We start from the raw sequence: 72,089 nt of genomic DNA on the forward strand, positions 1-72,089 counted from the left end.
ATAAATTCATGATCATTTTAAAGGCATCGATTAGGTTAGAGCTTCTGCAATGTAAGTTTTGTTTAGTTTCTCACAATCTGAATCCAGCGTAGAAGCAACATAAGATTTCTCAGTAAGTGCAAATTAATAAATCTGTTGCTGATACAAATTTTGGATAATTAACAGAAAAGACATACTTTAAATGCAGAAGCTGAATGAATAATGGGAAGAAAGGGGTTTGCCCACAAGAGGCTAGAAGATGATGAGAGGGATTATTAGAATGCTACCAGGGATGTATTATTACATACCAAGACTGGACAAGCTGCAGTTGTTCCCTCTAAACAGGAAAGTGTTAAGGGGAGATTTAACAGAGCTTTTCAAAATACTAAGGGATTTTGATAAAGTGAAGAGGGGGGGACTATTTCCACTGGCAGGTGTGACCATAACCATAGGGCAAAGTCTAAAGGTAGCTGGTAAAATAATAAGGGGTGAATCACAGAACTGATATTTCGGTCCATTGTGTTATCATCGGCTCTCTGAATGAGCGTTATGACACAGTGTCATTCTCCTGCCTTTCCCCCGTAACCCTACATATTGTTTCTATTTAAATGGCCACCGACCGAGTGCCCTCCTGAATGCCTCATTTAAACTCTGCTGAAAAGGTATTTTCTCTCTTCACATTTACTTCTTCTGCAAATTTTTAAAAAATCTCTGCCCTCTCATTCTTGACCCGTTACAAGGGAAGGAGTTTTTTTTTTAGATTCCATACAGTGTGGAAACAGGCCATTTGCCCCAACCAGTCCACACCGACCCTCCGAAGAGTAACCCACCCAGACCCATTTCACTCTAACTAATGCTCCTAACACTATGGGCAATTTATTGCCACACCCACTCTGACTTACACTGCAAGATCGAGAATATTTCTATCAAATCTTCTTTTCCCCAAGGAATACAGTCCCAATTTCTCCAATCTACCGTCATAACTGGAATTTCTCATTCCTGATACTATCGTGATAAACCTGGTCTGTACTCATTCCAATGCCTTCATTTTCTTCCTGAAGTGTGGCACCCAGAACTGTACTTAATATTCCAGCTGAAGTCTAACCAGTGTCTGATACAGGTTCAGAATAACTTCCCTGCTCCTGTACATTAAATCCCTTTTCATGAAGTGTAGAACATTATATGCTTTAGCAACAACTCTCTTCACTTGTCCTCTCACATGCCCGCTTGGGTTTCCTCCGGGTGCTCTGGTTGCCTCCCTCAGCCCAAAGATGTGCAGGCTAGATGGATTGGCCATGCCAAATTCCCCATAATGTCTAAGGATGGTTGGATTAGCCATTGGAAATGCAGGGTTATAGGGATAGTGTTGGGGATGGGTCTGGGTGGGATTCTCTAATTCTGTACCTCTACACTCAGGATTCTCTGATCCAGTGCCAGGATGTTGTCCAGGGAGCAGCAGTTCAGCTCTGTAGAAAGACTAGACAGGCTGGGGTTGTTTTCCTTAGAGCAGAGAAGCTTGTGGGGCAACCTCATTGAGGTGTACAAGGTCATGAGGAGCATTGACATGGCGGATAGGAAGAAACGTTCCCTTTTGGTAGAAATGTGAATAACCAGGGACATGGAGTTAAGGGAAGGGGCAGGAGGTTTAGAGAAGACTTTTTTTATAACCCCAGAGCTAGGTATGTGAAATCCTGCCTGAAAGGATGGTGACAATGGGAACTCTCACTTAAGAAATATTAGTTGAACCCTTGAAACACTATAGCACATTGGGCTACAGAACAAGTGTTGGAAAATGGGGTTAGAGTAGAATAGAATCTCTACAGTATGGAAACAGGCCATTCAGTCCATCGAGTATACACCAACACCCTCTAAACAGCATCCCACCTAGACCCATCCCCTACCTTGTAACCCTGCATTTCCATAGTTAATCCACCTAGCCTTCACATCTTTAAATACTATGGGCAATTTAGCATGGCCAACCCACCTAACCTGCACATCTTTGGATGTAAGTAGGTGTTTGATGAACGTGATGGGTTGAAGGGCCTCTTTCTATGTTGCCCTTTGTTTAGCACTTTCTCTTCAAGTTATTTCTGTCAGAATGCACCGCTTTGAACTTTATCTGCCACCTATCTGCCCACTCCATCAACATGTGTACACTGTACTGCTCACAGAAAAGTAAGACGGCATTTTTTTTTACTGTGAGTTCGTGAAATTTGGAATGTGCTGTCTGAAAGGGGGATTGAAACAGATTCAAAGTAACTTTGAATGAATTGTTTGGCAGCACAGAAACATAAACATTGCTAAAAAGAGACACAAACTCAAAGGAATTTGCCTTTTTCTATTCACTCACAGGGTATGGGTGTCACAAGCTGGGTCAGCATTTCTTGCCCATCCCTGATAGTCTGAGAGAGCACTCACTCCTGTTCTCATGTAGGATTGCAAGGGTGCACAAAGTGGCGCAGTGGTTAGTGCTGCTGCCTCACAGCGCCAGAGCCCCAGGTTTGAGTCCGCCCTTCGGTGACTGTCAGTGTGGAGTGTGCACGTCCTCCCTGTAGTCCGCATGGGTTTCCTCCCACAGTCCAAAATGTGCAGGTGAGGTGGATTGAACATGCTATATTGTCCATAACATCTCAGTGGGTTAGCCATGGGTGATAGGGTCGGGGGTGTTAAGGTCTTCAGAGGGTCAGTGCGGACCTGATGGGCTGAATGGCCACCTGTAGGGATTCTGTGGAAGACAAGCATATCTTTTTAACAGAGGTCTGAAACACAAAACAAGCACTCTTCTTTGCAGTGTTTGGTAACTTGCAGAAGGGAATTAGATTTTATTGTTCAAATAAAAAGTGTTAAAATGCGGGAGAGTGAACAAATAGCAGTGTAAGTTAAATTCATTACAAATCCTTAACCAGAAACCGATGCACACGGCGGGCTGAACGGCCGCCTTGGGGGGGGGCTATAACATTCTCAACACAGTCTGATTTTCCTGCATCGGTTAAAAACAATACCTCTTGAAAAGACAAAGAGACGCGAAAAAAAAGATGACAACAGATGAAGTTTACACTGGAATAACAGGGAATTCTAAATTTTAAAAAAGACAGTATTGCTTAATGTACAACTAAATGAACAGCAGGAAGTACCTGTTCATCTTTGAGAAAGATCAGATTACAAAACCCTCCCTTCCTGAAAGTTGATTTGCAGCAGTTTCTCGCTGGATTCTGCTCGCCAATTTGCGAGGACTCATGTCAGTCATTCGAGACAAGATAGGGCTTTGGGAGGATTTATTATGAGTTTTGCAGAAAAGGTTGTGGGAGGAGGTTCTGCAGGTGAATTTCACACTTTGGTTTCTGTACATTTCGCCTCTCTGGGATGTTTTATATTTGACATTAATCCAGGGGCTTTTGTTTAACAGTGTGAGGAGCTCCGCTAGGGCTGGATTCATGCTCCTCCCAGTGGGTGGGGAATAAATTAAAATAAAGTTACCGAGCGCTCGGCACATTAGGGCATGTACTGACTTGTGAAGACCGAGTGCTGAGAGCTGGAGAGAGAGAGAGACAGACCGAGGAGGAGGCGAAGAAAAGGCATGAGTCTGATCAAAGAGGTGGCGAGTTTGTTATAGTTAAGTTTGAGGGGAAATCCCGTCCCCTTACCTCTCCCCAATAAATAGAAGCCCCGGCTATCATCTTTCCATTGTCTGGCTGCGGTGGTGATCTGTCCCAAAGAAGAAAGCAACTCAAGGCTGGTTTCTCCCGGGCCTGAGAGGTACGTCCATCAAGGCTGAGCTTTAGAGTGTTGCATTAGGCACTGACCCTCAAAAAGTTGCAATATTTCTTTGTGCTTTTTGTAGTCTTTTCGCTTCATCGAGTCACAGAAGGGTTTGCAGCCGAGCTCCATTGGTGTTTTCCTGACAAATAATTTCTTTTTTATTTGCAAATGTTCATTTCTTGAGCTGTGTAATAAAACCGTTTCTAGGGCAGTGTGAGTGTGTGCTACATTTAACCTCTGCAGCTCGTTCTCTGTGCTTTTATGCTTATTTTATTGCAGCAACAACTCCCGGGCTGTTTTACAGTGAATGAATGCATTAAATTATCAGGAATACCAGGGTGTGAATTTTTTAAAATTGGATGTTTTAGAGATTTTTATTCCATGATGATGTCCATTAGTTGTAGGTTGAATTTTGATTGAGTTTGACACATGAATACCTCCAAGTACTGTACTGTGCTGTGGTTACTGGCCTTTATCTTTCCTTGGCCCTGCCCTCTAGCCCTGGTTTTGGGTTAATCCACAAAGACTGTTAATGGGATTGTGAAAGCAAGGCTTTATAAACTGAGATGATATTCCCCCGAGTCTGCAGGGTTGAGAGGGTGATCTAATTGAGGTGTTATAAAAATGTTACAAGGGGTTTGACTGAGTCCATTCAGAGAAACTGATTTCTTTCCCCACTGACACTGGAATTGAGAACAAAAGTGACAATGATAATATTGATAAAAGTACAACCAGCCCTTTGAGGGTTAAATCCTCACACAAAGGGCGATAGAAATGTGGAATTCTGCAAAAGGTTGTCAATGCTGTTAGTTGAAATTCTTCGCAACTGACTGAGATCGGCCCTTGTTTAATTTAAAAACAGAGGGGAGGGGGTTCCTGTAGCACAGTGGTAGTGTCCCCATCTCTGATAGAAGACCTGGGTTCAGGTTCCACCCATTCCAGAGACATCCATAACATCCCCAAATGGATGGATTGAAAATATTAAGAACAAAGTGTTGAGGAAAATCAACAGGTCTGGCAGCAAATGTGGGGAAAAGGACAGAGTTGATGTCTGGAGCCCAGGACTGTCTGCCTCATGGAAACATTTATTAAAGTAATGATATGAGAGAGCGGTCGCTGCATTGCCCTTCTGAAGTTGCTGTTGTAGGAGACGGGGCAGTATGCACAGCAAGCTCCCACTAATGATAATGAGAAGCTGGTGTTTTGTCAGTGATGATGTTTGAGGGGTAAATGTAGGAGCTGCCTTTTAATGTCTCATCTGAAAGGTCATACTGCTGGGAGAGCAGCACCCTCACTGCACTCCGCCAAAAATGATATTAGCCTACAGTCATAGCCAAGAGTGGGCACATTGAGCCTGCGAATTGCTGCATGAGTCCAATCCACTTGAAGTGAACTCCAAGTCGGTCACATTTAAATTACATGGTGGAACAGCCATGGGGGGAGAGGGTGGGTTGGTTGGGGGGAATGGCCTCCTCTTGCCCACTGTTCCTGCCACGATTGGGGCAAGCCTCCCTTTACTGCCCCTGATCTTTTGTAGCTGTTTCACTGTGTGCAGTGCCTGGTTTACAAGTGGACACATGTGGATCTGGGTTCTGCTGGCAATGTTAAGCTGTGGTTTCTGTGGGAGCTGTTTCTCCTTCACTCTCTGTACTGCCATGGGTAGGCAGTGGCCTGAATGTATAGGGTATTTGTTCATATTGGAGAGAGAGAGAGAGCAGTGTGTGACCAAACATTTACTCTTTGTAATATAAAAGTACAATAGAATATGCTGGGTTGCATGTTGGATAAGATAGTATTGTTCCTATGTGCTGCTATCTATTATTCAGAAAAATTGTTACCGTGTGCGCCATCTGGTCAAAGTTAATGACTAGACAGTGCATGCTTTGATATAGTGCCAAGAGCCTTTTGCCATCACAAGAATTTCCGGACTAAGTTAGAGCCAGTGAAGTACCCTTTGAGGTGTAGTTACTCTCATAATATGGGAACCAGTTTCTGCATTGCAAGATCCCACAATTAGTAAAGCAACACATGATCTCTTTAACATCGGTTGTGGAAAAAGGCACGAGTTCAGGGTGATTTTGGATTTCAGTAATAGGGTGCAATGGGACTGGGAGAAGGGGAGACTTTGGCTTCAGTGGAATGTAAAAGCCAAAGTGGGTGCTACAGCCAAATGAATTACTCATGTCGGAGCAAATTACTGTAGATGCTGGAATCTGTACTGAATACACAAAATGCTGGGAATCACAGCGAGTCAGACAGCATCCGGGGAGAGAGAGCAAGTTAATGTTTTGAGTCAAGATGACTCTTCATCAGAATTACTAATGTCCATTTTCTCACCCAGAGTCAAAAATTACTCCCATTGCAGGGCACTGCCGGCTCTCCTGTGAAATCTTGCTCACGTTTCCTTTGTTTAAAATCTCAAAATCACAGAATGGTTGCAGCACAGAAGGAGACCCTTCGGTCCATTGCGCAGATGCTGGCTCTCTGAAACAGCAATCGCCACTCCCTTCCCCTGCCTGCAGCCCCATAAATGTTTCTCTGTGGATAATTATCCATTTCTCTCCATCGTCTCTTTCTCTCTCTCTCTCTTCTCTCTCTCTGTCTCTGTCTCTCTCGCAGTGCGTTCCAAATCCTAACCATCAGTTGTGTGAGGAGTGGGGGAGACCAAAGAGGTTCCTCATGTCTCCTTTGATTCTTCACTTAAATTGTTATCCTCTCATTTTCCACACTTCCGTCAATGGGAACAATTTTGATGTCGGGTTTGAGTATATTATGTTTTAAAATGCTCTGTTTCAGGCCAATCATTTCCTTTTTTATTTTCTTCTGAAGCCAATGATTCATTACCCACCTAACCTCAGCTGTTTGGCTATCCCTCATAGACAGTGACTATCACGATGGGCTGCTCAGGAAGTGGAGCAGTTGGAAAGAATTGACTAAGACTTTCTTGTTGCTTTGAGACAATGATGTCAGGTCCATAATGTTGTTTTTATATTTATCACATATCGCAATCTATCTCAAACCAGACACTGTGTTATTGTGAAGCCTGCATAGCCAGTTCACTCCCACCCCCGACACACCACACACACACTCCAGAATACTAAGCCAATGTCATTTCGTGACTCAGTCCACTATGTAACATCCCCTTGCCCCGTTCCAGGACTTGCTCCCCCTCACGCTGCTCTGGGACTCTCTCCCCCTCGCACCGCATTGGCACTCATTTCTCCTTGCGCCTTTAACACTTGCAACATTTGCTAAGTGTTTCCTTCTTGTTCTATTTCTCCTCTTTTTGACTATTATTTTTAAAAAACAAATTACATGATCTGGATGGTGACATACTGGCCAATAACCCAAAGGTTAGGAGTATATTCACTGGAGTTTAGAAGAATGAGGGGAGATCTGATAGAAACCGGTAAAATTCTAACAGGACCAGCCGGGGTCAGACACAGGGAAGATGTTCCTGATGGTCGGAGAATCCAGAACTAGGGATCACAATGTAGGGGATACTGGGTACAGAGATGAGCAGACATTTCTTCACCCAGAGAGTGTGGTGAGCCTGTGGAATTCTCTGCCATAGAAAGCAGTTGAGGTCAAAACATTTAATGTTTTCAAGGAGGAGTTAGATATAGTTCTTGGGGCTAAAGAAAACGGGAACAGGATACTGAGTTGGTTGAGCAGCCATGATCATAATGAATGACAGAGCAGGCTCGATGGGCTGAATGGCCTACTTCTGATCCTATATTCTATGTTTTTGAAGCTGAAACCAATGGTCCAAGAATTCAATGGCACCACTGAAGCAGGAGGGGGAGGTGGGTGGAAGCAGATGCATGATTTAAATTAAAATGAATCTGGAATGGTAATTGTGTAACTACATTTATAACCCATTTGGTTCACTAATGCCCTTAAGACAAGGAAATCATCTGCCCTTACCCAGTCTGGCCTATGTATAACTCCAGACTCATGACAATATGGTTGACTCTTAACTGTCCTCTGGAATGGTCTAGCAAGCTGCTCATTTGTCTAAGAAGGCAACTTGTCACCATCTCCACGGGAAGTTACCCTTGGGCAAGAAACAAACTGACCTGGTAATGCTGCCAATGAATAGGGAAGGATGCTGTGACACTTTACTATGCAGTGAGTGTTGATGCTCGCGTCACCTTCCAACGTGCGGCTCTGTCTCAGAAATTAAGCAAACACGTCTCCTGTGTGTGCATGTATGTCTGTGTGTGCTTGTGCGAGCACGTGTCTGTGTGTGCATGCGTGGATCTGTTTGTCTCTACATACACATGTCTGTGCATGTGTCTGTGTGTGTGTGTCTGGCTGTGTTATATGTCTTGTCTGCCTGTCTGTGTGTGTGTGCCTGTCTGTCTGGCTGTGTGTGTGTGTGTGCCCTTGTGTGTGTGCCCTTGTGTGTGTGTATCTCTGTGTGTGTGTCTGGCTGCCTGTCTGTGTGTGCGCATGTCTGTCTGTCTGTCTGTGCGTGTCTGTGTACGTGTACCTGTGTGTGTTAGTGTGCGCACCTGTCTGTCTGACTGTGTGTGCATGTGTGTTTGTCTGTGCATGTGCCTGTCTGTGTGTGTGCACGTGCGTGTGCACCTGTCTGTCTGGGTGTGTGTGCGCTTGCCCGTCTGTGTGTGTGTGTGTGTCCATGTCTGTCTGTCTGTGTGTCTCGGTGTCTGTGTCTATGCGTGTCTGTGTCTGTGTCTGTGTGTGTATGCCTGTTTGTGTGTGTGTCTGTGTGTGCTTGCCTGTTTGTGTGTGTGTGTTTGCCTGTTTGTGAGTGTGTACATGCCTGTGTGTGTGTGTGTACATGCCTGTGTGTGTGTGTCTGTCTGTGTGTGCGTGCATGCCTGTTGTGTGTGTGTCTGTGTGTGTGTGCATGCCTGTTTGTGTCTGTGTGTGTGTGTTTGTCTCTGCGTGTGTGTGTGTGTGTCTGTGCCTGTCTGTCTGTGTGTGTGTCTGTGTGTGTGTGTCTGTGTGTGTGTGTGTGTGTGTGTGTGTGTTCTGTAACAGGCTGCTGCCTGGTGATTCTTCCCCTGGTGTTTGATTCATCGCCCAGGGCTCTCTGTTCCTCTGAAATCCCCCTGTCCATCTGGGACAAGAATCTCTCTGTTGTGTAATTATATATAATTTCAGATGAATGCAGGAAATGGGTCTGAACCACTCACTGTTTCCTCACTCCCATTGACTTCAATCCTGCACACATGAAAAGGCATCTTTTAAATCTTCAAAGGGATTATTCCTGCCCCCAGAAGGTCCTAGATAAAGGGATTCAGCCACTTTAAAGATGAGAATTCCTTGCATGTTTCTCTCCTCCACAGTCCAATGCAGCAGTCATCTCCCAGTTTTCCCCCTCCCCCTCTTTGTGTCTTCCTGCTCACTCTGTGCACGTTGGGGAAGATCAGCCCCTCTCTTAGTCTCACTGCAGACTGGCACACTCTGCCTCAGAATGTTGAAAGCTTAGCTCAGTGGGAAACGCTCTCTCTCCTCTCTTGCTCTTTCTTGCTCTCTCTCGCTCTCTCTTGCTCTCTCTCTTGCTCTCTCTCTTGCTCTCTCTCTTGCTCTCTCTCTCGCTCTCTCTCGCTCTCTCTTGCTCTCTCTCGCTCTCTCTCGCTCTCTCTTGCTCTCTCTCGCTCTCTCTCGCTCTCGCTCTCTCTCGCTCTCGCTCTCGCTCTCTCTCGCTCTCTCTCGCTCTCTCTCGCTCTCTCTCGCTCTCTCTCGCTCTCTCTCGCTCTCTCTCGCTCTCTCTCGCTCTCTCTCTCTCTCTCTCTCTCTCTCTCGCTCTCTCTCTCTCTCGCTCGCTCTCTCTCTCTCGCGCTCTCTCTCTCTCTCGCTCTCTCTCTCTCGCGCTCTCTCTCTCTCTCGCTCTCTCTCTCTCGCTCTCTCTCTCCCCTGTTCCCCCGAGTCCCCAAGGCTTCAAGCTCCACTGCAGGGCATGTGTTGGAGCCCTACGAACGAGTACTTGCATTGTCTTTATAATAGGAGCACCCCTGGGAAAAATCTTGCGATGGTTTATCAGGCAGCACTGACATTGGGTTACAGATGGAGACATTGGGAGAGGTGATTAAAATGCTGGGTTGGAAGTGACACACTGGCTTCGCGGTTACCACTGCTGCCTCGCAGCGCCAGGGACCCGTGTCTGCGTGGGTTTCCTCCGGGTGCTCTGGTTTCCTCCCACCGTCCAAAGATGTGCAGGTTTGGGTGGATTGGCCATGGGAAATGTCGGGGTGTGGGTCTGTCTGGGATGCTGCTTAGATGGTTGGTGTGGACTTGATGGGCTGAATGGCCTGTGTCCACACTGTGGGGGTTCTGAGAAGGTAGGCTTTATGGTGTGTCCAAGTGGAGATGTTTTGTTAGGAGGTCCCAGGAAGGCGAACAGAGGAGTGAGTTTTGTTGAAGGTTGTGGGTGTACATGAGGCCAGGATTGATCTGCCTGGCTGGTTCTTGAAGGAAGGAGGACCACTGGCTGCAGAGTACGTCCTGTCGCAAGAACCCACCCACAGAGTCTTTTTATTTAAAACATGAGGAGGGCTGTTGTGCCAGAGCTACCGGAAGGTTCTGCCTGACCAGGAAGCGCTGCTGATGTTGGAGTATTGGAAAGACGTGTTGATGGTGAACATCTGGGAATCATCTCCTGGACACCCCCTCTGTGGCTGTATGGTCCCAGAGGGTACTTGACACCAGAGCTTCTAATTCAGCAACCCACTGCCCCGTGAGCACCAGTCGAGGCTAGGATCGAAGGAGAATGGGTAATTGGGTAATTGGGAATTGGGCTGAAGGAGGTTAGAGAGAGGGCAACCACATGAGGTGCTTTGATTTGAATGTGATGTTAAACCATGAGGCACTGTGACAAAATGGTCCTGACAGCCCATGGGAACTCCTGGTTTTGGTCGCATTGTGACCCAGAGAGTGAGTGTCTGTGTGTTCCACTGAACCCATTGACATTGTATAACCTGGAGAGTGAGTATAGGTACTGTTGCCCTGATCCTATGAGATGTTTTGCTGTTTTAAAGGCACTGTGTCAATTCAGGGGGTGGATTAGCTCAGTTGGCTAGTTTGTGATGCAGGATGATGCTGCCAAAGTGGGTTCAGTTCCTGCAATGGCTGAGGTTCCTAAGAAGGACTCCCCCCTCAATGTCACTTCTCGCCTGGGGAGTGGTAACCCTCAAGTTAAACCACCACCAGTCATCACTCCTTTGAGAAAGGGCCACCATCACATTTCTTATATCAGCACAGGTTTCTGTTGTTTGAAAAAAAGTAGAGGGGTTCTTCCAGGACACGGCCAACAGTCCCTCAAAGAGTGCTGCCTCAAAACGCATCGACCAGCCATCTATGTGGGATCTTGCTCTGCTCAAATTCCCTGGCATATCCTCCAACCTAACAGTGCCCATGTCAAATGGAACTTTTTCAGTTTTCTGGTATGGGTGCCAGATTTGCTTGAACGATCCAAGTTTGGTTGGACTGTGAGCAATGGGCAAGACCAGCACAGCAAGATCCCATATTAATGGATGGCAGATGTGGGCGGTGCCCTTCGAGGGAATGTTGCCCATGACTCCTCTGTGTTGATGTAGTGCCACTGTTTAACACAGTGAAAAATCCCGGAGGACTAGGATGTAGGCATGCGTCACAACCCCAGTTTGGAGAGCGAACTCCTGTCGGATCTCCGGATCTCTGGTGAGATCCAGCCAAATGGAGTTTCCTTGTGGGATGTCTGCTGTGAGAAAGGCCCCTCCCCCACCCGCAATGTCCAAGGACAGAGGTCAACCGCTGGACATCTTGAGCTCCTGCTTCCTGTACCTGGGAAGGTGTAGAAGATGAGAGGTTGAGCCCATTTTGTCTGGATGTTTAGCCAATTACTACTTGGTTGGAATAAGCTGTAGTTGATGATTTTAAAGAGGGAAATCTATTCTTTTCTGTTGGAGTTGGAATGCGGGCTTGTGTTTTCCCTGCTGATAACTAGCTGTGAGGTGTTATTACAGAGCTCTGAAATCAGCACTGTCTGCCTCACAACAGTGCTTAGCCTCACAGCACACATCCCTGGAATGTTAAGTGTACAGTTTTTGTGGAACATAACTGCACCATCAGCAATGTAACCTTTAATCAGCGAGCTTGTTCTAGTGGCTGTGTAGTGAGTCCATCTTGTGGTTACCATTCTCCCATTCCTCAAAGAGCTATCATCTTACTGTGGCCTCAGTGAGATCTTTCCATCCTCCTCACATCACCGCAGTGAGACCTGGTCGGAGTTCTGTAGGTTCAATAACGCTGCAGTTTTCACATTCTTGCCCCTCCCTGGTTCAGTAGTGTCCTACAAAAATTCTGCTCTCTAACTCTGCCCTGTATTTTTCCTCATAATTGATGGAGATCCTCTCTGCTGTCTCAACCCTGATCCTTCGTGTGTGTGTGTGTATGATTTGTTCTCCTCTGTACCCTCTAGCCACATTTTTTGCCACTTTATTCTGAAGGAATTGTTATGGTCTGTAAGGTGGCCATTCAGCCCATCATATCTCCACCTGTTCTGAGCATTTAGGACTCTGTACCATTGTCCCTGCTTTTTCCCCATATCCTTGCACATTTGATGATGGTTTAAATAGAAGCGATGATCTCTTGGAATGCCTCGAATGATCCTGGCTCCACCACGCTCCTGGACAGCACATTCCCAACCTCAACTGCTGCAAACGATTTCTTTTCCCACTGCATTCTCTTCTTTTCCAAATTGCTTTAAAGTCTGTGTTGTCTCACTCTTGATTGTTTTGTTTTCAATGGAAGCACTTTCTGCAAATCAACTAAGTATTTTTATTCCATAGATAGGGGGAGTTGAAAGCTAGGGGACATACTTTTAAGGTGAGAGGGAGATAGTTTTAAAAAGGACAATGGGGGCACCGTTTTTACACAGAGAGTGGTTTATGTGTGGAATGCACTGCCCAAGGAAGTGATGGATGTCAATGCAGTTACAACATTTAAAAGACATTTGGATAAGTTAATGAATTAGGAAGGATTTAAAAGGATATGGGCCAAGTGCAGGCTGGTGGAACTAGTTTAGTTGGGTACATGGTGGATATGGACTGGTTGGACCAAAGGGTCTGTTTCTGTGCTGGATTGACTCAATGACTCTGTCTCAACCCCTCATGATTTAGGGCACAACGTCTAAATCTCCATTCAACCTTCTGCATGGAGAACAGCCCCAGCTTCTCCAATCTTCTCATGTACTGAAATTGTCTCATCCCTGGAGCCGTTGTAATGATGCACTCTATCTAAATCAGAATTGGACACAGTACTCTCTCTGAAATGATAATGCCATTAGCCTGGTAATCCACAGGGTCAGGCTGATGTACCGACAGTGAGACCTCGAATCTCACCCTGGCAGCTGATGGAATTGAAGTTAATTTAATAATTCTGAGGATTGAAAACAAGCCTCAGTATTAGTGACTGTGAAGCGATCCGAGAGTGTTCAAACCCACCTGGTTCACCCATGTCCTTTTCGGGAAGAAAATCTGCCATCCTTACCTGGTCTGCCCTGTATGAGGCTCCAGACCCACAGCAATGTGGTTGACTCTTAACTGCCCTCAGAAATGGCTTAGCAAGCCACTCAGATCGAGGGTAATTAGGAATGGGCAATGAATGTTAGCCTTGTCAGTGATACTCATACCCCATAGGAGAAAGTGAGGACTGCAGATGCTGGAGATCAGAGTCGAGTGAGTGGTCCTGGAAAAGCACAGCAGGTCAGGCAGCATCCGAGGAGCAGGAAGAGCCGACATTTTGGGCATTAGCCCTTCATCGGGATTCCTGACGAAGGGCTTATGCCCAAAATGTCGACTCTTCCTGCTCCTCGGATGCTGCCTGACCTGCTGTGCTTTTCCAGCGCCACATACTCATACTCTATAAAAGGGAGAGAGAAACTATTGGCTGCATTTAAATCTAACCCCTGTCATCAGGCCAAGTAAACAATTAACAAACTGATCTGTACAGCTCTATCTTCAGCTTCATAAATTATTTATGCTTGAGGCTTTTTTTTGAGATCTAATATCAGATCTAATATCTCACAAATGACAAGTGTGTGCATATGATCTGCCAACTTTTCTGCAGAGTCTGTGCTTGGGTTTAGCCACACTCTACAGCAGACAGCTCACTTGCTGAAAATTGTCATAGAGTCATACAGCACGGAAACAGACCCTTCGGTCCAACCAGTCCATGCTGACCATAATCCCAAACTAAACTAGTCTCACCTGCTTACGCTTGGTTCATATCCCTCCAAATATTTCTTATTCGTAAACTTATCCAAATGTCTTTTAAACATTGTAACTGCGCCCACATACATCACTTCCTCTGGAAGTTCATTCTACACACAAATTACTGTCTGGAACAAAAGAAATTGCCCCTCATGTCTTTTTAAAATCTTTCTCCTTTAACCTTAAAAGTCTTGAAATCCCCCATCCTAGGGAAAAGACAGCTGCCTTTCATTTTATCTATAGCCTTGCTGATTTTATAAACCTCTATAAGGTCACCCCACAACCTCCTATGCATAAATGAGAAAAATCCCAGGCTATCCAGCCTCTCATTATAACTCAAACCCTCCCATTCTCGCAACATCCTGGTAAATCTCTCCGAACCCTCTCCAGCTGAATAATATTCTTGCTATAAGAAAGTATTCTGAAGCTGCTTCTTACCTCCTGGCAAGAAAGCCTTGAAGGTATTTGACTTCCTCATTGATGTTGAAGTGGGACACTCATTTGTTAACTTGTACTTTGTGACACATCGGCATCTCTAGTTAGACCAACATTTATTACCCATCCTTAACTGCCCTTGAAGATGGGGGAATGAGTGGTCTAGGTAAACCCAGAGAGCTGCTAGAGAAGGAGTTCCAGGAATTTGACCCAGTGACAGTGAAGGAACACTGATATACTTCCAAGTCAGGACAGTGAGTGGCTTGGAGGGGAGCTTGCAGGGGGTGGTGTTCCCATGTATCTGCTGCCTTATCCTTCTAGATGGAAGTACTCATGGATTTGGAAGGTGCTATCTAAGAATCTTTGGTGAATTTCTGCAATGCATCTTGTAAATAGTCAACACTGTTGCTAATAAGTGTTGGTGGGGGGTACCTGTGAATGTGCTGGCAATCAAGTGGGGGCTGCTTTCTACTGGACAGTGTCGAGTTTGCTGAGTGTTGTTGGAGCTGCACCCATCCAGGCAAGTGAGGAGTATTGCACCACACCCCTGACTTGTTCCTTGTAGGTGATGGAGAGGCTTTGAGGAGTCAGGAAGTGAGTTGCATGCCACAGTATTCCTAGCATTTGACCTGCTGTTGTAGCCACAGTAATTATACAGCTGGAACCAGTTCCGTTTCAGGTCTGTAGGATGTAGATGGTGGTGGGGGGGGGGGTGGGGGATATTCAGTGAAGGTGATACTGTTTCCAGTGGCAATGATTGATCCCGTTCCTTTTCTGAACAGAGACTGGAATGTGAGTTGTTTTCCCCTGTGTTTGATTTGCCTCTGCGTGATTTTATGTCTCCACAGCACTTTTCCGAACGATGTCTGTCACTGTTCACGAGAACCGGAAATCGCGTTCCAGCTCGGGCTCCATGAACATCCAGCTCTTCCACAAGGCGTCGCACGCGGACAGCCTCCTGACTCACCTCAACCTCCTGCGGAAGCGTCATCTTTTCACCGACGTCACCCTGCGGGCGGGCAACCGCTCCTTCCCGTGCCACCGCGTGGTGCTGGCCTCCTGCAGCCGGTACTTTGAGGCCATGTTCGCCGGTGGCCTGAAGGAGAGCCACGACAGTGAGGTCAACTTCCACGACTCGCTGCACCCAGAGGTGCTGGAGCTGCTGCTGGACTACGCCTACTCGTCCCGGGTGCTGATCAACGAGGAGAACGCCGAGTCCCTGCTGGAAGCCAGCGACATGCTGCAGTTCCACGACATCCGCGAGGCCTCGGCTGAGTTCCTGGAGAAGAACCTGCACCCCATGAACTGCTTGGGCATGATGCTGCTCTCGGACGCCCACCAGTGCGGGCAGCTCTACGAGCTCTCCTGGCAGGCCTGCCTGGCCTACTTTGCCATGCTCTACAGGACAGAGGACTTCCTGAGGCTGCCCAAGGACAAGCTGGTGGAGCTTATCCTGAGCGAGGAGCTGGAGGTGGAGGACGAGAGCCTGGTCTACGAAGCGGTGATGGGCTGGGTGAAGCACGATCTGAGGCGGCGGAGGGACGATCTGCCGGAGCTCTTGCGCTGCGTGCGCTTGGCGTTGCTGCCGGAGTCCTACCTGTACCAGAGTGTGCTGGGTGAGGAGCTGGTGGCCGGTCACCAGACCGGCAAGGGGGTGGTGGAGGAGGCCATCTGCTGCAAGACCCGGATCCTGCAGAACGACGGGGTGGTGACCCTCCTGTGCGCCAGGCCCCGCAAGGTCAACCACGACGTGCTGCTGCTGGGCGGCCAGACCTTCGTGTGCGACAAGGTCTACGCCATTGACCAGAAAGCCAAGACCGTCATCCCCAAGACAGACATCCCCAGCCCCCGCAAGGAGTGCAGCGCCTGTGCTATCGGCTGCAAGGTCTACGTCACCGGTGGCCGCGGTTCCGAAAATGGCGTCTCCAAAGATGTCTGGGTATACGACACCCTCCACGACGAGTGGACCAAGGCCGCTCCCATGCTGCTAGCCCGTTACGGACATGGCTCTGCGGAGCTAGACCAGTGCCTGTACGCGGTGGGCGGGCACACGGCCGTCAGCGTCTCATTCCCGGCCTCGCCCTCTGTCTCCCTCAAGCAGGTCGAGCACTACGACCCCCAAGCCAACAAGTGGACCCTGGTGGCCCCCCTCCGTGAGGGGGTCAGCAACGCCGCAGTAGTAGGCGCCAGGCTCAAGCTCTTCGTCTTTGGGGGCACCAGCGTCAACCGCGAGAAGTTGCCCAAGGTGCAGTGCTTCCATCCAGGGGAGAACCGGTGGACGGTGCCCACACACTGCCCGCAGCCCTGGCGATACACCTCGGCGTCTGTCGTGGGCGACCATATCATCGTCATTGGCGGCGACACAGAATTCTCGGCCAGCTCTGCGTACCGTTTCAACAGCGAGACCTACCAATGGTCGAAGTTTGGCGACATGACAGCGCGGAGAGTCAGCTGCCACTCGGTGGCATCCGGTAATCGGCTCTACGTAGTTGGTGGGTACTTTGGTGCCCAGATGTGCAAGACCCTGGACTGTTACGATTCATCGACGGGCACATGGAGCAACATCACCACCATCCCCTACTCACTCATCCCAACCACCTTCGTCAGCACGTGGAAATACCTCTCTGTGTAGCTCAACCATTGCCCTGGGCTCTGCGATCTGAGGTGAGCTTCCTTTTCCCACACACGGACACACACACACACACGGGCACACACGTGCACACGGGTCAAACACACACGGACACAGATAGACAGAAACCCACGGACAGACACACACGGATACATGGAGACCCACGGACACACGGGCACGGATACACACAGGCACGGACACACACGGACAGACACACACGGAAACACGCACATGGGCACACATGCACACGGACACTGATAGACACGGATACACACACAGACAGACAGACACAGACGGACACACACACACAGACACACACACACTGAGACACAGACACAGACAGACACACAGACACACGCACACACACACACACACATATACCCCACCCCAGGAAAAGGTTCCTTTTTGCTGGTAACAGAAGCAGAAATTGCAGGAGAATATCAGCAGGTCTGGCAGCATTCAAGGAGAGAAAGCAGAGGCATCGAGAATTGTTCAGACAAAGGGTCACTGGATATGAAACATTAACTCACGTCCTCTCTCCACAGATGCTGCCAGACCTGCTGAGTTTCTCCAGTGATTCCTGTTTTTGGTTCAGATTTCCAGCGGCTTCAGTTCTTTTGGTTCCTTCCTTCTGTATTTGTCATGTTGAAGTAATTAAGGGATGTAGTTTCTCAGTTTCCTTTCCTTTCAGAAGCAAACGCTTTGTCTTCGTTCAAAGTCTGGTTTATCTTCCATCACCCCTTCACCGTTCCCGTGCCCCACCAAGAGCTATTATGTTAAGGCCGGTAAAATGACACAATGGCTGACTTTGTTATGACTGCACTGTGATGGACAGCCTCAGTTGGAGAGAAGGATCTCACTTGGTCAAAGTTTGCATTGGATTTCCCAACCCTCTGCCACCAAAAGGTGCTGCTGGTGTCACACTGCCCAGGAACTCCCTTTCAAAACAGTGGGTGAGTGAAAGCAAGAGATCATCACAGCTGAGGTGCAGGATAGTCCATTCGGCCCTTCAAGCCTGGTCCACCATTGAATATGATCATGGCTGATCATCTAACTTAGTTCCTGCTTTCTCCCCATACCCTTTGATTTCTTTAGCCCTAAGAACTATATTTAACTCCTACTTGAAAATGTTCAATGTTTTAGCCTCAACTACTTTCTGTGGTAGAGAATCCCCCCGGCTCCCCACTCTCTGGGGGAAGACATTTCTCCTCATCTCAGTCCTGTATATCCTACCCCATATCCTCAGACTGTAATCCTTGGTTCTGGACTCCCTGGTCATCAGGAACCTTCTTCCTGCATTTACCCTGTTGAGTCTTGCTATTAATTTGAATCATAGAATTTCTACAGTGTGGAAACAGACCCTTTGGCCCAGCAAGTCCACACCGACCCTCTGAAGAGTAACCCACCCAGACCCATTTCACTATTACTCTACATTTACCTCTGACTAATGCACCTAACCTACAAATCCCTGAACACAACGGGTAATTTAGAATGGCCAATCCACCCTAACCTGCACATCTTTGTGATTGGGGGAGGAAACCCACAGACACTGGGAAGAACGTGCAAAACTCCACACAGACAGTCGCCCTAGGCTGGGATCGAACCTGGGTCCCTGGCATTATGAGGCAGCAATGCTAACCACTGTGCCACTGAGTCCCGTAAGAAATGTATAGGTTTCTGTGAGATCCCTCTCGTCTTTGTAAACTCCCAGTGAATATAGTCCTGACAGGGGAGGTGGTAGGTGCAGAGATGATGTCTACGTTTGAGAGGCATTCAGACGAATGAACAGTCAGGGAATAGAGGGATATGGACCTTGTTCAGGCTGATGGGATTGGCTTGGAATGGTCACAGATGTGGTGGGCCGAAAGGCCTGTTCCTGTGCTGTACTGTTCGATGTTCTAACTGATCCAGTCTCTCTTCATACACAATCGCTGCTGTCCCGGAAATCGGTCTGATCAGGTCGATCTTGAGCTCGTTAGCTTTTTGTTTTGGGCAGGAGTCACTGGATAATTTCTAAAGGTAGAAATTCTATGTGCTTTTGGTTTAATTTCTCTCAATCACACAGAGGGGAGGATCGCTGATATTTTTGTGCTCATGGCAATGGTCTTTAAGACCTGTTTTTAATGAGGTTTATTTTTGGGACTTGGACAATATTTATCATCCATTTGCAGGCTGTCTTTGAGATTGAATTTCCAGCAGACCCAGACTGAAGGCAATAATGGTTTCCCTTCCCGGAAACAATGAATGAATCCATTGTATCTATTTAAGCAACAATCGAGCAGCTTTCACAGTCATTATTCAGCCCTTACCATGGAGCTTGAACCTGTGATCTCCGATCGATTGGCCATTGAGCACTCCCAGGCGGAGGTGGGTACTGCAGATGCTGAAGATTAGAGTGGTGCTGGAAAAGCACAGCAGGTCAGGCCGCATCCGAGGAGCAGGAAAATTGATGAAGGGCTTCTGCCTGAAACATCGATTTTCCTGCTCCTCAGATACTGCCTGGCCTGCTGTGCTTTTCCAGCACCACACTAATCATTGAACACTCCCAGGTCAGCCTGCCACATTGGGTTACACTCCAAAGAGGTGACTTTCTCTCGTGTGTGGTTGGGTGGTGATTTGACCTGGAGACCATCAGATCCTCACTCTTAGACACCGAGGACACATTCAGTGGATTCTCTCGAATTCCTGGTCACGTCCCAGCTATGGGTGGTCCCTCAGATTCCGGATTCAATGCAAGTTTACAGTGTGACTATCCATGAATCATATTTTTATATCCTCCTGGGCCAAGAGAGATTGGAACTGTTAAAACACCACCAGACATTGGGATTTCCAAGTGTCTCTACTGTGACTTAAAGCTCTTTTGACCAACTGAAGTTAATGTTTGAAACCTTTTAACCAGATTGTCCCGTCATTTACTCTTTTACCAACCCTACCGTAGTTCCATATTCATAACACATTCACATCCAACTGCAACGTCTTCCAATGTGTATCATCCAAAAAAGACTGACTCCCTCTCAAACTCTCTCTCTCTCTCTCACCCTCAGTCTCTGTCTACACAGTAAATGTTGGGGAGGGACAGATCTAAAATGGAAAGCCATTCTCTGTGTGGGGGAGATCAAGAGGTGAAAGCTGATTTCTGAAATTTCCAGTGAGCTTTGACTGATGTAACAATCCTTGTTCCTGCCTGAGATCGTCCATATCTGACCAGCCCACAGAGGGATCTCATTCACTCGAACATATTTCCTGTGTATGAATGGTTCTGAAAGTGGAAGTTAATCATTATAATACTGTCCAAATTTTAAAATGCAATTTTCCTTTGAGGGTGGCACAAGTTGCAGAGTAAGAAGTGAGTGGTTGGTGAGATTATAAACCAGGGATAAATTCTCTCCCCTGAAATGGGCCCAGGCCAGTTGGAGGCCTCATTAGTTTTGGTGGGGCTACTGATGGAACACTCCTGGATAATCCGATGGGCCAAATGACAACCTTCCATGTTGCAATGACTCTGATTCCAGGCGGGCTCATACTAAAGTTAGTTCAATATGGTGAACAATCCCCACCCTGTGTCTGCAGCAACCTGGGCTGCTTTTGTAATGTCAGCAGTATTACTCCTCCCTATTCCCCGTCCTGCAGAAACAGTTCTCTGCTTGTGGGCTGCTGACTGATAAGTGGCTGGAGCGGGGTCTGAATTGGGCCTTTAATCTGGAGTCGCCCAATGAGCGTCTTTATCTGACCCTATGCAGCAATGGGGGCAAAAATGTGCAAGACATGGGGTCCTGATGCTGTATTCCTGATGAAGGGCTTTTGCCCGAAACATCGATTTTTCCTGCTCCTCAGATGCTGCCTGACCTGCTGTGCTTTTCCAGCACCACTCTGATCTAAACTCTGGTTTCCAGCATCTGCAGTCATCACTTTTGCCTAAGACATGGGGTCCTGCTAGACACTCTCCCTTTCTGTCATGACAAGGCCCTGAAATCTATTGGAATTTTCCTTCTTTCGCAGCTTGGTAATAAGACTTGGGTTTGTTGCCCATTCCTAATTCCCTTGAACTTTTGAGGGCAGTTAAAAGTGAGCCTTATTCCTGTGAGTCTGCAGTCACATGTTTGACAAATTTCCTTCCCTAAAGAGTGTGGGTGAAGCAGATTAGATTAGATTACAGTGTGGAAACAGGCCCTTAGGCCCAACAAGTCCACACCGACCCGCCGAAGCGCAACCCACCCAGACCCATTCCCCTCCATTTACCTCTTCACCCAACACTATGGGCAATTTAGCATGGCCAATTCACCTAACCTGCACATTTTTGGACTGTGGGAGGAAACCGGAGCACCCGGAGGAAACCCACGCAGACACGGGGAGAATGTGCAAACTCCATACAGAGTCACCTAAGGCAGGAATTGAACCCGGATCTCTGGCGCTGTGAGGCAGCAGGGCTAACCACTGTGCCACCGTGCCGCAGGTGGAAGGACTTATGTTTTAGGGCAGTCAGTGACAATTGCAAGACTGGCTTTGAAGTCGCACGTATTTGTTAATTGGATTGTAAATTCTACCAGCTGCTGTGGTGGGATTTGAACTCTCGCCATCATTAGCCTGGACCTTTGGATTATTGGTCTACTGGCAGTAACACGATGCCACCCCTCCCCTCCATGCCCACATCTCCCTTTATAGAGGTTTACAGTGAGACGAGGCCATGGAGGCAGGAAATAGATAAAGCTGGAATCCAACATTCTTGGATTGTGATTAGGCTGCACATAGTGTCAAAACATTTATTAGCTGCACTATGTGTCACTGGAATGTAAAAATGAGTATTATTTTGGTCAGTGCAGAATGTTGCTGTGGCAACCTGAAGCCTGTGGCCTAGTTACTCAATTTAGACAGGGCCCAGTCGAGACACAGGGTTAAGTCTCATTGAAAACTGAACTCTGGGAGATCCGGTGTGTCAATGCCACTAGAATTCTGTTGTCAGCACATCGTTAGAGGTCAAAGATCAGAAAGAACGGTGTCCAATTACAAGCATAACCAGCTGTTAATAGCAACCAGCAGTGAGCTCCCGCAACAAGGGGGTGGGACAGAGAGAGAAAAGAGAAGATTCTGGAAATACTTGGCAAACGTGTGTGGAGAGAAAAACGAGGTTAATTACTGCAGTTGACATTCTTTCATCAGAAAATGGGACAAAAGTTAGAGACTGAACAGGATTTTAAGGAAGGAACAGAGGATGGAACTGGAGGAAGAGTAAAATTGAGAGGGTCCATGGTCAAATAGGAAACAGGAGAGATTAAATGACAAAAAAGGGATGATGGTGCAAAGGGGTAAAGTGGGTTGCAAATAAATAAGTGAAAGTGGAAAGGGTAGATTTGGACGAGTTGTAAATGGCAGCAGCAGTAAGACCTTCACCTAAAACAAAGAACTTAGCAGGACTTATACACTTAATGGTAAAGTCCTAGGGAGTGTTGCTGAACAAAGAGACCTTGGAGTGCAGGTTCATAGCTCCTTGAAAGGGGAGTCGCAGGTAGATAGGATAGTGAAGAAGGCGTTTGATATGCTTTCCTTTATTGGTCAGAGTATTGAGTACAGGAGTTGGGAGGTCATGTTGCGGCTGTACAGGACATTGGTTAGGCCACTGTTGGAATATTGTGTGCAATTCTGGTCTCCTTCCTATCAGAAAGGTGTTGTGAAACTTGAAAGGGTTCAGAAAAGATTTACAAGGATGTTGCCAGGTTTGGAAGATTTGAGCTATAGGGAGAGGCTGAACAGGCTGGGGTTGTTTTCCCTGGAACATTGGAGGCTGAGGGGTGACCTTATAGATGTTTACAAAATTATGAGGGGCATGGATAGGATAAATAGGCAAAGTCTTTTCCCTGGGGTGGGGGAGTCCAGAACTAGAGAGCATAGGTTTAGGGTGAGAGGGGAAAGATATAAAAGGGATCTAAGGGACAACTTTTTCACCCAGAGGGTGGTACGTGTATGGAATGAGCTGCCAGAGGATGTGGTGGAGGCTGGTACAATTACAACATTTAAGAGGCATTTGGATGGGTATATGAATAGGAAGGGTTTGGAGGGATATGGGCTGGGTGCTGGCAGGTGGGACTAGATTGGGTTGAGATATCTGGTCGGCAGGGACGGGTTGGACCGAAGGGCCTGTTTCCATGCTGTACATCTCTATGACTCTAATTGCTGGAAGATCTGAAACAAAAGCAGAACTTCATGGAGAAAGTCAGCACGTCTGGGGAGAGAGAAAGCGGAGTTAATGTTTCGAGTCCAGTGACCCTCCTTCAAAACCTGCTTTCTCTCCACAGATGCTGCCAAACCTGCTGAGTTTATCCAGCAATTTCCATTTTTCTAGCAACAGAGCCACGACCAAAGTCTGCAAGTGTTGAGCTTGGGGTTAAAGTTTGGAAGGGAAATGGTGTTATTTTGTGTTGTGTCAATTTGCCTGATGACCCCAGCGTTTGGGATGCTTATTACGAGGTGCTATGTAATGCGAGTTGTTGTTGTAGCGGTGACATTGCACATGAGTGTGTTTTCGGCAATCGATGACGGCCAAAACCAGCGAGGTACTTATCAAACGTGTTTCCGTGGCCATGGGTCCCTCACTGTGGTTCTGTCACTGCCTGGGTCACAAACTGATTGTAATCCATCCACAGTTTCAGTTTAAGTAAGCAAAGTACCAACTAGTCTGCAAGTTAGTGAAATATTGGTGACTAACCAGCTCCCTCACTTATGTCCACTTTCCTTTTAAACTGGGGTGGGGGCGGAGGCAACCCACTATCCCACCCCCACCCAGTCAGGCTCCCACACCATTAGGGGTCAGAGATCACCACAAGCAGTGTCTGATTACAAGCAGAAATGGCTGCTAATAGCAACTAGCAGTGAGGTCCCAGAAACCCACTGGGATTAACATCATAATTACCCTTTTTGAAGATGTTTCACATGTAAGACAGCAGGGATTCATGAGGGAGGCCCATAATTACCTCTAGAGATCTTGGAATGGGCAACAAATTGGTGAACTTGTCATCGACACTCCTCACAATACATTTCTTCTTCATGAATCAGCCACGCAAGGTCTGCATTGATCCTGCTCTGGGAAGAGATTGTTCCACCTGAATCCGATCCTAGCTCTCTTTTTCTCTCTCGCTGTCTCTCTCTTTCTTTCTCTCTCGCTCTCTATCTTTCTCTCTCTCGCACTTTCCTTTTCTCTCTCTCTTTCTCTCGCTCTCACTTTCTCTCTCGCTCTCTTTTTCTCTCTTGCTTTCTTGCTGTCTTTCTCTCTTTCTCGTTGTTTCTTACTCGCTTTCCCATGCTCTTTCACTCTGTCTTACACTTGCGCTCTCTCTCTCTCACTTTCACTCTTTCACTCTCTTGTGCTCTCTATCGCTCTCTCGTGCTCTTCCCAACTTGACCATTTTAATCGAATGTTCACATTTATTCCCATTTTGCTGTGTAGCTCAATTTGCATTGCCTGTCCTCCTGGCAGTGAGGGTGTGCTGCACTGTTAGAGGTGTCAGATGTTTGTGTGATTGTAAAGTCACCATAATGTAATCAGACCAAGGGGCTGCTCCCTCATTACAGAGAGATGGGTTGTTAAGTAGACATATGGTGTCTTAGCTTTAATTGGTAGAGGGATTGAGTTTCAGAACCACGAGGTCATGCTACAGCTGTACAAAACTATGGTGCAGCTGTACTTGGAGAATTGTGTACAGTTCTAGTCACTGCATTATAGGAAGGATGTGGAAACTTTGGAAAGGGTTCAGAGGAGATTTACCAGGATGTTGCCTGGTATGGAGGGAAGGTCTTATGAGGAAAGGCTGAGGGACTTGAGGCTGTTTTCATTCGAGAGAAGGAGGTTGAGACGTGACTTAGTTGAGACATATAAGATAATCAGAGGGTTAGATGGGGTGGACAATGAGAGCCTTTTTCCTCAGATGGTGATGGCTAGCATGAGGGGACATAGCTTTAAATTGAGGGGTGATAGATATAGGACAGATGTCAGAGGTAGTTTCTTTACTCACAGAGTAGGAGGGGCGTGGAACGCACTGCCTGCAACAGCAGTAGACTTGCCACATTAAGGGCATTTAAATGGTCATTGGATAGACATATGGATATGTAGGTTAGATGGGCATCAGATTGGATCCGTGGATCGGTGCAACATCAAGGGCCAATGGGCCTGTACTGCGCTGTAATGTTCAATGACTGTTGGTGGTTTAACCTGAGGGTCACCCTGCCTCAGGCGAGGGGAGAGATTTGACAAGGAGAGTCCTTCATGATAACCTCAGGTGACATGGGAATTGAACCCACACTGTTAGCATCATTCAGCATCACAACCAAGCTCCTAAGGTATTGGAAAGGGGTTGCTATATGATCTTGTGCTGTGCTGAGAGTCCTGTCTGTTGAGATAAATGTTACCATTTCTCATTATTGTTTGACCCAGGGTCGATGGATTACCTGCTGCTGTTAAAAGACGAAGAACATTGAAGAACGAGGGATTGCACAGCCAGGTTCACCTGATGTTGTCCCGACACTGGAGGGTATTGGGCTAGAGAGGACTGCGCTGAGCCCTCTGGCTGACCGTCGATGTATGAGGTCAGCACCTTTGCCAAAATTTGGCAAACCACACCATGTGTATTTTGGTGTTCCTGCCGTTTATGACATACAGACCTCTCGGGGGATTGGGACTTCATCTCTTTCAGACTTCACATCTGCCTGACGTTTGTCTTGGTTGTGATTTTAAGACACCATATTTGCCTGTTCAGCATAGACTGTCGCTATGGTGACTGGCTGAGGAAGCACATTTCAGCTGGTAATGGTAGGTTCTGATAGCAGGCCCCTTCCCCACCAAGGAGGACCAGGACAGGGGATGCATGGAGACACCCTCACCTCCTGCTCACCAGCCATTGCAGCCCAGAAATGTATCAACCACCGCTTCACAGTTACTGGGGTCGCCATTCCGGAACTTTCTATCTGGCTGCATTGAGAGTGTGTGTCCATTACACAGGCTGCGACGTATCATCATTCGTTTGGAATCGGACAATAAACGTGAGCCCTGTCAATGATGCCCATTTCCTGAGGACTGGAACTAATTCCTTCTTAGCTGGTGACCATTTCCAACTTCCTTCTCTCCTACAATCGACAGACTTTGAATACCTAAACTTGGCACTATCTGATTGGGCACAGTTACTGGCTTCACTCTGACACACTCGACCCTATGCCGCTTGGTCCAGTCACCATTCTGTGCAGCGTGCAGCTGAACTGGTCGGGATTTCCCCTTTGTTTGCTGTGATTCTGTTGACCTAGATTGGGGGAAGCAAACCCCTCTAGCTATATAGTTTTGCACCTTGTGTTTTCCAACTTCGTGATTTTGTCATTTGATGACTTGTTTTCTGTATTTATTTTTATGATGGGTGGTTTCTGAGTCTTCACAGGGCACCCGGTTACTTTTCTTTTACAGTGTTGTCTTGATATCTTGGTGTGAACTGACTGGTTTTCCTCAGCTGACAAAACTGTTGTTGGGAAAACAAAAGGCCTGTGGTTCTGAATTAATTAGTTGTAATTGTTGAGCACTGTGGCCTAATCTCGTGGAAAAAATGCCAGCAACAGAAACTTTCTGTGGGACTTCGGTAATTTGCCAGAGCAAGCCTTTCCCTGGATCCAGAGTGAGAGGGATTTCCATTGTAGTTGAAAAGTTCCAGAATTCACCCTTTAACTCTCCCAGTGATTTAGCAGATAAATGCACAGCCTCTAGATCCAAGGGAGTCACCTGGACGATAAAAGTGCTGTACTCTCTACCTGGGCCTGTTCTGGTGTAGGCCTTACCATCAGCTTTTATTGCCTTTTGGGATGGGCAGTGGAATAAAATGACCTGCTTTTAAAGGGAATGCCTGTTGATGACACGGGCAGGGCAGCGTGGACCTGCATGGGTTGTGATGACCACCATGTGGAATAGCTCTCCACACTCCGGTTTTGAAAGGTCTCCGGAACTGAACTAAATGGGGTGAAAAGGACCAACTGGCTGACAAATTAGAGTCGCCATAGTCCCACTCTGTCACTCGAGAGAGAGAGAGAGAGAGAGAGAGAGAGGGCTGGTGATGGTTTAACCTTAGGGTCACCAGACCTCTGGTGAGGTTGAAGGGGAGTGACCGTCGTCATAACAGCAACCACTGTGGGAGTTGAGCTCCTGGTAACGGCATTGCTCTGGATTGTAAACCAGCCTTCCAGCCACTGAGCTAACCAATCCCCTACCATTGTAGCAGCAAAATAGTTGTTATGGTCAAATGTATTGATTTGACGAGATTCATTGGCTGTTTTCCTGTCATTTGTGTTTCACTGGGGTTTAGGATCACCGAGCTAACTAGTTTTCACATTTTAATTGAAGCCTCCAGTTGCACCCGGACAAATTGTTGTTAATGGCACAAACCACTTCATTGAATGATTCAAGACGGACTGCACCTGAAACGTTAACTTCCTTGATCTTGAGTGTTTCCCACATTTTGCATTTTTGTCATTCTGTCTGTTTCCCGGCCGTGATTATTTTTGACCACCTGATGGCCAGTGGTACCCTCACTGTGCCAGCAAGTCCAAGCCCCTGGCTAATAACGAGCTCCTGGCTAATACCTGGCAGATGTGGTTTCAGGTACCGCTGGTGGGATTTAAATTAAATCGATTTTTTAAAAATCTGGAACTGAAAGCTTCTCTCCACAGTGGTGGCTGTGAGCTGTCACAATTTGTCCTTTCTGAAAAAACCCATCTTGCTTTCACTCGTATCCTTTTAGGAACTGAAATCAGTCACCCTTACCTGGTCTGGTCTGGTCTACATGTGACTCCAGTCTCATGACAGTGAGGTTCACTCTTAATTGCCCCCTGACATGGTTCCAGCGAGTCACTCAGATCGAAGGTCATTCGGGATGAGCAACAAATGCTGGACTGGCCAGTGGTACCCACGTTCTATGAAACTATTGGTTGCATTTAAATCTGCCCCCTTGGGTGATTTGGAACAAATAAATGATTAGCAAACTGATCTGTACAGCTCTCCCTCGAGCTTCAATTAATTATTTATGCTTGAGGCGTTTTTTTTCTTTTGAGAGGATCTAATTGATTCAAATCAGAGGATTTTAATGAGTAATGCTCAAGAAATCATAAGCATATGATTTTGTTCCAACAATGTTTATAATTAGTCTGTGCTTGTGTCAAGCAAGACTCGGCAGCAGAACGTTCTCTCGCTGGAAATTGGCCTTGAAATGTTCTGCAACTTCTTATTCCCCAGCCTTTTTGACACCTACCTCTTTGACTAAGCTTTAGGTGGCTCAGTGTCAAATTGCGTCTAGCACTCCGTTCCTGTGACACACTTGGAGGTCTTTTACTGTGGCAAAAGGTGCTACATAAATGCAAGTTTACTTCCCATTGGGAAAGGGGTTTTGTAATCGCCCCACCTGTTTTCTCCGCCTCACCGACTGACTCCAGTCTGTGTCACAGGTTCTGCTGTAGGCCCAGGGTGCACTCTGCTTTTGACCCTCCTAACTTTGCAGGTCCAGCAAGAACATAGAGGTTAAGCCCTGGCAGAAGTGAAGTGACTCACTTACCTCACAGGTATGGGCATAGCCAGAACTGTAGTGTCAGGGGCAACCCTGGATGTGCATTAAAATAAATGTTAAACAACCACTGACCTCCTCTCATTGGCAAGGCGTTTTGCATATTTTTGCCTTTCACAAACTCGCGGCTTGTTAGTGACTCCCTCATCACATTCTGCCACTTATTACTGCTTGGAGTATGAGAATATCCGGGGGTGCGATCATGTGGTTAACATCATAGAATCCCTACAGATAGAGGCCATTTGGCCCATCGAATCGGCACTTACCCTCCAAAGACCCAGCCCACCGCCCCACCCCCCCTATCCCTGTAATCCACGTTTATCTTGGCTAATCCACTTAACCTGCACATCTTTGGACTGTGGGAGGAAACCAGAGCATCCAAAGGAAATAGTCTGAATGAATTACTTTTTGCGTCTTTTTCTCTCTGAAAGAAGACCCCCTCCTACCCACCTCGATCCCCACAAATACTGATGATGGAAACTGTCGACAGTTTCAGAACGAAATCGAGTGGGATTCTTGATGGTTACAGGGATGCAGCAGGGTAATCAGACTGTCTGACTAGTTCTGTCGAGAGCTGGCATGGACTGGGGCCAAATGGCCACCTCTTGTATTGTTAAACCTCTAAGCCACTGCGGTCATTGCAAACAAGATAACATTGTTACAACTCTTTGAGCAGGAAGAGTTCTTTTCTTAAATTCTAATCTATCTGTTTTAAGACTCTCCATGTGTCTTGTGAGAATGTTTTTGAACTTTTGGATGAAGGAAGCAGTTGAAAATGTTTTTACTGTAAAATATTTTTCCAACTCTATTCTGGGTATACTGTTTTATTTTTACTGCAAGTGCAGGAAGTTGAATGAGGATTTATTTCTTGTTCCATTTGACCTGGACAGTTGGAGACTTTATTTTCTGTCTGTGACTATTTCTGTGTTCCGTAACTTGTGGATGTGTTTTTAATTTATGATGTCCTGTCACCTAGATTCAGTTGAAGAGTTGATTTCTGACAGCCTGGTGCTGTGTTTCAGATTTCAATAAATAGTCACCAAAACTCCAGGCTGTTTGTGTGGTTTTTATTTATGCAATCACCCTCATTTTGTTTTGAATCTGCCAGAATAAAACACAATTTTAGATTTTGAATATTACTGGAAGGCAGACCAATTGCTGAGACACTTATTTTTTTTTTTGCCAAGATACAGATTTGAATATAAAATGCTTAAGTCCAGCACCTCCTCCCATAGACCTGTGCTTCCCAAACGTTTTCCATTGTAACCCTGTTTTGAGGTTTAAATTGTTACAACTCCCTCAGAATGTGGGAAGATATATGAATCCGGGGATTGTCTTCTTAATATTCATGGCATGTGGGTGTCACTGCCTAGGCCATCATTTATTGCCCAGAGGGCAGCTAAGGGTCAACCACATTGCTATGGGTCTGGAGTCACATGTAGGCCAGACCAGGTAAGGATGGCAGAGTACCTTCCCTAAAGGGCATTAGTGAACCAGATGGGTTTTTCCCGACAGTTGACAATGGATTCATGGTCATCATTAGTCTCTAATTCCAGATATTTATTGAATTCAAACCCTACCATCAGCATAGAAGGGTTCAAACCTGGGTCCCCAGAACATTGCCTGGGTTTCCAGGTTAACACTCCAGCAATGAGGAAGCTCTGGCCCTTTAGAATCTTACCCCATTGGGTCAAGTGCCAATAATTCTCTCCTTTGTCTCACGGGTAGGTGCTGTTATCAGGGAATGGGACTAACTTTGAGTTAAACACTTGTTACCTCCTTTGAAATGAAAAATTGATCAGGAGAATCACAAGGATGACTTTTGTTTCCACTAGTTCACAACAAAATACATTTGCCGCTAGCTCAGTAGCATGGTGGTTCTGTGGTTAGCACTGCTGCTTCACAGCGCTCAGAACCCAGGTTCAATCCTAGTCTTGGGTGACTGTGCGGAGTTTGCATATTTACCTTGTATCTATATGGCTTTCCTCCCACAATCCAAAGATGTGCAGTTGAGGGTGGATTGGCCATGCTGAATTCCCCCAGAGTGTTCAGGGATGTTTAGGTTAGGCGCATAGAGGAATTGAGTTCCGGAGTCCTGAGGTCATGTTGCAGTTGTATAAGACTCTGGTGCGGCCGCATCTGGAGTATTGTGTGCAGTTTTGGTTGCCATACTATAGGAAGGATGTGGAGGCACTGGAACGGGTGCAGAGGAAGTTTACCAGGATGTTGCCTGGTATGGTAGGAAGATCATATGAGGAAAGGCTGAGGCACTTGGGGCTGTTTTCAGTGGAGAAAAGAAGGTTTAGAGGTGACTTGATAGAGGTGTACAAGATGATTAGGAGTTTAGATAGGGTTGACCATGAGAACCTTTTTCCACGTATGGAGTCAGCTATTACGAGGGGGCATAGCTTTAAATTAAGGGGTGGTAGGTATAGGACAGATGTTAGGAGTAGATTCTTTACTCAGCGAGTCGTGAGTTTATGGAATGCCCTGCCAGTAGCAGTGGTGGACTCTCCCTCTTTATGGGTATTTAAACGGGCATTGGATAGGCATATGGAGGATAGTGGGCTAGTGTAGGTTAGGTGGGCTTGGATCGGCGCAACATCGAGGGCCAAAGGGCCTGTACTGCGCTGTATTTTTCTATGTTCATTCGTCAGGGGTAAATGTAGAGTAATAGGGTAAGGGAATGGGTCTGGGTGAGATACTCTACAGAGGGTCAGTGTTGACCTGTTTCAACACTGTAGGAATTCTATTCTATTCTTTGTATAATTGTTCATCATAGAATCAGTGCAGTGCATGGAGAGGCCATTTGGCCCATTAAGTCTACCCTGGCACTTCAAAGACATATCCCACCCACCTATCCACTATGGACAATCCATCTAACCTGGCCATCTTTGGACTGTGGGAGGAACCCAGAGGGAACCCATTCAGGAAGAATGTGCAAACTCCACACAGATAGTGGCCTGTGGCTGGAATCGAACCTGGGTCCCAGGTGCTGTGAGGCAGCAGTACTAACTACTGAGCCACCATACCATCTTTTAATGGGAAAAAAACACATTTAGTTGAAGTCTTTTTGTTTTGGTCTCATCAGGACAATTCGCAAGAATACAAATGAGAACATTTATTCTCTGAGGGGAGAGTGCTGATTGGTTGACAGTGGACTATGGAAAATGCACCAGACAATGATGATTGACAGTTAACACCCCTTAACTGTCACAAGTTAATAAAGGTTCATTTATTAATGAAAGATTTAGTTAATGTTTTGTTCCATAGCTCTTCCCCCTCCCACTGCCCCCCTGAAAACTTTATTCTCAATATTTACGCATTGTCCTAAACCTCAAACAAAAACAGAAATTGCTGGAAAAGCTCAGCAGGTCTGTGGAGAGAAAAAAGTTAACATTCCTGATGGAGTGATCTTTCCTAAGGACACCTGATTGTTGTGTTTGTTTCTGATTTACAACATTCCCAGTCCTTTCGATCATTCTACACCTTTCCATTTACTCCCCCAAAGTCTGTTATTTCCCTTTGATATTTTATAAGCTGTCATCACATCAGTCAAAGTTCCTTACATTTAACTTTGATTAAAAGGGTTTCTCTGGTCCTGGTGCCTCATGGTAGGCCTCCATGCTTTACAAAAACTCTCCAAAACTAGACTCCTCAATTGCTCAGGGCTTCAGTTTTGCAACAGGATGTGAAGAAATGGTCCATCTTTGAGTTGGCTGCTTCATTGTCACCAGTCTCCCCCCCCCCCCCCCCCCCCCCCCGGCCCCGCAGTTGGCAGCCATGGTTCAGGAAGTTTTGAAATGTTCCTTTTTGATGAGAGGAGGCCACTTCATCAAACAGGAATGTATCTGCAAACCCAGGAATTTCTGAACGAGCCAGTTACAAAGCCAACAGGTTCAGGCACTTTGTTGGAGGGTGAGGAATCTCGCAGTGAGTCATTCAAGAGGAATTTAGTAAAGATTTACAAGGATGTTACCAGGGTTTGGAGGTTTTGAGCTACAGGGAGAGGCTGAACAGGCTGTGGCTGTTTTCCCTGGAGTGTCTGAGGCTGAGGGGTGACCTTATAGAGGTTTATAAAATCATGAGGGGCACGGATGGGATAAATAGACAAGGTCTTTTCTCTGGGGTGGGGGAATCCAGAACTGGAGGGCATAGGTTTAGGGTGAGAGGGGAAAGATTTAAAAGGGACTTAAGGGGCAACTTTTTCACACCAGAGGGTGGTGTGTATATGGAATGAGCTGACAGAGGAAGTGGTAGAGGCTGGTACAATTACAACATTTAAGAGGCATTTGGATGGGTATATGAATAGGAAGGGTTTGGAGGGATATGGGCCAGGTGCTGGCAGGTGGAACTAGATTAGGTTAGGATATCTGATCAGCATGGACTAGTTGGACCGAAGGGTCTGTTTTGTGTTGTACATCTCTATGACTGTAAGTGGGGGCACATTCCTAATGAAGAGCTTATGCTCGAAACGTTGACTCTCCTGCTCCTTGGATGCTGCCTTGGTGCTTTTCCAGCACCACCTTTTGACTCTGATCTCCAGCATCTGCCATCCTCACATTCTCTGAAGAGACAGAGACACAATCAGGAGAATTACAATTGCATGTGGCTTTTCATGTTTATGCAGGTCCAGAGATGGTGAGTAAAGGTCAAATTGTTAAAACAAAAATACAAACTCATGTTTAATCAGCTTGTGCACAGCCACCGGACATCCCAAAGTGCTTTAAGGAAACAATTCAGTTTCTGAAATATTCCATTTGTTGGAATCCCCGTGGTGTGCTGAAACAATTAATTTGAACACTGGATGCAAAATAATTCTGCTCCACTACTTCTCGAGTGTTTGCTGTTTGGGAGATCGAACACTGAAAATGGTGAGAATCTGGAAGTTGCTGTCACAATCAGGGCTTCAAACAATCCGCCAGCAAGCCAAGCAGGTAGAAAATGGAGGAACCCGGAACTCTGCATCATGGGTTCATCGAAACATAGGAATAGGCCATTCGCCCCTTTGAATCCTCTCCACCATTCAACACGATCATGGCTGATCATCCAACTCAGCCCCCCCGGTCCCACTTCCTCCCCCATACCCTTTGAGCCCTTTAGCCCTAAGAACAAAGAGATTCTAAAGCGGTGGATGGAGAATAGTGTGGATCTTGCAGCCGCTCCTGAAATTCAGGCTTACTTCTAGATTTCTTATAGCAATTACATTTCAGTAGTATAAGATTTTTATTTTGGTAAGTACATGAATAGGAAAGGTTTGGAGGGACATGACTGAAGTGGGTCCCTGCAGATGCTGGAGATTAGGGTCAAGGTTAGAGTGGTGCTGGAAAAGCACAGCAGTTCAGGCAGCATCTGAGGAGCTGGAAAATCAACGTTTGGGCAAAAGCCCTTCATCAGGATTCCTGATGAAGGGCTTTTGCCCGAAATGTCGATTTTTCCTGCTCCTCAGATGCTGCCTGACCCTGTGCTTTTCCAGCACCACTCTAATCTTGGAGGGACATGAGCCAAAGTGCAGGCAGGTGGGACTAGTTTAGTTTGGGATTATGGTTGGCATGGACAGTTTAGATAGAAGGGTCTGTTTCCATGTTGTATGACTTTATGACTACACTATATATCTAACTCCTTCTTGAAAACATGCAATATTTTTGCCTCAACTGCTTTTGTGTGGCAGAGAATTCCTCATCTCAGTCCTAAATATCCTACCCATATCCTTTGGCTTGAACCTCCCCCTCCACCACCCTTTCCTTTAGGGTCTGTACAGGCCTGGGTTTCAAAACATAGCCTTTCTCTGTTCTAGCACCATCACTCTCCCCAGCGGGAACACATTCTCAGTGAAGCGGAAAGCAGTTCAGCAGCACCATTAGCCCCATTATTAGAGCACAGCAGCCGGGCTGCTTAATCAGAGGCTCTGTTTCATTAAGTGTGTGGCAATGAATGGGAATCAGAGAGTGTTTGTTTCAGTTTGTGTGGACCTCTAACCTCACATGTACACACAGCATGTGTCTGAGGCTCAGTATTAAACAGCTGTTCCATTCTATTAAAAAAAAAGTAACTTGATCAGATTTCACCAAGAGGCCTCTCTGCCTGCTGTTACCGTCTGAATTCGTCCATTTTTATATCTATTATCACCAATGTCTCTCTCTCTGATTCTAGTTTTTATTTTAATTTTAAAAAGATTTTTAACATCTCGAACATGTTTTCCTGTCTGTCTCCTTCATTCTCTCATTTGCATTTAGAGGCTGGGAAGATGATTGTTTATAATTGGAATAATAAGAGTTTTAACAGCACAGAAAAAGACCCTTCGGCCCATCATGTTTGTGCCAGTATTAAATCACGGGATATGGATATCCCTGGCTGGACTAACATTTATTGCCCAATTATCAGCGGCACTTGAGAAACTGGTGCTGAGCCAACTTTCTGAACTACTCCTTGGGTGGGAGGGAGGCTGTGGCCGATGCACGCACAATGCCATTAGGGAGGGAATTCCAGGATTCTGATCCAGTGACAGTGAAGGAACAGCGATATATTTCCAAGTCAGGACAGTGAGAGGCTTTTGGGGACATTGCAGGTAGTGATGTTCCCAAATATCTGCTGCCCTTCCCATCTCATCTTCTGCTTGGGCAGCCTATAGCGCAGAGGACTAAACATTGAGTTCTCCAATTTCAAATGACTTCCCTCCCCATCCCTGACTCCCTTCCCAGCCCCTCCCCCTCCTTTCTATTCCTCTGACCGACCCTTCCTTCCAGCTACCAACCATTGACCAACCAGGTCGTACCCTCTACCTGTCTTCACCTATCTCCACCTCACCACCCGGCACCCCCATCCCCTTCATCTGCAGCTCCCCTTACACCCACCCCCAGTCCTGAAGAAGGACTGAAACATTAACTTCTCCACCTCCTGATGCTGCCTGGCTTGCTGTGTTCTCCGGCTTCCTTTTCCGTCGTTGTTATTCTTACAAGGGATGTGGACATCGATGACAAGGCCAGAATTCATTTCCGGTTCCTAATTACTGTACAAATGCTGTCTCTTTTATGGGGGGGGGGCGGTGGTAAGTCAGAATGAATAACTCACCTCCTGACTCCCCAGAGCCTGTCCCTCATCTACAAGGTACAAGTCAGGAGTGGGATGGAATACTTCCCACTTGCCTGGATGGGGGCAGCTCCACCTACACTCCAGAAGCTTGACACCATCCAGGACAATGCAGCCTACTTGATTGGAACCACATCCACCAGCATCCACTCCCTCCTCCACCGACGCTCAGTAGCAGCAGTAGTGTGTACCATTTGCAAGAGGCACTGCAGAAATTTACCAAGGCTCCTTAGACAGCACCTTCCAACCCCTGTCCCATTTTGAAGGACAAGTGCAGCTGACATCACCATCTGTAAGTGACCCTCCAAGACACTCACTGATCTAACCTGGAAATATATCGCTGCTCCTGCAGTACCGTTGGGTCAAATCCTGGAATTCCCTCCCTAAGGGAATTGTGGGTCTACCTATGACACATAATAGTTCAAGAAGGCAGCTCATCACCACCTTCTCAAGGGCAACTAGGGATGGACTGGCCCAGCCAGCAACTCCCATATCCCATGAGTGAATTTTAAAAGCTCACCATTTCAACAAATCCCTTCCAACAATATTGATATAAACCTCGGCCCAGGACAGACACCTCATCCTGTTGTGTTAGCTTGGTTCATGGCCTCAGGAAGGAGGCCAGAGTGCAATGCCTGGGCTCTCACGCTGTACTGCAAGGTGTCTCTTTGAATGTGGTTCATCTATGAAGCTGTCAGGTGGGTGTGAGAGTCCTCATGACGCTGTTCTGCAGGGACATTCTCTCCAGGGGCCAGAGCCAACATTTCTCACCGGCAACAGATTTTTGAGGATGGCCTGTTGAAACCTACAGTTCATGACAAAGAAAGTAAAAATTCTTGTTAATGAGCCAATGTGGTGAAGGATAACATGGAAGTTGGGATCAGGGCGGAGGTAGAATGTTACTGAAGTGGGGTGGGGGGGGGGAGATATAGGTGAGAGTGTAGGATGCAATGGTATTGAATGATAAATAGAAAACAATGAAACGTAAAATAGACAAACAGAGCAGAATTTAACTGGGCAGCTGTGGAAAAGAATCAAATACTCTAGCCAATTCTGATGAAGAATCATTTGATGTGACATCTTCCTTCTGTCTCTCTGTGTCTCTCTACAGAAGATGCTGAACCTACTGAGATGGCCCAGGTATTTTGTGTTTTTATTTCAGTCCCCCACCATTTGCATCAGCAGAAATTAATATTTGATATTGCAGGGCTGCCTGTGGGATCTTGCTGTGCAGCATTGACTGCCACAAGGGGGGATAGGCAACAAGTGTCTCCTATGAATGAATAAAGAGAAAAGGTTTCTGGACAAACCAGGACACTTCAAAACAAATTCATGGTTAGCTGTTCAGGACATCAAAATATGTCATAGACACCGGATCAATAACAAGGCGTGTCAAAAAACTGCCCCCATGTCTTTTTTTAAATCTTACTCCTCTCTCATTAAAAATATACCTCCAGATTGAAATCCTCCACGCTAGGGGTAAAAGAAACACATTATTCACCTTATCTATACCCGCCATTATTTTATAAACCTCTCTCAGGTCACTTCCCAACCTCCCACACTCCAGTGAAAAAAATCTCAGCCTGTCCTTATAACTCAAACCCTCTATTCCTGGCAATATCCTGGTAAATCTCTTCTGAATCCTCTCCAGTTTCGTAATATCCTTCTTATAACAGGGTGACCAGAACTGGATACAGTACTCTAGTAGAGGCCCTTCTTCAGAAGAGTTACATAACTGTTCCTGCAGTAGGTTACTGAGTGATTTCTTTAGTCACTTAATCCTCTCTGTTTACCACTGTAAAGGTGCCATTCACTTGAGACAACTTGAAGGGATTAGTAACTGCCTTGGGCTTGTTGACTAGTAGCCTGTATTAGGTCAGAAATCACACAACACCAGATTATAGTCCAACAGATTTATTTGAAATCACAGGCTTTCCAAGCGTAGCCCCTACATCAGGTGGAGTGAGCTGTATTAGGGGCTCGGTGCATGAGTGCTGAACTATAGTCTTGATATGGAGATGCCAGTGTTGGACTAGGGTGAACAAAATTAAAAGTCACACATAAGGTTATAGTCCAACAGGTTTATCTGGAAGTACAAGGTTACAGAGTATTGCTCCTTTGTCAAGTAGCTGGCTGGTGTTGTGTGTCTTTAAACTATAATCTGACATTGCAACTGTTAACAGCTGGGGAGCACAGTGGAATAGTGGCTGAGTGGGTGTTGGTAAATTTGACACCAGGTAGAGGTGGAGAATGTTACCATGGTGCAGCTTTGGACCAAATACCGGATTCTGACTATCACTGTCTATATTCCGCACTAACCTGACTGATTAATGATTGTAGGCCAAGTGCTGACAAATGTGATGAGAATAATTAGATGGTTGTTTTGACCAGCGCACACTCAATGGACCGTAGGGTCTTTCCCTGTGTGCTGTAGATCTTGATAACTCAATGGTCGGCTTATAGCAAGAAAAATGTTAGTGTAAAATGCCTCTGCAACAGTACATACAATGTGTGCTGAATATTCATGGCTGTACAACTGGAATCAAACCATCAAGGCACATGGGGTGGCACCGTGCTTCAGTGGTTAGCACTGCTGCCTCACTGTGCCAGGGTCCCAAGTTCGATTCCACCCTCGGGCGACTGTCTGTGTGGAGTTTGCACATTCTCCCCGTGTCTGCGTGGGTTTCCTCCCACAGTCTGAAGGTGGATTGGCCATGCTAAATTACCCCATTTTGTCCAGTGATGTGCAGGTTGGATAAAGTAGCCATGGAAATGTGAGGTTACGGGAGAGGGTAGGACTGGGTGCGATGCTCTTCGGAGGGTCTGTGTGAACTCGATGGGCCCAATGGCCTTCTTCCACACTGTAGAGATTCCATGATCAAGAACTGTTGTCCCAATTTGAGATATAAAATGTCACCTAATGCACTCATGAGAATTACAAAGTAGTATGATCTCAGGGAGCTATGTAACGTAATGGTTATGTTGGTAGAATGATGGATTGGGCCTTGGGATTCAAACCCCATCTTGAGGGAGTTTAAATTCACTTTTTGAATAACAAGCTGGTGTCAATAATGACAACAACCAGATTGTCATGAAAACCCATCTAGTTCACTAACATTCTTTCGGGGAAGAATCTGCCATCCTTACTTGGTCTGGCCTACATGTGACCCCAAATCCACAGCAATGTGGTTGACTCTTAACCAGCTTTTGAAATGGCCAAGCAAGTATACACAGCTTGCTCAAGAGCAATGAGAGATATGACAATAAACATTGATTTTTCAGAGTTGTGCATTCTCTGAGTAAATAATGCTGTTCAGGGTTAGAAATTGCCCTGTTAGCAAACCGACCTTGGGTGTAGATTGTAATCCACAGAGCTCCTGCCCCTCTCGTGCCTCCTGTAAATAGCCACTCTTCAAGTAGCAACAGTGTTATCATTGAACTGCGGTCAGCATCGTAACTGAGGCTGGTGTTATCCTCAACTAATGTCTCTAACAAGGAACCAGCAACTGATTTTCTGTGTTGAGTTTAGCTGACTGCAACTTCCTGAGCCCTATTTCAACTGAGATCAGTTAACAACATAGATCTGATCGCATCCACAAAGGTCGATGTCTAGACATGAATTCTAATGCTCCCAGAGGGAGATAACTTACAGGTGTTCACTCCAAAATGCTGCCTTACAACCATGGTATTGTTAACAGAAAGCAATAAGGATGAGCGTACATTTATATAATGCCTTTCACATCCACTCTGCTTTACAGCCAAAGGAGCACTTTCAAGAAGCAGCCACTGTTGTAATGTAGGAAACATGGCCCAGACATGCGCACAGCAAGATTCCATAATTATCACAATGAATTATTGGTCAGGATGTTGGGTTATCTCTACTGTTGCCCTTCGAAATAATATCATGGGACCTCTTACGCCCACCCAAGAAGGCAGACTGAGCCTCCAGTTAATGTCTCATTTGAAAGCTGACATCTCCAATGTAGAGGAACACCATCATCTGTAATACCCCTCCAAGCCTTTCACAATCCTGACTTAGAAATATACGTCACTGTTCCTTCACTGTCACTATTTCAAAATCCCAAAATTCTCTCCCTAATGTCATTGTGCATCTACATAGCCCAGCCAGCAGTACCCATCCCTGATCCATGTAAAAACACAATAAAATTATAATAAAGTGTAAAGATGTTGTTGGAGAAAGGGTAGGAGAGTATTATCCGTGGCCAGCTCCTTCTGGGAGTGAGTACAGTCTCCTTCCATCTTGGTAGTGGGTAATGTCCCATCTCTGAACCAGAAGGTTGGAGTTTGAGTCCCACTCCAAGATTTGATGGTCAATGAAGTTGCCAAACAGTTTAATTCTCAAGGTGTTGTGGCAATGTCCCTGCCTCTGAGCCAAGAGGTATAGGTTCAAGTCTGAGCTGCTCCAAAGGTGTGTAATAATTTATCTGAATTGGCTGCTTAGGGCAGGTTGGTAACAGTGGGAGAGTTTCCTGGTCAGCCCAGCCCAGGTGGTTAATGCAGTACAACAGGTTAACAAGACACAAGGTGCGGCATTGTCCAATGAGCTGTACTCTGAGACAAAGGCTCCCCTTCCTTCATGGGACCGACATAAGAGAAGATAACCCTACTCTACCTCCCTACATTTATAAAGTTAAAAATCACACAACACCAGGTTATAGTCCGAATCATCCCTACATTTAGATAACCCTACTCTACCTCCTTACATTTTTCGATGATTTAAATACACAATCTGACTGTATATTGTTGAAATGGGCATGACTCAGGCAAGAGGTTCCCCAAACTGACAGGGAGTTAACCTTGGGAACCAAAGGGAGCGACTCACAGCTTGGCAGATTGTCCTCAGCATCTGATTACATTAAGCAGCCCTTTACAGGGAACTGCCAAGCTTTCAAGTATTAACTTACCACTTTCTGAATCTTTCAGCTCAATTGGTAAGTTGAAGAACCTCCCTGCTACTTTGTCTTAGTACAAGTATCACTGTTTTCAAAGTCAACCGCTCATCGTGTTTGGCTGTCATTTGGGTTGTAATTCATGGGGTATAAAGGCTTAAGTGTCAAATGGTTGTGAAACAGGTCGATGTGGTGAATGAGGGTCCCAAAGCAAAGATTTTTTTATTCAAGTTATTTCCAGTGCACATCAATAAACGGTCCATTTAAAAAACAATCTCTTTTTTCTGAAGGATTATGTTCACATGAGTATGAGGAGAGGCAGGAGCAGTGCACCCTCTCCCCAGTAGCTCGGTCAGCTCTCACAGATCAAGATGATTCCTGTTGGTTTCCCAAGGCTGCCTACAGGGAGGCAACTCCACATCCATTGGCTGTAGCCCAGCATCGACCTCTATGCCTGGACAAGTTTCCTCTGGAGCCCGGGCAGGTACAAGCACTTTGCACACACTGTGCACAAGGATATGATTTCATTAACCCTTCAACACCTGGATCAGAAGCATGTTTTAGTTGTGCAGTACTGAATGCAGGTCCTGAAACCAGAACCAAACCAACATCATAGGTGGCATGGTGGCTCAGTGGTTAGCACTGTGCCTCACAGCACCTGAAGAAGGGCTTGTGCCCAAACCGTCGATTCTCCTGCTCCTTGGATGCTGCCTGACCTGCTGCGCTTTTCCAGCAACACATTTTCAGCTCTGAACTCCAGCATCTGCAGTCCTTACTTTCTCCACAGCACCAGGGACCCAGGTTCACTTCCCGCCTCGAGCAACTGTCTGTGTGGAGTTTGCACATTCTCCCCGTGTCTGTGTGAGTTTCCTCCAGCTGTTCCAGTTTCCTCCCACAGTCACAAAGATGTTTAGGTCAGGTGAATTGGCCATGCTAAATTGCCAATAGTGTTAGGTGTAAAGTAATGGGTCTGGGTGGGTTGCACTTTGGAGGGTCAGTGTGGACTTGTTGGGCCGAAGGGCCTGTTTCCACACTGTAGGGAATCAAATCTAATTGAGTCTCAGATCTATTGAATCTCCAGTGTGTGGATAGTTGCCTCTCCAAATGCCTTGGACATTTTCCTGTGATGATTAGGCACTTTCCTTTGTAGGTGTTTCTTGTCATTTTGCACTAACTGCACGTCAGTTGTTAATATCCCCCTTGAAGATTGTTTCGACAAACACTTTCTCAGAATTTTTTCTTCCAATTACCTCATCCAAAAAAATTGAAAAGTGAAGATGACAGTTGCTCATTATCATCCTGTATGGAATCACAGGGACCGTTCAGGCCATTCAGTCCAGCAGAGACTGGCTAACCATTTTCCCAGCAAGGACAAAAGCCTAGTCTCCATTGTGTTTGCACAGTGTAGAGTTTTTTCTCTTGAAGGACCAGCCTGAGATGTCAACTACTGGCCCAGTCTGGTGTTCCCACACCCACCATCTTATGGCAAGTTCCCAAAAAGATTGTCAGTTTATTACCAACCATTGGAGAGTAATATACTGTCATTCCTTGCTCACTAGAGGCCAGATTTAGACAGAAAAACACATTTAACACTTAGCTCAGTAAACCCTGTCCCTTTAATTCCAGACTTGATTATTCACCATCATTATGAGGGTCTTTCACCTTTGCTTGATCCTTTTTTTAATCATTTGCAGGATTTGAGTGTCACTGGTATTGTTGTCCCTGGTTGTCCTGGAGAAGGTGGGGGTGAGCTGCCTTCTTGAACTGCTGCAGTCCATGTGCTGTCAGTAGACCCACAATGCCCTGGGGGGGGGGGGGGGGTTCCTGGATTTTGAAGGAATGGCAGTATATTTCCATCTCAGGATTGTGAGTGGCTTGGAGGGAGAGCTTACAGATGGTTATGTTCCCAGGTATCTATGCTTGAATGGGGTAGAGATGGGGCTTTGGCAAGTGCTATAGAGGAGCCTTGTTGAGTTTCTGCAGTGCATTTTGTGGATGGTACTCACTGATCTGCTCGGTGTTGGTGATAGAGAAAGTGAGATGTTTGTAGATGGGATGCTAATCATAATAACATCGAGCTTCTTGAGTGTTGTTAGAGCTGCATCCATCCAGGCAAGTGGGGAGTATTACATCACACTCTTGACCAATGTCTCCGTTTATTCATCATATGAAAAATACTCCTCAAAGTGGCACAACTTCTGCACGCTCTCACGCACACCAGGCGGCTTGTTGGCACATTGGAGTCAATGTCACACACAGACTTCAGAGGTCCACACCCAAAAAACCAAAATGAAGAGGGAAGGTCATTCCCGATGGCCTGGTGAATAGCCAGTGAGAAAGCAGGAAGGGAGTTACTCCACAGAGAGTTCTGAGCTACTGGCTGTTCTCATTGTATTTATAAAGCTAGTCCTATTCACTTTCAAGACAATAGCAACCCATGGGATGTTAATAGATGGTGATGAAAAAACCATTGAATTTCAAAAGGAGATGGTTAGATACCATATGGGTACTATTTGGGTGGCACAGTGGCTCAGTGGTTAGCACTGCTGCCTCACAGCGCCAGGGAATGGGGTTTGATTCCACCCTCGGGCGACTGTCTGTGTTGAGTTTGCACTTTCTTCCCGTGTCTGCGTGGGATTCCTCTGGGTGTCATGGTTTCTTCCCACAATCGAAAGATGTGCAGGTTAGGTGGATAAGCCATGGGAAATGCCGGGTGGGTCTGAGTGGGATGCTCTCTGAGGGTCGGTGTGGACTTGATGGTCCGAATGGCCTGCTCCACCGTGTAAGGATTCTATGATATTTACTGGACTCTGCAAACAGCAAGATGCTTTCAATATGCATCTCAACACAACAGAGGAAGAGACCTATATTTGTATATATCACCTTTCAGAACACCAACCTCCTAATGCATAATGCAATCAAATTAAGTAATTTTCTTTGAAGTATGGTCATTTATAATTTTGGAAAACATTGTAGTTAATTTGAGCACTGCAAGGTTCCACAGAAAGCAGTGGGATGCAAGAACTAGACCATATGTCTTTAGACTTTTGTCAGTGATTAATGCTGTCCAGGATATTGGAGAGAACTATGCACTCTTCTGCAAAATATTGCCACAGGATCTTTCCTCACACTAGATTGAATAGTTCAACTGAAAGATAGCACCTCAGACAATGCAGGATTTTCCCTTCGTATTGCATTGAAGTGCCAGCATGTTTCCTGTGAATGATTCAGCATCATTCCCCTGACCACTGTAATTTCAGGAACAGTACAATTCCAGCAATAGTACTGAAGACTTGTGCTGCAGTGCCCTGAGCCAAGCTGTTCCAGAACAGTTACAACACTGGTATCTACCCAGCAATATAAGAACTTGCCCAGGTATGTCCTCTACACAAGAAACTGGACACGTCTAGTCCAGTCAGCTACCATGATATGAGTCTATTCTCGATTATCAATGAAAAGATAAGGGGGATCATCAACAGAGTTATCCAGCAGCTCTTGCTTAGCAATAATCTGCTCAGTGACACCCAGTTTGGGTTCCGCCAGGACCACAAAGCTCAGGATCTCATCTCATTAGAGTCTTGGTCAAAACATGCCTAGACGTGCTGGATATCAGAGATGAGATGAGAGTGATTGTCCCTAAAATCAAGGCTGCTTTTGACTGAGTTTGGCAGCAAGGAGCCTTCACAAAACTGGAATCAATGGGTTACGGGGGGAAGCTCTTCATTGGTTGGACTCATGCCTGGCAGATAGGAAAATGGTTGTGGTTGTTGAAGGCCCAATTATCTCAGATCCAGATCGGCACGAGGTAGTTTCTAGGCCCAACCATCTTCAGCTGCTTCATCAATGACCTTCCCGCCAACATAAGGTCAGACAAATGGGATGTTCACTGGTGATTGCACAATGTTCTCCACCATTCGTTACTCCTCAGATACCTTGTGTACAAAGACCTGGACAATGTCCACACTGGGGCTGATTAAGTGGCAAGTAACATTCACACTACTCAAGTGCCAGGCAATGACCATCTTCAACAAGAAGGAATCAAACCATAGCCCCTCGACACTCAATGGCGTGACCATCACTGAATCCCCCACTACCAACATTCTGGGTATTATCATTGAGCAGATATTGAACTACAGGAACATAGTGGCTACAAGAGCAGGTCTGATGCTGGGTATTTTGCAGGGGTTAACTCATCTCCTGGCTCCCTAAAGCCTGTCCACCGTCGACAAGACACAAGTCAGGAGTGTGATGGAATACTCCCCACTTGCCTGGATGGAGGCAGCTCCAACAACACTTAAGAAGCTTGACACCAACCAGGACAAAGCAGCCCACTTGATTGGCACCACATCCACAGGTATCTGCTCCCTCCACCACCAACACTCAGTAGCAGCAGTGTATACCATCTAGAAAATGGACTGCAGCAACTCATCAAGGTCCCTTTCAAGCCCTCTACCACATTGAAGGACAAAGGCAGCAGATACTTGGGAACATCACTGACTCCACATTTCCCTTGAAGCCACTCAGCATCCTGACTCGGAAATATATCGTCATTCCTTCACTGTCGCTGGCTCAAAATCCTGGAATTCCCTCCCTAACTGCATTCTGGGTCTATCCACACCACATAGAGTCATAGAGATGTACAACATGGAAACAGACCCTTCGGTCCAACCCGTCCATGCTGACCAGATATCCTAACCCAAACTAGTCCCACCTGCCAGCACCCGGCCCATATCCCTCCAAACCCTTACTATTCATATACCCATCCAAATGCCTTTTAAATGTTGCAATTGTACCAGCCTCCACCACTTCCTCTGGCAGCTCATTCCATACCCATACCACACTCTGTGTGAAAAGGTTGCCCCGTAGGTCTCTTTTATATCTTTCCCCTCTCACTGTAAACCTATGCCCTCTAGTTCTGGACTCCCCAACTCCAGGGAAAAGACCTTGTCTATTTATCCTATCCATACCCCTCATAATTTTGTAAACCTCTATAAGGTCACCCCTTAGCCTCCGACGCTCCAGGGAAAACAGCCCCAGCCTGTTCAGCCTCTCCCTGTAGCTCAGATCCTCCGACCCTGGCAACATCCTTGTAAATCTTTTCTGAACCCTTTCAAGTTTCACAACATCTTTCCGATAGGAAGGAGACCAGAATTGCATGCAATATTCCAGCAGTGGCCTAACCAATATCCTGTACAGCCGCAACATGACCTCCCAACTCCTGTACTCAATACTCTGACCAATAAAAGAAAGCATACCAAACGCCTTCTTCACTATCCCATCTACCTGCGACTCACCTTTCAAGGAGCTATGAACCTGCACTCCAAGGTCTCTTTGTTCAGCAACACTCCCTAGGACCTTACCATTAAGTGTATAAGTCCTGCTAAGATTTGCTTTCCCAAAATGCAGCACCTCGCATTTATCTGAATTAAACTCCATCTGCCACCCCTCAGCCCATTGGCCCATCTGATCAATATCCTGTTGTAATCTGAGGTAACCCTCTTCGCTGTCCACTACACCTCCAATTTTGGTGTCATCTGCAAACTTACTAATTGTACCTCTTATGCTCGCATCCAAGTATTTCAAGAAGGCAGCTCACCATCACCAACTGCTCCAGGACAATTAATGCTGAGCCAGCCAATGACACTCAAATCCTGTGAATGCATAAATACAATGCAATCCTCACTTCTTCAGCAATTAGCATGCGTTTGGAACATTCTGTAACGTGCAACTTTCTGTAATTTGCGGTTGTGAAATTCAATGGGAACATTCCACTGACAGCTGGTGACGTAGCCAATGGAAGTAATTCTGACTGTCTACCCAGAGAAACCCAGTGATCCAAAGCAGGGTAAGTAGCTGAGGCCAATTCTGATCTTTATAGGTATTAGTCAGAAAGGAAGGTGAATCAGGCATGATCTTATAGATAAGCACGTTGCAGAAAATGCAAATCTGAAACCTGACTTCCAGCTAAACTTTATCAGATCGCTCCCAAAGTCACCATTCAAACTAATAAAAGACTAATTTTGGATTTGTGAAAAAATTCACCTTGCGCAATGAGTCAGAGTTATGAGGCAACGCAGAGATAGATTAAGTGCATCATCACAATTGTCTTGGAATGTTCTATTTTGTTAAAGGTTCTACCTAAATCTGAGTTGTTGTTGTTGTATTACTGAGGGCTTTGGAAGGATATTATAGAAATGCAACCTTTCCACCGTCTAATAAAAATAAAGTTTTGATTTCCCAAAAGAACACTGAAACACACCTTTCAATGTGATGGGAATGAAACCATCCAGATACCAGGCGGGTCATTTGTTCAGTTGAATATAAATGTTATTTATAAACCTTATATTGCCCTAGGCCAAAAACAATTCTCAGGAAATCACACTGAGAAGTAAAAATGATTCACCAGGTTGTAACCTTTTATCTGAACCCCTTGCATTTCTCACGGCAACTGAAAGAGAATGAAGTCCAATTCCATCAGTGAGTCAAACCTGAGGTGTGTGTAGGCAGGGTAAGTGAAACAACAGAAGTGATGGACACACACCAACCGAGCCACTTCATGCTTGCCTGGTGTCACTTCCCTGATGGCAGATCTTTGGCAATTGCCCTTCTCGAGACCCCTACCCGAGAGAGTCAGGCACTATCATCACAGCCACCAGAGGATTCTACTGCTTTCCCACCCTCGACCACTCTTGGTTATATTGGTTTGATGTTCACTGTCTACCAGCTCCATGCAGATTGTATTTTATTATGCTACAAGTTTTACCTAAGTCTAAGTTGTTATTGTTGTTTTAAGGTCAGAAGTCAGACCACAGCAGGATAAAGTCCAGCAGGTTGATTTGAAATCACAAACTTTCAAAGCGTTGCCCCAAAGTTTGTGATTTCAAATAAATCTGTTGGGCTATAGCACGGCGTCGATTCACTTCTGTTCTCATCCACCCTTGTGCAACACCGGCACTTCCACATTGTTGTTGTTTTACTGAGGAATTTAGCAGGCTTATATATAAATGCAACTCTTTCATTTCTAATAAAAATCAAGTGTCGATTACCAATTGGATACCAATAGACATTGTCTCAACGAACGCCCCCCTCTCCCCATCTGTTAGCTCCTTAACCCAAATCTACACTTCTTGAAATAATCCACATGCTTTGAAAACCAACCCAGAGGAGTTTTAAAAAAACAGTAAAACGAAACGGTAATGTTTGAAACTTTGGTTGTAGTGAAGTTCATTTTAAAGTATTCAAGACCAGTCAAACCAGTGTGTGTCATTCACCAGCTGAACAGGTTCTTCCATCTGAACTGCTGGTTGCCATCTTACCTGATCATGTCTCCTTTTCTTGATATTCATTTTGACCCCTCATGATAGCCACGATGACCTCTACATCTTTGTAGGAAAGCCAAAGAGAATTGACCATTCCTCTAGTGTCTATCAGGACCTCAGGACTTTCTCGAAGGGTAAATCCCCATTGCAATGTTGGCAGCTACCATGTGCACACCAGGATCCCACAAACAGCAGTCTGCTATTGACCTGATAATCCACTTTGGTGACTTTCGCCGTGGGTCGGTGGTTGTTCATGACGGTGGGGGTAGGGGTGAGGGTGGGGAGATCTCCTTTGTTCTTGTTCAGTTGGTGCGCCCCAGGTCTTCCTATGTCCACCTGAGAAGATGCCTCAGTGCGGGAGAGGTGGGATGACTCGGTCAGTGAGAACATTGGCTAATCCAGCCAATCAGGTGAATTGAGGGAGCAGAAGTCCTTCTGATAACTGATTATTACCTGGTCAGCTTTTGGGGTGTACTAGCTGGCTTCTGTTCCCTGGGTTGGTCTTTCTCACAGAATTCCTATCGTGAGGAAGCAGGCCATTCAGCCCATCGAGTCCACGCCAAACCTCTGATTTGCGTCATGTGGCAATATGTCCACATTAATGAGTTTGCGTTCAACACAAAACAAAGGGAAAACAAGAACTGCCTTAAGGCTTGAGCCTGCTTTCTAATACTGACTAAACTCCACAACACATGGTAATCAGAGATAAAGCAGGCTCTCATCTTACTGTTGTACTGTTGAAAGACTATTCCATGAACTCTGTCACCTTATACTCGTCAGTCTATTCCACATCCTTCCCACATGTGTTTCTCTCTACTTCATGTACCTGTGAGTCTTTAACTCCACCCACACTGTGCTACTTCTGCCCAGTGAGGAACAGCTCCATGACATCATCGCAAGGTTGCTCCAGGACCATATAGCCCTTACACAACATATTAGAATCATAGAAATGATTGCAGCTCCAAAGGAGTAGACTCACCCCATTGTGTTCCTGCTGACTCTCTGCGAATCTCTTGCTCCTTTCCTACAGTTGCAATCATGGAAGTGTATAGCACAGAAACAGACCTTTCAGCCCAACTTGTCCATGCAAGTCCTATCATCTAGTCCTATTTTCCATACAGCCCGTATTCCTCTAAACCCTTCCTATTCATATACCCATCCAGTTGTCTTTTAAATGTTGTAATTGTACCAGCCTCCACCACTTCCTCTGGCAGCTCATTCCACACACATACCACCCTCTGCGTGAAATAATTGCCCCTCAGACCCCTTTTAAATTTTTCTCTTCTCACCTGAAGTCTTCTGGTTTTGGACCCCCCTACCCTGGGGAAAAGGCCTTGTCACCCTATCCATGCCCCTCATTATTTTATAAACTTCTATAAGGTCACTCCTTTGACACACCAGGAAAATCAGCCCCAGCCTATTCAGCTTCTCCCTATAGCTCAAACCCTCCAGTCGAAGCAACATCCTTGTAAATCTTTTCCGAACCCTTTCAAGTTAAACAGTTTTACTCTCACCATCTAACACTCTTGATCACCTGCAGAGAATTATTCAACACTGCACTCACACCATCTTTTGATCTCTCTGCCCTTGGTTTCTGTGGCCATAAAATTTGTGTTCTGTGTTTCTCCCCCTCACTTCACCTGATGACGGGGCAGTGCTCTGAAAGCTATTGATTTTAAATAAACTTGTTGGACTGTCACCTGGGGTCGTGTGACCTTTGACTTTGTCCACCCCAGTCCAACACCGGCACCCCCACATTATGTTAAAACAGCATCACTACAAATATCAGAATGAAAGATTCACTTCTTTTACCCTGACAGCACACTCAGACTCACCAATCGTCAACCCTTTCCCCCAATAACAACTCCTTGTTCAAATGGCATGGTGGTAATTAGTTTTGTTTAATCAAAGTTCAGTCCATTTACTTAATTATGGTTTATTTCAATGCTCTCTCTTTCTGAGACCCTTCCACAAGCTGAGAACTCAACTCACGTCTTGCTTAACGTATCTTCAACAGTCTTTCCTCTCTCACACCTTAACAATCTTCCTTCTAAATAACTCAGGATTTCTCCCTTCTGCCCAAACTGTTTTGGAGACTGCTAAACTAACAGTATCCCTGCCATTAAGGACCAATGAAGGGGAAACTGTGGAAGTAATGTCACAGGGGTAGTAATTCAGCAACCCCCAGGTTAATATTTTGGGGACATGGATTTGAATCCCACTACGGTAGATGGTGAAATTTGTATTCCAAAAAAAGTGGTCTAATTGCAAATATGTAACCATTGTCAATCATTGTAAAATCTATTTGGTCCATTAATGTCCTTTAGGGAAGAAAATCTGCCATCGTTACCTGGTCTGGCCTACACATGACTCTAAGAAAGTCAACATTTTGGGCAGGAACCCTTTATCAGGAAGGGCTCCTGCCCGAAATGTCGATTTTCCTGCTCCTCGGATGCTGCCTGACCTGCTGTGCTTTTCCAGCACCACTCTGATCTCCAGCATCTGCAGTCCTCACTTTCGCCTACATATGACTCTAGACACACAGCAATAGAGCTGATTCTTAACTGCTCTCTTGGCAACTGGGGATGGGCAATAAATGCTGGCCCAGCTGGCAATGCCCACATCCCATGGATGAATGTTTCTTTAAAAATCCTTTTGACTGAACCAGGTTCTGACTGAATGGACATGCTCCGTGCACCTCTCCTTCTCACTGGATTGTTCGCCTCAAAGTCACAGAACATTATCCATTATCCATAAGGCATTATCACCACAGGAAGCTCACTCTCCTTTGGATGAAATCATTCTTGGGAACAATGCCTTGAACCCAAGTTTCAGATCAAATGCAAAAGCTCTCAAACAATCATAATAAATAATGAATCTTCAACTCAATTTCTCCAATCAGTGTCATAAATCCTATCTGCACACTCTCTAAAATATTCACTTCCTTCTGAAAGCGTAGAACCCAGAATCGGACACAATACTCCATTAAAAAAAACGAAAGAACTGTGGATGCTGTAAATCAGAAACAGAAACAGAAATTGCTGGAAAAGCTCAGCAGGTCTGGCAGCATCAGTGGAGAGAAATCAGAGTTAACGTTTCGGGTTCAGTGACTCTTCCTTGAAGTTCCATGATGATCCGCAAGCCATAAAATACATCAGAACATCCTTGTTTTTGTGCTCTGTACTTCCACGTATAAAAACCCTGGTGTCCTGGAAGCGTTCTTAACTGCTCTCCCAACCCATCCTTTTTATCAGGATCACAGGATGAGTAACCCAGAGTCCCAGACCCATTCCACAGAGACATGGGTTTGAATTCCACCATGACAGATGATGACATTCATATTCAATAAAAATAACCTGGAATTAATAACTAGTCTAATTGTGACCATCATTATTAATAATAATAATTATTAAAAACCCATCCTGTTCCTTTTGGGAAGGAACTCTGCCATCCTTACCTGGTCTGGCCTACATGTGACTGCAGACCCACAGCAACATGGTTGATTGTTAACTGCCTTCTGGGATACTCTCGACAGCCAATCAGTTCAAGGGTAACTAGGGATGGGTAGAATTCTGGATCAGTGGTGCTGGAAGAGCACAGCAATTCAGGCAGCATCCGAGGACAGGCAAAATCGACGTTTCGGGCAAAAGCCCTTCATCAGGAATAAAGGCAGAGAGCCTGAAGCGTGGAGAGATAAGCTAGAGGAGGGTGGGGGTGGGAGAGAGTGGCATAGAGTACAATAGGTCAGTGGGGAAGGAGATGAAGGTGATAGGTCAGGGAGGAGAGGGTGGAGTGGATAGGTGGAAAAGGAGCTGGGCAGGTCGGACAAGTCCGGACAGGTCAGGGGATCGAGTTTCTGGAGGTTAGAAGCTAGGATGAGGTGGGGGAAGGGGAAATGAGGAAACTGTTAAAATCCACATTGATGCCCTGGGGTTGAAGTGTTCCGAGGCGGAAGATGAGGCGTTCTTCCTCCAGGCGTCTGGTGGTGAGGGAGCGACGGTGGAGGAGGCCCAGCACCTCCATATCCTCGGCAGAGTGGGAGGGGGAGTTGAAATGTTGAGCCACTGGGCGATGTGGTTGATTGGTGCGGGTGTCTCGGAGATGTTCCCTAAAGCGCTCTGCTAGGAGGCGTCCAGTCTCCCCAATGTAGAGGAGACCGCATCGGGAGCAACGGATACAATAGATGATATTAGTGGATGTGCAGGTAAAACTTTGATGGATGTGGAAAGCTCCTTTGGGGCCTTGGATGGAGGTGAGGGAGGAGGTGTGGGCGCAGGTTTTACAGTTCCTGCGGTGGCAGGGGAAAGTGCCAGGATGGGAGGGTGGGTCATAGGGGGGCGTGGACCTGACCAGGTAGTCACGGAGGGAACGGTCTTTGCGGAAGGCGGAGAGGGGTGGGGAGGGAAATATATCCCTGGTGGTGGGGTCTGTTTGGAGGTGGCGGAAATGTCGGCGGATGATTTGGTTTATGCGAAGGTTGGTAGGGTGGAAGGTGAGCACCAGGGGCGTTCTGTCCTTGTTGCGGTTGGAGGGGTTGGGTCTGAGGGCGGAGGTGCGGGATGTGGATGAGATGCGTTGGAGGGCATCTTTAACCACGTGGGAAGGGAAATTGCGGTCTCTAAAGAAGGAGGCCATCTGGTGTGTTCTATGGTGGAACCGCTCCTCCTGGGAGCAGATACGGCGGAGGCGGAGGAATTGGGAATACGGGATGGCATTTTTGCAAGAGGTAGGGTGGGAAGAGGTGTAATCCAGGTAGCTGTGGGAGTCGGTGGGTTTGTAGAAGATGTCAGTGTCAAGTCGGTCGTCACTGATGGAGATGGAGAGGTCCAGGAAGGGGAGGGAGGTGTCAGAGATGGTCCAGGTAAATTTAAGGTCAGGGTGGAATGTGTTGGTGAAGTTGATGAATTGCTCAACCTCCTCGCGGGAGCACGAGGTGGCGCCAATGCAGTCATCAATGTAGCGGAGGAAGAGGTGGGGAGTGGAGCCGGTATAATTACGGAAGATCAACTGCTGTACGTAGCCAACAAAGAGACAGGCATAGCTGGGGCCCATACGTGTGCCCATGGCTACCCCTTTGGTCTGGAGGAAGTGGGAGGATTCAAAGGAGAAATTGTTAAGGGTGAGGACCAGTTCGGCCAAACGAATGAGAGTGTCGGTGGAGGGGTACTGTTGGGAACGTCTGGAGAGGAAAAAACGGAGGGCTTGGAGGCCCTGGTCATGGCGGATGGAGGTGTAGAGGGATTGGATATCCATGGTGAAGATGAGGTGTTGGGGGCCGGGGAAACGGAAGTCTTGGAGGAGGTGGAGGGCGTGGGTGGTGTCTCGAACGTATGTGGGGAGTTCCTGGACTAGGGGGGATAGGACAGTGTCGAGGTAGGTAGAGATGAGTTCAGTGGGGCAGGAGCATGCTGAGACAATGGGTCGGCCAGGGTGGTCAGGCTTGTGGATCTTGGGAAGGAGGTAGAACCGGGCAGTGCGGGGTTCCCGGACTATGAGGTTGGAAGCTGTGGGTGGGAGATCTCCTGAGGTGATGAGGTTCTGTATGGTCTGGGAGATGATGGTTTGGTGATGGGGGGTGGGGTCATGGTCAAGGGGGCGGTAGGAAGAGGTGTCCTCGAGTTGGCGTTTGGCTTCAGCGATGTAGAGGTCAGTGCGCCAGACTACCACTGCGCCCCCTTTGTCCGCTGGCTTGATGGTGAGGTCAGGATTGGAGCAGAGGGATTGGAGGGCTGCGCGTTGTGAGGGTGAGAGGTTGGAGTGGGGGAGGGGGGTCGACAGGTTGAGGCGGTTAATGTCCCGGCGGCAGTTGGAAATGAAGAGGTCGAGGGCAGGTAATAGGCCAGCGCGGGGTGTCCAGGTGGATGCAGTGTGTTGGAGGTGGGCGAAGGGGTCCTCAGAAGGTGGGCGGGAGTCCTGATTGTGAAAGTAAGCTCGGAGGCGGAGGCGACGGAAGAATTGTTCGATGTCACGGCGTGTATTAAATTCATTGATGCGTGGACGGACGGGGACGAAGGTGAGTCCTTTGCTGAGGACTGATCGTTCGTCCTCAGTGAGGGGGAGGTCTGGGGGGATGGTGAAAACTCGGCAGGGCTGGGAGCTGGGAGCTGGTGTGGGTGTAGAGCTGGGAGTGGGGTCGGAGCCAGTACCTGGAGTGGGTGTGATGGTGGGGGGAATGGGGGTAGAGTCATGAGCAGGGGTAGTGTTCCCCTCAGGGTTCTGGGGGGTGGGGATAGTGACAGTGGGGTCTGTGGGGGGCGTGTCAGCAGAATGCAGGTGAGTGGCGCTGGTGGGGGCGGAAGTGGTGGCAGACACGGCAGTAGGGGTGGCGGAAGTCACTGAGCGTGTGGCATCGGCGATGATGTGAGGGGAATTGCTGACCTGGCCTGTGACACCGAGACAAGAATTTTTTTTAGAAACTAGGCTCAACCTTTTGTCTTTGTGGGGAGTGGTGTGGATCTCGTCTGTGTTGTGTTTCATTACCATTTAGTAGATATTAGGAAAACTGGTTGTCAGTATTTTAGCAGATGGGAAATTGGTGCTGGGCTAATCGTGGAATGACCTTGTTTCTTCAGACAGCTTTAGTTAATATGATAGCCATAATCATTGACCCTACATTGACCCTTTGCATGTTCTGTGTTTAACCCACTCTGTTCTGCACCTCCATGGAGGGAGAGGTTTAACTCCTGGCGAACATTCCTCAATCCCACCCGATGGTTGGGGTCTCCATGAGATTGGGATTGTATGTCACTTTCTGCCTTGATACACACATTCAAAGCAGCTCGTTAAATTTAGGGAATGGTAAAGCAGCTAGCTAGCCCTCTCAGCTGAGAAAGGAATAGTGTCTTCTGGAGTTGTGGATGTATACCAGGAAGAGCTAGGAAGTGTAAACTTCCAATACCCAACCATCAGGTGGGATTGAGGAATGTTCGCCAGGAGTTAACCCCCACCCCCTCCATGGAGGTGCAGAACAGAGTGGGTTAAACACAGAACATGCAAAGGGTCAATGTCGGGTCAATGATCTTGACTATCATATTAACTGAGGCTGTCTGAAGAAACAAGGCCATTCCCCGATTAGTCCAGCACCAATTTCCCATCTGCTAAAATACTGACAACCAGTTGTCCTAATATCTACTAAATGGTAATGAAACACAACACAGACGAGATCCACACCACTCCCCACAAAGACAAAAGGTTGAGCCTAGTTTCTAAAAAAAATTCTTGTCTGGGTGTCACAGGCCAGGTCAGCAATTCTACCCATCCCTAGTTACCCTTGAACTGATTGGCTGTCGAGAGTATTCCAGAAGGCAGTTAACAATCAACCATGTTGCTGTAGGTCTGCAGTCACATGTAGGCCAGACCAGGTAAGGATGGCAGAGTTCCTTCCCAAAAGGAACAGGATGGGTTTTTAATAATTATTATTATTAATAATGATGGTCACAATTAGACTAGTTATTAATTCCAGGTTTTTTTTATTGAATATGAATGTCATCATCTGTCATGGTGGAATTCAAACCCATGTCTCTGTGGAATGGGTCTGGGACTCTGGGTTACTCATCACAAATAGGGGCTGTTATTGTGCAATCATTATCCTCATGAGGCCTGGCCTTTTGCTGTGACCTCAGGAACTAAACATAAAGGATCATTCCCCCACCTTCCCCCCGACCTGCCTCCCCCACCACAGGCAACAGCTCTTCTCTTGTGACAGAACTGTCTCTTTTACATCTCAGACAAAAGCTGCAAACAATTCCAGGGCCAAGAGTGGGCCCAGTTAATGTTACTGCGGTGAAAGTGTTCTGTCCCTAACCTCCCTGATGTGAGCTTGCACCCTGGAACAAAATTGAACAGAATACAGCATCACCCTTTAGAAAGGTATCATTCTGTAAAGCTGTTGGCCTGAAAGGGTTAACTTGAGAGCTTTGAAATAATTCCACCTCTCCCTGTTAAATTCATGACAGTCTTTGGGTGGAGCTGGTCAGTTCTTAGTTTTTAATTCTTTCAGGCGATGTGGACATCGCTGGCTGGGCCCAGCACTAATTGCCCGTCCCTAGTTTCACCTTGAGGAGGTGGGGGTGAGCTGCCGTCATGACCCGCTGCAGTCCACCTGCTGTGGGTTTATCCACAATGCACTGGGGTACGGAATTCCAGGATTTTGACCCAGCAACAGTGAAGGAATGCTGATATATTCCCGAGTCAGGATGGTGAGTGCTTGGAGGGGAATGTGTAGATGGTGGTGTTCCCAAGTAGCTGTTGCCCCTTGTCCTTCTAGATGGTAGTGATCATGAGTTTGAAAGGTGCTGTCTAGGGAGCCTGAGTGAATTGCTGCAGTGCATCTTGTAACATTCTGGTGAATGCTGCACTCATTCCAAGGATTATAATGTTGGAAGAGCTTTTTGTCTGTGGCCTCTGGTTCTGTTAGGATAATTTTCAGGTCAATTTGCTGCCAGCCTTTCTTGTAAAACTAGTATCCAGGGTTTACTGGTATTCAGTGGTGAAGGATTAATCACAAAGAAGTCTTCAACAGAAGATGCTCGCTTTTCAGGAGTTAGAGGCAGTTTATTACATAACAGTAAATTAACAGATTACACTAATTTAAGATGCATCGTATCATAGAATCCCAATAGCATGGAAGCAGGCTATTCGGCCCATTGAATCCAACAAGACCCACCTCTCTGCCCTATCTCTGTAACTCTGCATTTCCCATGGCTGGGAGAAAGGGAGGACGGCAGATGCTGGAGATCAGAGACAAAAAGTGTGTTGCTGGAAAAGCACAGCCGGTCAGGCAGCATCCAAGGAGCAGGAGAATCGACATTTTGGGCATAAGCCCTTCATCATTTCCAGTGGCTAACCCACCTAAACTGCACACCCCTGGACACTATGAGCAATTTAGTCTGGCCAATCCACCCTGACCTGCACATCTTTGGAATGGAGGAGGAAGCCAGAGCCCCAGAGGAAACCCACACAGACTCAGGGAGAATGTGTGCAGACTTCACACAGACAGTTGAACCTAAGGCTGGAATCAAACCCAGGTCCTTGGCTGCTTCTGACATAATGGAAGAGACATAGCTATCTCTGAAGCATCCCTCCCCAAGGGCATTGTGGTTTTACCAAAGCAAATAGACTGCACCGGTTCAGGAGCACAGCTCTCCAAGGACAACAAAGGATTGGCAATAAATACTGGCCCAGCTGACAATGCCAACATAGCCTGAAGGAATAAGAGAAAGGAGCTTCTACTAAGAACATTGGAACTGACTATCTAAGAGATAGCAACCAGATCCATACATAGCTGCCAGATGCTAAACTTAGCTAACTGAGTGATTCCACTACCTACGGATCAGATCTAAGCTCTGCAGTCCTGCCACATCCATTCACGAATGGTGGTGGACAATTAAACAATTCACTGAAGGAGGAGATTCCACAAGTATTCCCATCCTCAGTGATGGAAGAGCCCAGCACATCAGTGTAAAACATAAGGCTGAAGATTTCTCCACAATCTTCAGCCAGAAGTGCCAGGTGGCTGATCCATCTTGGCCTCCTCCAGTGGTCCCCAGCATCTCAGAGACCAGTCTTCATCCAATTCAATTCACTCCATGTGATATCAAGGAACAGTAGGAGACACTGGATACTGCAAAGTCTACTGGCCCTGACAACATTTCGGCAATAGTACTGAAGGCATGTACTCCAGAACTTGCCACTCCCCTAGCCAAGCTGTTCCAGTACAGTTACAACACTGGCAGCTACCCACCAATGTGGAAGATTGTCCAGGTATGTCATTATACAATTAAAAAGGACAAATCCAACCCGGCCAATTATCATCCCATCAGTCTATTCTCCATCATCAGTAAAGTGATGGAGGGGGTCACCAACTGTGCTATCAAGCAGCACCTGCTCAGCAATAACCTGCTCAGTGACGCCCAGTTTGAGTTCCCCAGGGTCACTCAGCTCCTGACCTCATTACAGCCTTGGTTCAAACATGGACAAAAGAGCTGAATTCCAGAGGGGAGGGGACAGTGACTGCCCTTGACATCAAGGCTGCATTCGGTCAAATGTGGCATCATGGAGCCCCAGCAAAACTGGAATCAATGGGTATTAGGGGGCAAACTCTCTGTTGGTTGGAGTCATATGATGAGACAAGATGGCGGAGACAGCAGAGTAGGGGTCTTTCAGGGTCGCAGCCTTTCTCTTCATTTAACTTTCAAATCAAGTTCTTTTTCCCTTCTGTCTGCGGCTGCAGAGGTGGAGAGAGGTTGCGGGGATCTGTTGAGTGGCAAATCCGGTCTGTTCCTCATGGTCGTGGTGGTGGAGGCTTGAGGAATGGTTCCAGGATCGGTGGATTGGGATTGGTTCATTTCCTCTGGAGTCCTGGTAGCACCTGGAAGGGTAGCAGAAAGAATGATCTCTCGGCCCTCAGGAGTTAATTTAGACAATTGACCCAGTTCTTGGATGTTGAGACGGGACTTGGTCCCTCGAGAGTTGGGATGGTCTCCTGGCTACGGTGACAGTTGGGGTATGGGTGATGATGAGATGACTTTGGCAGGGGTGACATTCTGGGTCTAATTAGCAGCAGCAAGATCTGCTTTAGCGTGGCATCTTCTTGTCACCATGCCCTCTAGGGAAGGGTTTGGTGGCTGCGGGGTGAGAGACAATAGACAAATGGGTGCAGAAGTAGGCCATTCGGCCCTTGAAGCCAGCGCCACCATTCACTATCCTATCCCCGCCTTATCCCCATAACCACTATCTTTAAGAGCTCTATTCATCTCTTTCTTGAAAGTATCCAGAGACTTGGCCTCCACAGCCCTCTGGGGCAGAGCATTCCATACACCCACCACTCTCTGGGTGAAGAAGTTAATCCTCAACTCCGTTCTAAATGGCCTGGTGTCCCATAGCCCCTAATAAAGTCAAAAAGCTGTGTATAGGACAGAAAAATGTAATTTATCCTAAATGTATATGTTTTTATAATGTATGTCAATAAAATGGTGCCAGCTGCTGGTGGCTTGTTGACATTTTACGATTTGGAGATGCCGGTGTTGGACTGGGGTGTACAAAGTTAAAAATCACACAACACCAGGTTATAGCCCAACAGGTTTAATTGGAAGCACACTAGCTTTCGGAGCGACGCTCCTTCATCAGGTGATTGTGGAGGGCTCGATCGTAACACAGAATTTATAGCAAAAATTTGCAGTGTGATGTAACTGAAGTTAGACTATAACCTGGTGTTGTGTGATTTCTAATTTCAGTTACATCACACTGCAAATTTTTGCTATAAATTCTGTGTTACGATCGAGCCCTCCACAATCACCTGATGAAGGAGCGTCGCTCCGAAAGCTAGTGTGCTTCCAATTAAACCTGTTGGACTATAACCTGGTGTTGTGTGATTTTTAACTTTGACATTTTACTATATTTTCATCAACACATGTAACTATGACTCTCATTTCCTGGCACATCTGCAGGAGTTACCTCAGTGTAGATTTCCATAATTAACTGCTTCAGAAATGTTATGAGACATGGTGTGGCTGTTCGAGACATTGATTAGGCCACTTTTGGAAAGTTGCATTCAGGTCTGGTCTCCCAGCTATGGGAATGTAGTTGTGAAACTTGAAAGGGTTCAAAAAAGATTTACAAGGACGTTATCAGGTTTGGAGGGTTAGAGCTTTTGGGAGAGGCTGAACAGGCTGGGGCTGTTTTCCCTGGAGCGTCGGAGGCTGAGGGGTGACCTTATAGAGGTTTATAGAATCATGAGGGGTATGGATAGGGTGAGTGGACAAGGTCTTCTCTCCAGGGTGGGGGAGTCCAAAACTAGAGGGCATAGGTTTAAGGTGAGAGGGGAAAGATTTAAAAGGGACCTAAGGGGGAACTTTTTCATGCAGAGGGTGGTGCGTGTATGGAATAAGCTGCCCGAGGAAGTGGTGGAGGCTGGTACAAATACAACATTTGAAGGCATCTGGATGGGTGCATGAATAGGAAGGTTTTAGAGGGATATGGGCCAAATGCTGGCAAATGGGTTCACATTAATTTAGTATTGGCATGGATGAGTTGGGCTGAAGGGTCTGTTTCCATGCTGTACATCTCTATGACTCTATGACCTCTAGACAATGTAGGACGTGTACCTAGACCTCCTGATCCACAGTTAGGGACAGTACTACTGCAGCACGAGAGCCCCTCAGCTGTTTCATAAATGACCTTCCCTCCATTATAAGGTCAAAAATGGGGATGTTCAATGGACAGTACAATGATGAGCACCATTCACAATTCTCAGAAAGTGAAGCAGTCCACGTTCAAAAGCAACAAGATACGCCAAACCACAACAACCCGACGGTCGGAGGAGGAGCGTCTTATCTTCCGACTGGGAACCCTCCAACCACAGGGGATGAACTTGGACTTCACCAGTTTCTTCATCCCCCCTCCCCCCACCTTGTCTCAGCCGGATCCCTCCAGCCCGGCACCGCCTTCCTGACCTGCAGTCTTCTTCTTGACCTCTCCGCCTCCATCCTACTCCGACCTATCACCCTCACCTTGACCTCTTTCCACCTATCACATTTCCAACGCCCCTCCTCCAAGTCCCTCCTCCCTACCTTTTATCTTCTCCTGCTGAACACTCTCTGCTCATTCCTGAAGAAGGGCCTGTGCCCGAAACGTCGAATCTCCTGTTCCCTGGATGCTGCCTGACCTGCTGTGCTGTTCCAGCAATAAAGTTTCAACAATATCCAGGCTTGGGATGATTAAGTAACAAATAACATTTGGGACTCACAAATGCCAGGCAGTGTCCCGTTTCCAATCAGAGAGACTCTCCCAATAACATTCAATGGTGCTACCACAATTGAATCCTCCACTAACAACATGCTGGGGATTACCACTGACTAGAAACTCAACTGATTAGCCACATAAACACAATGGCTATGGGAGCAGGTCATAGGTTAGAAGAACTGTGGTGAGTAACTGACATCCTAAATCCCCAAAGCCTGTCCATCGTCTACAAGGCCAAAGTTAGGAGTGTGATGGAATACTTCCGACTTGCCTGGATGTGTGCAGCTCCAACAATACTCAGGAAGTTTTAAAGTAGAGGAGAGAGATTTGAAAAAGACAAGAGAGGCAAAGTTTTTACGCAGAAGGTGGTTTGCGTGTGGAATGAACTTCCTGAGGAAGTGGTGATTGCAGGTACAATTACCTTGTTTAAAAGACATCTGGATGGATACATGAATAGGAAAGGTTTGGAGGGATATGGGCCAGGAGCAGGCAGGTGGCATTAGTTTATTTTGGGATTATGGTCGGCATGGACTGGTTGGACCGAAGGGTCTGTTTCTGTGCTTTATGACTCTATGACTCTATAACATCCAGGACAAAGCAGCCCACTTGGCACCACGTCCACATACATCCAGTCCTTCCACCATTATTGTTAATCAGCAGCATCTTTGTGGTTCATCCTTCACCACTGAATACGAGTAAACCCTGGAAACTAGTTTTACAGAAAATTGACCTGAAAACGATCCTAACACAACCACAGGCCAAATGCAGAAAACTTGTACAACATTAGAATCCTTGGAATGAGTGCAGTATTCACCAGGATGTTACCAGGACTACATGAGTTAGACTATGGTCCCGTTTCTCACAGTTAAAACTCACACAACACCAAGTTGTAGCCAGTGCTTTCAAATAAACCTGTTGGGCTATAACTTGGTGTTGTGTCAGTTTTTAACTTTGTCCACCCCAGTCCAACACCAGTACAAGATGCTTTATAAATGCTGTAATTGTACCAGCCTCCACCACTTCCTTTGGCAGCTCGTTCCATACACACACCACCCTCTGCATGAAAATATTGCCTCTTCGGTCCGTTTTATATCTTGCTCCTCTCACCCTAAACCTATGCCCTCTAGTTCTGGACCAGATATCCCAACCCAATCTCGTCTCGTTTCACACTCTGTTGAAAAGTCCATCTTGTGTTGGAATTTCATTGGTGTAGCGATGAGGGTCATTCTCAGTTTGACAGATCGTCACTGCCTTACAATCCCCTCCGCCTTCCTCAGTCAATAACCTGCTAGATGTGATATTAAAGAAGAACACTGAAGGGAACGGGGTGGGGGTGTGGGGGGGGGGGGGGGGGGGGGGGGGCGGGGGTGGGGGTTGCCTTCTGCAAGTCCTGGCCAATGTTTATCCCTGAGTCGACGTCATTGACACAGTTTATCTGAATCATTCTCACATTCCTGTTTTGTGTGACAATACAATAGTGTGTGCATTGCATGAAGCACACACTAATGTCTGGAATGGTCAAATACATGTCTTTCTCCCACACCCTGGACAGAGTGGGAAAGGTTGACAGTGATCCTGAGAATGGGTTAAATGAATTACTACTTTCAGACAGACACTGTACTCTCAGAGTGTCGAAATGCCTTATGTTTATGCCTCCGGGAAAATGTGGCCATTTACAAAACGTCCAGGAATGCAGAATGAAAGTACAGAGGAAGAGAAACATTAATCACTTGGCTCAGCATAATCAGAAGGAATGCAGTTACTTTTATCTGTTCCCATTCTGTACAATATTTACACAACACTAAAATTGGACCAGCATTTCCTTGAAGCAGAAACATTTGCTCTTATCAAAGGGTGTTTGTGTTGTGTAGGCTCTATGCAAGAGCTCAGAAGTGATGGAAAAATTCCCAGGGACAATGGTTCTCTAAAAATGAAATACTGCCTGAAGTCTACAGGCTCATAAATCTGAGGGGTTGATGGGATGTAGTGACGTGGTGGTAATGTTACCCAGAAGGCTTGGCTAATGGTCTGGGGAAATGGGTTCAAATTGCACTGTGGGAGATGGTGACATTTCAGTTTAATAGGAGGTGAAAGAAATCTGGATTTAAATAATGGCAGCTCATGTCAGTGGTTTTCATTAATGACCTCGAAGGAACAAAATCTGGCCTGTGTGTGACTCCAGATCCATAGCAATTAAATTGTCTCTTTGGGCAATAAATGCAAGCCCAGCCAGCGATACCCATGTCCAATATTTGTATTTTCCCAAAAAAAAGCAATATTTGTTTCAATCAATAGTGTCCAATCTTGTGGAGACTGGTGTTTGGGCAGCTAAACTATTCTAGACTAATCTTTCCCTATGAAAGATGGGTGGCATGGTGGCTCAGTGGTTAGCACTGTTGCCTCACAGCTCCAGGAACTTGGGTTTGATTCCAGCCTCAGCCGACTGTCTGTGTGGAGTTTGCACATTCTCCCCGTGTCTGCATAGGTTTCCTCTGGGTGCTCTGGTTTCTTCCCACAGTCCAAAGATGTGCAGGTTCGGAGGATTGGCCATGCTAAATTGCGCACGGTGTCCAGGGATGTGCAGGTTGGGTAGTTTAGCCATGGGAAATGCACAGCCATAGGGTGGGTGGGTTGATTGCTGTGGATTTGATGGGTCAAATGGCCTACTTCTGCATTGTACGCATTCCATGAATTCTAACTAACTGCCATGTGATTTTGTGCTTTCTGTCTCCCTCCCTTTATCAATAATGGAATTGAATTGTCATTTTCCAATCTGGTGGAACTTCCCTAAATACAGGGAATTGTGGAAAATTGAAAGTAATGCATCAACTATCTCGTTTGCTAGTTCTATTAAGATTTTAAGATAAAATTCATCAGGACCTTGGAACTTGCCAGCTCACAGCATCAACAATTTGCTCAGTACCACTTCCGTGGTGATCATTATCCCCTTCAATTCCTCCCTTCCTTCCATTTGCTAACATCTGGGATGAGGATCATAGGAAAGTGCCTGTTTAATTCATCTGCTATTGTCTTATTTTCCAATATTCATCTCCCACTGGACCAACATTCACTTTATTAATACTTTCTTTTTCTAAATATCTATAGAATCTCTTTAGTATCTGTTTTGGTTTCTTGCCAGCTTTCTCTCAAACTTTAATGTACATTTCCTTTTAATTTTTCAAGTAATTCTTTTTGATTCAATTTATTGTTGTCACGTGTACCTAAGTGCAGTGAAAAGTTTTGTTTTGCGAGCGGTACAGGCAGATCATAGCAAACAAGGACATACAGATCATGGGGTGCTGAGACACAGCAGGGTAATGACGGTTACGGCTGCACAAGAGGGGCACAGAGCAAGATCAACATTATTTGAAATGAGAGGTGCATTCAGCAGTCTAATAACGGCAGGGAAGAAGCTATTCTCGAACCTGTTCATGCATCTTTGAACTTTTTTGCCGTGTTTTTTAGTTCTGTCCAATCTTTTGACTTGCACCCGTCTTTGTGTGATTTTGTTTTTCTTTAATTTTGGTATGATCTTTAACTTTCCAAATTAACCACAGATGATAGGTCCTTCCCTTGGAATTCTTATTATTCGTTGGAATGTATTTATTCTGTACATTCTGAAATATCCCCTTAAAAGTCTCCCACTGCATCTCTACCAACCAATCCCGTAACAGCATTTAACAGTTCATTTAACAATGCAGCTCCAACATCTTCAATCTGTCTGCACTGGGACCATTCTTGTGAATCTTTACTGCACTCTCTCCAACACCTTCCCATCTTCACTAAAGTGTGATCACAGAACTCCACCTGAGACTGAACCAAAGAGGATTTAAGAGGTTTAACATAATCGCTTTGCTTCAGTACTTTATGTCCCTATTCACAAAGCACAGGATCCCATATGCTTTCTTAACTGCCCTCTTAGCCTGTCCTGTGCCATCAAGGATTTGTGTACATACACCCACAGTTCCCTCTGCTCTATCACCCCCTGAGAATAGTATCCGTTATTTGATATTGCCTTTCTTATTCTTCCAACCAAAACGAATCATTTCACATTCCCCAGCATTAAATTTCATTGTTCACCCACTCCACCCGGTATCCATAATGGTACTGTTTCCCATAGTGGGATGATGTATAGACACACGCCTTTGCAACATTCAGCCACTTGTCTAAATAAAATCTCTAGAACAAAAAATCTTTCCTAGCAGAACTTGCATTTATACAGTGCCTGTCTCCTCAGGATGTCCCAAAGAGCTTTACAATCACCAGGTACCTGGAAGTGTTGTAGGCAAAACAGCAGTGAGTTTACACACAGTGAGTTCCCACAAACAGCAATGTAATCATCATTGGGTAAACGGTCCTTGTGATGCTGATTGAGTGATGACAATCAGCCAGTGTTTTGGACACCAGGAAAATCTCCTCTGCTTTACTTCAAAATAATGCCTTGGTGTTTTTACCTCCGTGGGGGAGAGCAGACAGGGTGTCAGCTCAAAGTCTTCTTTGAAGGACAGTGTTGCATTCCCTTGGAGCTGAGCCTAGAATTTGTCTTTGGGTTTTTGGAAGCAAGGCTTGAATCTGCAATCTACCAACTCAGGGTCATGTTCCTGAAACCTGACATTGCAGCGAATTAATAATCCAGGAAAACCCTTCATCTCCAACAAAACATTCACTCTTGAATCAGGATTCACATCTGCAGGAAAGCACTGCTGCCCCACAGCGCCAGGGACCTGGGCTCGACGCCACCCTTGGGTTACTGTCTATGTGGAGATTGCGCATTCTCCATGTGTTTCCTCTGGATGTTCTGGTTTCCTCCCACAATCCAAAGATGTGCAGGTTGGGTGGATTGGCCATGCTAAATTGCCCCGTAGTCTCCACGGATGAGCAGGTGAGGTCGTACAGTCATGGGAAATGCAGGGTTACAGGGATAGAGCACGGGGTGGATCTGGGTGGGATCCTCTTCAGAGGGCTGGTGTGGACTCAATGGGCTAAATGGCCTGCTTTCACAATGTAGCAATAATGTGAAAAAGAACAGCAGCAAATGCAGAAGCTATCTATTCCTGATCTGCATTTAGAGTCAACTCATTTTCAAGGGTTTAAATTCAGTGCTGATCTTCAAATGAGTGTTGTCATAGTTGGGTTACTAAGGGGGATATTTTGTTGCAATGAAGACTTGGTTTGATTTGAACAGCATTTGTATAAGTGAGAAACTGCCTATCTTAACCTCATGGCCACGATACATGATAAACATCCATCATCAGGATGGGCTCCATTCTCAGCCCTGATCTCCTCACTTTATGATTAGATTAGATTCCCTACAGTGTGGAAACAGGCCCTTCGGCCCAACCACGCCACACTGACCCTCTGAAGAGTAACCCACCCAGACCCATTTCCCTTTGACTATTGCACCTAACACTATGGGCAATTTAGCATGGCCAATTCACCTGACCTGCACATCTTTGGACTGTGGGAGAAAACCAGAGCACCCGGAGGAAGCCCATGCAGACACGTGGAGAATGTGCAGACTCCACACAGACAGTCGCCCAAGGCAGGAATCGAACGTGGGACCCTAGTGCTGTGAGGCTGCAGTGCTAACCACTGAGCCACTGTGCAGCCCTAATAAAGGGACATATTGAGTACAACTGCAAGGAAAGCCTTTCCTTACCAGTTAGACCTTAGCTTGAGTATTGTGACCACATTAGGGGATGCTGTGGCGTTATCACTACACTATTATTCCAGAAACTCAGCTAATTTCCCAGGAATCTGGGTTCAAATCTCACTGCAGCAAGTGGTGGAATTTCAATTCAATAAAAATCTGGAATTAAGAGTGAAATGATAACCATAAAACCATTACTGATTGATGGAAAAACCCATCTGGTTTGTACTGACTGGAATGAGGTCAGCGAGTGGATCTCATAGAATATAAGACCAGGCCCAATCAGGGAGCCCTGGCTGACAGATAGAAACAGGAGTGTCAGAGGTTCTGTTCACTCTGAGAGCTGCCTCTGAGAAAACTAGATCAGTGTCAAGGATTCTCCATGTCTAAATACAGGGTGACTTGGTGACATGATATCAGCCAATGTGGAGTTATTTCATGATTCACTAATGTCCTTTAGGGTAGGAAATCTGCCATCCTTACCAGGCCTGACAATGTGACTCCAGACCCACAGCAATGTGGTTAACTCTTGACTGCCCTCTGGGCAATTAGGGATAGGGAATAAATTATTGCTTAGCCAGAGACACCCACATCTTGTGAAAGAATTAAAAGAAAATTCTAGGTAACACAGTTTAAGGATATTTGGGGAGACTTTAGAGAAGATATTCACAGAGATTTACTAGAAGGGTGTTGTGAGACAAAGGGGGAGACTAGGTTAAGCAGGACTTTCCGACTTGAACGGAGACGAGGTTAAGCTGGGATTTGATAGAAGTCTTCAAAATCAGGAAGAGGTCTGATCGAGTAAACACTGAGAAAATATTTCCACTGACAGGAAGATCAGTAACTAGAGGGACATAAATGAAAAAAGTTGGCAAAGGAGTGAGGGGTAATATGTATGTTACTTATTGCAGATTGTGGTGTGGAATATATCGCCTAAACAGCAGATTCCACACTAACTCTCAAAATTGTTGATATTTTCCAATCAATCTGACATTAGACACCTCTAGAGCTGGTGGGACCTAAACTCATACCTCCAAGGCTCAAAGGCAAAGACATTACCACTGAACCAAAACAGCCCAACACCCAAACTAGATACACATTTCAAAAGGTAGAAATCATGGAGTCATTGGGTGAATTGGGACCATTGGGTCAGTGCTTTCAAAGACCCTGTCTAGGCATGATAGGCCAAATGGCCTCCTGCTGTGTTGCATGGTCCGACTGATTGGTGATTCATTCCAGGGCATTGAAACAATTTAAGGGCCTGTAATTCAGTTACAGTATAAGGAAAAAATACATAAAAGGGGTCATGGCCTCACATAAGCATAACAGAGATTTGAAATACTTCACTGCTGCCGGTGTGGATTTATAGCCTGTCCAACCTGTTTAGAATCGATTGCAGTCTGCTGACAGGAAAGAACATTGCAGTTAATTATATCTTTATAATGACTTCAATTAAAACTTGTTATAAACTTGGCCTAGTCAGCAACACAGAATTGTTTGCCAATTAACCGTTTCCCCGCTGCAAGTGAATGCTTGTCACTTTGTCCATATTTGTTGAAAGAGCAAACTGAGACTCCACAGGCACCCTGTGGTGAGGGCTTGGAAACCCAGACAGTATGCACTGGCAAGTTACTTGAACACAGAGTGTTTCAAAACCATGCCTGAGCCTGTCCTCCACCCATTACCACATGGACTGCTTGAGGCAGCCAGAGCGACCAGGAACAGCAGCCTCCTGTAGATCATTGGGTAACACTCCCATCAGTGAGGTGCTTCAGATCCCATTCCAGAAAAATAAACATAAACTGAGGGTCTGCTGATATAGAAGTTGAACAGTGTGTGAGACATGATCCGATTTGAGGAAAGGCAGTGCAGTTACATAGGACTCAAAAGGAGACTATTCTGCCTTTCTGGCCTGCTCTCACTGTTCAATAAGATCATGGCTGACCTGACGGTGGCCCCATCTCCACCATCCTGACAGATTCCCCACCCCATTCCCCCTCCCCCGATTGATCATTGGCTCCCTTGTCTAAAAATGACCCATCTCAGCCTTAAATAAATTCAATGACCCAGCCTCCACTGCAGTCTGGCCAAGAAATTTCAACAAGCTAATGACCCTTGGTGAGAAAGAGATTGTCCCACCTCTGTCTTCAAAGGGAGACCTGGTACTCCGTTATCCTCCTCACCTTATCCGATTGCTGTCTTTCAATCAACACCAAAGACAGATTGGGAGACAATGAGGTCTGCAGATGCTGGAGATCAGAGTTGAGAGTGTGTTGCTGGAAAAGCACAGCAGGTCAGGCAGCATCCGAGGAGCAGGAAAACCGACGTTTCGGGCCGGGGCCCTTCATCAGGGATTCATCGGACAGATAAGCTGCTCCCTCATGAACTTGCTGTCTGGGGAATCAGGCCATAGTTTTGCTGTCATAGTTACTCACTTAATAATAGTGACTATAAATACTGTGGAAGGTTCTATATAAATGCAAGTTCTTTCTTCTGTCTAGGTTTGAGTTACACATCATGAACTGCACTTCTTCCCCCGCCCCCAATAAACGCTGGTCCAAACGTTGCACGCAGTTCAGGCAAGGTTTACGCGACTAACACCCAGAATGACTGATTACCTTAAGAGGAAAGGTTAGTTAGGCTAGGCTTATGTCCTCTGCAGTTTAGAGGGGACTTCATTGAAACAGTTAAAATCCTGAGGGGACTTGGCTGGGTCAATGTGGAAAGGAAGTTTCCTCTTGTGGGAGAATCCAGAACTAGGGGGTCATATCAGTCTTAAAAGTAAGAAGGCACCCAATCAAAACAGAGATAAGGTTTTTTTCTCCTAAAGGGTTGTGAGCCTTTGGAATTCCCTTCCTCACAAGGCAGTTGGTGTAGAATCTTCAAACATTTTTAAGAACAGACTAGAATAGAATCCCTACAGTGTGGAAACAGGCCATTTGGCCCAACGACACCGACTCTCCGAACAGTAACCCACCCAGACCCATTCCCCTATTAGTCTACATTTACGCCTGACTAAGGCACCTAACTTACACATTCCTGGACACTATGGGTAATTCAGCATGGCCAAGAGACCCGGGTTCAATTCCCGCCTCAGGCGACTCTCTGTGTGGAGTTTGCACATTCTCCCTGTGTCTGTGTGGGTTTCCTCCGGGTGCTCTGGTTTCCTCCCACAATCCAAAAATATGCAGGTTAGGGTGAATTGGCCATGCTAAATTGCCCATAGTGTTAGGTGAAGGGGTAAATGTAGGGGAATGGGTCTGGGTGGGTTGCGCTTCGGTGGGTCGGTGTGGACTTATTTCAGCCAGAGGGTGGTGAATCTGTGGAACCCATTGCCACATAAGGCTGTGGAAGCCAAGTCATTGAATGTATTTAAGACAGAGATTGACCCTTGATTAATAAGGGGATCAAGGGCAATGGGGAGAAGGCAGCAGAATGGGGTTGAGAAACACATCAGCCATGATCGAATGGCAGAGCAGACTTGATGGGCTGAATGGCCTAATCCTGTTCCTATACTTTATGGTCTATGGGGATGAAAGATTATCAGGAGTATGCAGGAATGTAGAGTTGAGGTTAAATTCAGCGCAGTCATGATGGTATTGAATGGGTGAGCAGGCTCGATGGGCCAAATGGCCTATTCTTGTTTCTTGATTGTTGTGCTTGTTTCCATGTCTGTAAACTGAAATCCCACACGGCTTGTGGAGAATATGACTTGGTTAGCCACCAAAAACCAATGAGATTTCAATACAAAGACCAACTGTTTGATTTGAATGAAATTATTTTATTTTGACAGGAACAAGCCTGAACCAACGCTTGAGGGGACAGCTCTGAGAAAGAACTGTCAATAAGATTTATAACTGTTCACCCCGCCCACACAACTTTACACAGTTTCTTAGTCCAACTTCCAGCCCTTAATCCCTGATTGGCTAGTTTTATGGCATTCATTTACTTCTGATTTGTTAAATCACCCAGGCAACATAGTTCCCATTGGTGGGCATCCTCCAATCCAGTTTCAATGTTGGCTAAACTCAATCGGTGATTGGCTGCCGCGGCCGCAGTTGCTACCTGGTCCCTTGAACAGGTAAGTTGCAATGTTGGTCACTATCCCTGCAGACTTGTGGCGCGTTTGGGAAACAGTGTCGCGTTCTGTTTCTCTATCCCTTATCATTGTCACTCTGCACTCAACCTGTGAGGCTGCAGTGCTCACTAATGTTGGGGGAAAGAAGTGGGGGGCAGAATGGCAGGGCTATTTTTAACCCTCGAGGAAAAATGGTCGGTTTTGTGAGGTGGGAATGTTGGAGGGGAGGGGGTGGCGTGGGGAGAGGGGTGCATTATACATTGGGGAAGGGTTGGAAATGATGGGGGTAGGGTGATGAGGAGAGTTGTGTGATCCAATGACGAAGGGTTGGAGTGATGAGGGTGGGGTAGTGGGGAGAGGGGTGTGTGATCCAGTGGGGAAAGGTTGGAATGATGGGGGTGGGAGGATGGGGAGAGTTGTGTGTCCCTGTGGGGAAGGGTTGCAATGATGGGGGTGGGGTGATGGGGAGAGGGGTGTGTGATCCACTGGGGAAAGGTTGGAATGATGGGGGTGGGAAGAGGGGTGTGTGATCCTGTGGGGAAGAATTGCAATGATTGGGGTGATGGGGAGAGTTGTGTGTCCCTGTGGGGAAGGGTTGCAATGATGGGGGTGGGGTGATGGGGAGAGGGGTGTGTGATCCTGTGGGGAAGGGTTGCAATGATGGGGTTGGAATGATGGGGGTGGGGAGAGGGGTGTGTGTTCCTGTGGGGAAGGGTTGCAATGATGGGGGTGGGGTGATGGGGAGAGGGGTGTGTGATCCTGTGGGGAAGGGTTGCAATGATTGGGGTGGGATGATGGGGAGAGGGGTGTGTTCCTGTGGGGAAGGATTGCAATGATGGGGATGGGGTGATGGGGAGAGGGGTGTGTGATCCTGTGGGGAAGGATTACAATGATTGGGGTGGGATGATGGGGAGAGGGGTGTGTGATCCTGTGGGGAAGGGTTGCAATGATGGGGATGGGATCCATTGGGGAAGGGTTGGAATGATGGGAGTGGGGGTTGATTGGGAAGGTGAGGTTAAAATAAACAAAATGATAAATTCTCCTCGTGTAAGCACCAGTTTTTAAATTTTCTGTTTCTTGGGGCAAGGCCAGCATTTGTTGCACATTCCCAATTTCCCTTCCCTTCCTCAGTAAACGTTAAGAGTCTGACAGAAGGCATCGAAATATTTACACTTGGTGAAAATGGTTTCATGCAGCTCGGCTCCATTGAACAAGGTTCACAAAAAGGTCCTTTCGTGTTGCTGTGGGTCTGGACTCTCATGTAGGCCAGTCTGGGTAAGGATGGCAGGTTTTCTTCCATTAGGACATAGGAGGAGAAGTAGGCCATTCAGCCCATCGAGTCTGTTCCACCATTCAATAAGACAATGGCTGATCTGATCATCCTCAACTATACTTTCCTGCATTTCCCCGAACCCTTGATTCCCCTTACTGAGTAAAAACCTATTTCAGCTTTGAATATACTTAGTGATTGGTAAACTGGATTGGTTGTTACAATGATCAATGAAAGTCACTATTATTGAAATTAGCTTTATTTTCCAGAATTATTGATTGTATTTATATTCTGCCAGTGGTAGTGGTGGGATTTGAACCCACATTCTCAGAGATTAGATCTCTGGAACACCCATACACCAGCATCTGCTCAGAAACAAATTGGGGTTTCGGGATTTCTGTCCTGAACACCTGCTCCTTCATTGGGCTGCT

The 72,089-nt window shown here is 46.3% G+C and overlaps 1 protein-coding gene across 1 annotated transcript; it reads left to right on the plus strand.

The window, feature by feature from the left end:
- The first annotated feature begins 3,505 nt into the window (after positions 1-3,505).
- enc3 (ectodermal-neural cortex 3) lies at positions 3,506-29,651 on the plus strand. The gene is made up of 3 exons (XM_043721420.2): positions 3,506-3,735; positions 15,245-17,060; positions 25,448-29,651. The coding sequence occupies exon 2, from the start codon at positions 15,259-15,261 to the stop codon at positions 17,026-17,028; it is 1,770 nt and encodes a 589-aa protein (XP_043577355.1). The 5' UTR covers positions 3,506-3,735; positions 15,245-15,258; the 3' UTR covers positions 17,029-17,060; positions 25,448-29,651.
- The last annotated feature ends 42,438 nt before the right edge of the window (positions 29,652-72,089 follow it).

This window comes from Chiloscyllium plagiosum, unplaced genomic scaffold (assembly GCF_037043375.1).
Source record: "Chiloscyllium plagiosum isolate Xiang-an unplaced genomic scaffold, Cpla_swu_hap1 HiC_scaffold_28, whole genome shotgun sequence".
Lineage (NCBI taxonomy): Eukaryota > Metazoa > Chordata > Chondrichthyes > Orectolobiformes > Hemiscylliidae > Chiloscyllium > Chiloscyllium plagiosum.

Coding starts and splice junctions, on each gene's coding strand:
- enc3 (XM_043721420.2), top strand. CDS start 15,259: ATGTCTGTCACTGTTCACGAGAACCGGAAATCGCGTTCCAGCTCGGGC.